This window comes from Triticum urartu, chromosome 1A, assembly GCF_056163025.1.
Source record: "Triticum urartu cultivar PI428250 chromosome 1A, HENAU_Tu73, whole genome shotgun sequence".
Lineage (NCBI taxonomy): Eukaryota > Viridiplantae > Streptophyta > Magnoliopsida > Poales > Poaceae > Triticum > Triticum urartu.
The window spans coordinates 27,223,199-27,284,146 of record NC_141873.1 but is presented as its reverse complement, the minus strand read 5'-3'; the positions used below and the strand labels follow the sequence as shown (position 1 = coordinate 27,284,146).

Genomic DNA, 60,948 nt, shown 5'->3' with positions numbered 1-60,948 from the left:
CCGACGTGCTTTGCACACAGGTGGCTGGCGGGTGTCAGTTTCTCCAATTTTAGTTGAGCCGAGTGTGACTACGCCCGGTCCTTGTTGAAGGTTAAAACATCACTAACGTGACGAACTATCGTTGTGGTTGTGATGCGTAGGTAAGAACGGTTCTTACTCAGCCCGTAGCAGCCACGTAAACCTTGCAACAACAAAGTAGAGGACGTCTAACTTGTTTTTGCATGGCATGTTGTGATGTGATATGATCAAGGCATGATGCTATATTTTATTGTATAAGATGATCATGTGTTGTAACGGAGTTATCGCCAACTGGCAGGAGCCATATGGTTGTCGCTTTATTGTATGAAATGCAATCGCCATGTAATTGCTTTAATTTATCACTAAGCAGTAGCGATAGTTGTAGAAGCAATAGTTGGCGAGACGACAACGATGCTACGATGGAGATCAAGGTGTCACGCCGGTGATGATGGTGATTGATGTCTACTACACAACCTTCTTCTTGTAGATGTTGTTGGGCCTCCAAGTGCAGAGGTTTGTAGGACAGTAGCAAATTTCCCTCAAGTGGATGACCTAAGGTTTATCAATCCGTGGGAGGCGTAGGTTGAAGATGGTCTCTCTCAAACAACCCTGCAACCAAATAACAAAGAGTCTCTTGTGTCACCAACACACCCAATACAATGGTAAATTGTATAGGTGCACTAGTTCGGCGAAGAGATGGTGATGCAAGTGCAATATGGATGGTAGATAAAGGTTTTTGCAATCTGAAAATGTAAAAACAGCAAGGTAGCAAGCGATAAAAATGAGCATAAACGGTATTGCAATGCTAGGAAACAAGGCCTAGGGTTCATACTTTCACTAGTGCAAGTTCTCTCAATAATAATAACATAATAAGATCATATAACTATCCCTCAACATGCAACAAAGAGTCACTCCAAAGTCACTAATAGCGGAGAACAAACGAAGAGATTATTGTAGGGTACGAAACCACCTCAAAGTTATTCTTTCTGATCGATCTATTCAAGAGTTCGTACTAGAATAACACCTTAAGACACAAATCAACCAAACCCCTAATGTCACCTAGATACTCCAATGTCACCTCAAGTACCCGTGGGTATGATTATACGATATGCATCACACAATGCCAGATTCATCTATTCAACCAACACATAGAACCTCAAAGAGTGCCCCAAAGATTCTACCGGAGAGTCAAGATGAAAACGTGTGCCAACCCCTATGCATAAGTTCACGAGGTCACGAAACTCGAAAGTTGATCACCAAAACATACATCAAGTGGATCACGTGATATCCCATTGTCACCACAGATAAGCACATGCAAGACATACATCAAGTGTTCTCAAATCCTTAAAGACTCAATCCGATAAGATAACTTCAAAGGGAAAACTCAATCCATTACAAGAGAGTAGAGGGGGAGAAACATCATAAGATCCAACTATAATAGCAAAGCTCGCGATACATCAAGATCGTACCGAGTCAAGAACATGAGAGAGAGAGAGAGATCAAACACATAGCTACTAGTACATACCCTCAGCCCCGAGGGTGAACTACTCCCTCCTCGTCATGGAGAGCGCCGGGATGATGAAGATGGCCACCGGAGAGGGATGATGAAGAGGGTGCCGGAACGGGTCTAGATTGGTTTTCGGTGGCTACGGAGGCTTCTGGCGGCGGAACTCCCGATCTATTCTGCTCCCTGATGTTTTTAGGGTATATGGACATATATAGGCCAAAGAAGTCGGTCAGGGGAGCCACGAGGGGCCCGCGAGGGTGGGGGGCGTGCCCAGGGGGGTAGGGCGCGCCTCCCTGCCTCGTGGCTTCCTCGAAGCTTCCGTGACGTCTACTCCAAGTCTCCTGGATTGCTTCCGTTCCAGAAATAAATCCCCCGAAGGTTTCATTCCGTTTGGACTCTTTTTGATATTCCTTTTCTTCGAAACACCGAAATAGGCGAGAATACAACAATTTGGGCTGGGCTTCCGGTTAATAGGTAAGTCCCAAAAATAATATAAAAGTGTTTAGTAAAGCCCATAAACATCCAAAACAGATAATATAATAGCATGGAACAATAAAAAATTATAGATACGTCGGAGACGTATCAGCATCCCCAAGCTTAATTCCTGCTCGTCCTCGAGTAGGTAAATGATAAAAACAGAATTTTTGATGTGGAACGCTTCCTAACATATTTCTCAATGTATTTTTCTTTATTGTGGCATGAATATTCAGATCCGAAAGATTCAAGATAAAAGTTTAATATTGACATAAAAATAATAATACTTCAAGCATACTAACTAAGCAATCATGTCTTCTCAAAATAACATGGCCAAAGAAAGTTCATCCCTACAAAATCATATAGTTTGGTCATGCTCCATTTTCGTCACACAAGAATGCTCTCATCATGCACAACCCCAATGACAAGCCAAACAATTGTTTCATACTTTAGTGATCTCAAACTTTTTTCAACTTTCACGCAATACATGAGCGTGAGCCATGGATATAGCACTATGGGTGGAATAGAATACAATGAAAGGGGTTATGTGGAGAAGACAAAAAGGAGAAAGTCTCACATTGACGCGGCTAATCAATGGGCTGGAGATGCCCATCAATTGATGTCAATGCAAGGAGTAGGGATTGCCATGCAACGGATGCACACTAGTAGAAAAAGGGCCATTTGTCACGGTTCTAGAGGGCCTTTAGTCTCGATTCGTTACTAAAGCCTCCCCCTTTATTCCCGGTTCTTACACGAATCAGGACTAAAGACTGTCCACGTGGCCACTGTTTGGAGCTACCAACCGGGACTAAAGGTATTTCTCTGTAATTTTTTTGATTGTTTTATTTTTTTCGATTTTCAATTTTTTGAATTATTTTCTACTTTAATCTCTAATCACCCCTCATCACTGCTCTATTTAACCTCTAATCTCCAATCACCCCTCATCATTACAAATCATCTAATTTCTCGGCCGGTCACCCATCCTCTCACTACTCCAGTCTAAGCACGCTTAACTTCCAGGTTCTATTCCCCCTCGTTTCCAAGTCTGCACTTGTTGTTTTCCTGACAATAGTAAGATGTCAATCCTATTAACCCTCAGGAGCTTAGCTTGAGCATGAAGTAATTTGACCATAATTTGACAAAAGTAAGATGTCATTCCAAAACAGTAATTATTTAGTAACACTAATATTTCTTAAATAAGTAGTTCGACCACAGTTTGACCAAATTTGACCAAAATTCAAAAAATTTAAATAATTATTTAGTAACACTAATATTCTTGAATAATTATGTAGTAACACTAATATTTCTTGAATAAGTAGTGTGACCATAGTTTGACCACAGTTTGACCAGATTTGACCAAAATTCAAAAAAAACTATAATAATTATTTAGTAACACTAATATTCTTGAATAATTATTTAGTAACACTAATACTTCTTGAATAAGTAGTTTGACCTGATTTAACCAAAATTCAAAAAAACTGAAATTTGAGCATAACTTTTTTTCCTTTTAGAATTTGAGGATTCTAAAATTTTCGAAACAAGCCATAGGCTGTCAAAATCGGATGCGGCCGTTTTACTTTTTCATGACACTTTTTTTGCAAAACATGTCCAAATTTAAGTTTTTAAATTTTCCTAAGTAGTAGATGTAGTAATATAACTACATCTCGAAGAATTTTATTTTTTGAAGTTTTGAAACTGGGACCTTTAGTCCCGGTTTGAGACACTAACCGGGACTAAAGGGCATTGCACCCTTTAGTCCCGGTTCGTGTCTCAAACCGGGACTAAAGGTGTAATCTTTAGTCCCGGTTTGAGATACGAACCGGGACTAAAGCGCATCGCACCCTTTAGTCCCGGTTCGTGTCTCGGACCGGGACTAAAGGGCTCATTTGAACCGGGACTAATGCCTTTAGCCGCACGAACTGGGACCAATGCTCACATTACTCCTAGTTCGTGAGTGAACCGGGACTAATGGGCTTATCTGGCCCGAACGAAAGCCCTGTTTTCTACTAGTGGCACTAGAGCTATAAATGTATGAAAGCTCAAAAAAAGAAACTAAGTTGGTGTGCATCCAACTTTCTTGCTCACGAAGACCTAGGGCACTTGAGGAGGCCCATTGTTGGAATATACAAGCCAAGTTCTATAATGAAAAATTCCCACTAGTATATGAAAGTGACAAAACAAGAGACTCCCTATCATAAAGATCATGGTGCTACTTTGAAGCACAAGTGTGGAAAAAAGGATAGTAGCATTGACCCTTTTTATTTTCTTTTTTTGGGCCTTTTTTTGGCCTTTCTCTTTTTTTCTTTATTTTTTTCTTCTTTTCTTCTTCTTATTTTTGGGACAATCCTCTATTAATGATGATCATCACACTTCTATTTATTTACAACTCAATGATTACAACTCGATACTAGAACAAGATATGACTCTATATGAATGCCTCCGGCGGTGTACCGGGAAATGACTCATGAGTGACATGTATGAAAGAATTATCAACGGTGGCTTTGCCAAAAATACGATGTCAACTACATGATCATGCAAGGAAATATGACAATTATGATGCGTATCGTAATAAACGGAATGGTGGAAAGTTGCATGGCAATATATCTCGGAATGGCTATGGAAATGCCATAATAGGTAGGTATGGTGGCTGTTTTGAGGAAGATATAAGGAGGATTATGTGTGATAGAGCATATCATATCACGGGGTTCGGATGCACCTGCGAAGTTTGCACCAACTCTTAAGGTGAGAAAGGGCAATGCACGGTACCGAAGAGGCTAGCAATGATGGAAGGGTGAGAGTGCGTACAATCCATGGACTCAACATTAGTCATAAAGAACTCACATACTTATTGCAAAAATCTACAATTCATCAAAAACCAAGTATTACGCGCATTCTCCTAGGGGGATAGATTGGTAGGAAAAGACCATCGCCCGTCCCCGACCGCCACTCATAAGGAAGACAATCAAATAACACCTCATGTTTCAAATTTGTTACACAATGTTTACCATACATGCATGCTACTGGACTTGCAAACTTCAACACAAGTATTTATCAAATTCACAACTACTCAACTAGCACAACTTTAATATTACTATCTCCATATCTCAAAACAATCATCGAGTATCAAACTTCTCTTAGTATTCAATGAACTTATATGAAAGTTGTTTTATTATAGCAAAAGAAAATTACCATGCTGTTCTAAAGGACTCTCAAAATATATAAGTGAAGCATGAGAGATCAATTATTTCTATAAAATAAAACCACCACCGTGCTCTAAAAGATATAAGTGAAGCACTAGAGCAAAAACTATATAGCTCAAAAGATATAAGTGAAGCACATAGAGTATTCTAATAAATTCCAATTATGTGTGTCTCTCTCAAAAGGTGTGTACAGCAAGGATGAATGTGGTAAACTAAAAAGCAAAGACTCAAATCATACAAGATGCTCCAAGCAAAACACATATCATGTGGTGAATAAAAATATAGCTCCAAGTAAAGTTACCGATGAACGAAGACAAAAGAGGGGATGCCTTCCGAGGCATCCCCAAGCTTAGGCTTTTTTGTGTCCTTGGATTTTACCATGGGGTGCCTTGGTCATCCCAAGCTTAGGCTCCTGCCAATCCTTGTTCATAATCCATCGAATCTTTACCCAAAACTTGAAAACTTCACAATACAAAACTCAACTAAAAACTTGTAAGCTCCGTTCGTATAAGAAAATAAATCACCACTTAGGTACTGTTGTGAACTCATTATAAATTTATATTGGTGTAATATATACTGTATTCCAACTTCTCTATGGTTCATACCCTCCGATACTACTCATAGATTCATCAAAATAAGCAAACAACACATAGAAAACAGAATCTGTCAAAAACAGAACAGTCTGTAGTAATCTGGATCAAACGTATACTTCTGGAACCCCAAAAATTCTAAAATAAATTTCTGGACATGAGGAATTCATCTATTAATCATATGCAAAAATAATTAACAAAATATCACTCTCAAATAAAAAATGGCAGCTAATATCGTGAGCGCTAAAGTCTCTGTTTTTTACATCAAGATCGCAAAGACTTTCCCCAAGTCTTCCCAAATGTTCTACTTGGCACAAACACTAATTAAAACATAAAACCACATCTAACCAGAGGATAGATAGATTATTTATTACCAAATAGGAACAAAAATGAAGGAACAAAAATAAAATTGGGTTGCCTCCCAACAAGCGCTATCGTTTAACGCCCCTAGCTAGGCATGATGATTTCAATGATGCTCACATAAAAGATAAGAATTGTAACATAAAGAGAGCATCATGAAGAATATAACTAGAACATTTAAGACTAACCCACTTCCTATGCATAGGGATTTTGTGAGAAAACAATTTATGGTAACAATAATCAACTAGCATAGGAAGGCAAAACAAGCATAACTTCATAACTTTAAGCACATAGAGAGGAAACTCGATATTATTGCAATTCCTACAAGCATATGTTCCTCCCTCATAATAATTACATGTAGGATCATAATAAAATTCAACAATATAGCTATCATAAAACATATTCTTAACACGATCCACATGTATGAAAAGTTGACACTCTTCCAAAATAGTGGGATTAACATTAACTAAAGTCATGACCTCTCCAATCCCACTTTCATAATTATCACAATAAGATTCAACACCCTCCAAAATAGTGGGATCATTACTTCCTATAGTTGACACTCTTCCAAACCCACTTTCATCAATATAATCATCATAAATAGGAGGCATGCTATCATCAAAATAAATTTTCTCATCAAAACTTGGTGGACAAAAAATATCATCTTCATCAAACATAGCATCCCCAAGCTTGTGGCTTTGCATATCATTAGCATCATGGGTATTCAAAGAATCCATACTAACAACATTGCAATCATGATCATCATCCAAAGATTTAGTGCCAAACATTATAATGCATTCTTCTTCTAGCATTTTGGCACAATTATCGGAATCCTTATTTTCATGAAAGATATTAAAAAGATGAAGCATATGAGGTACCCTCAATTCCATTTTTTATTTTTATTTTATAGACTATACTAGTGATAAAACAAGAAACAATAACATTCGATTGCAAGATCTAAAGATATACCTACAAGTGCTAACCTCCCCGGCAACGGTGCCAGAAAAGAGCTTGATGTCTACTACACAACCTTCTTCTTGTAGAAGTTGTTGGGCCTCCAAGTGCAGAGGTTTGTAGGACAGTAGCAAATTTCCCTCAAGTGGATGACCTAAGGTTTATCAATCCGTGGGAGGCGTAGGTTGAAGATGTGGTCTCTCTCAAACAACCCTGCAACCAAATAACAAAGAGTCTCTTGTGTCGCCAACACACCCAATACAATGGTAAATTGTATAGGTGCACTAGTTGGGCGAAGAGATGGTGATACAAGTGCAATATGGATGGCAGATAAAGGTTTTTGTAATCTGAAAATATAAAAATAGCAAGGTAGCAAGCAATAAAAATGAGCGTAAACGGTATTTCGATGCTAGGAAACAAGGCCTAGGGTTCATACTTTCACTAGTGCAAGTTCTCTCAATAATAATAACATAATAAGATCATATAACTATCCCTCAACATGCAACAAGAGTCACTCCAAAGTCACTAATAGTGGAGAACAAATGAAGAGATTATTGTAGGGTACGAAACCACCTCAAAGTTATTCTTTGTGATCGATCTATTCAAGATTTCGTACTAGAACAACACCTTAAGACACAAATCAACCAAAACCCTAATGTCACCTAGATACTCTAATGTCACCTCAAGTATCCGTGGGTATGATTATACGATATGCATCACACAATCTCAGATTCATCTATTCAACCAACACATAGAACCTCAAAGAGTGCCCCAAAGTTTCTATTAGAGAGTCAAGACAAAAACGTGTGCCAACACCTATGCATAAGTTCCCGAGGTCACGGAACTCACAAGCTGATCACCAATAGATACATCAAGCGGGTCACGTGATATCCCATTGTCAGCACAGATAAGCACATGCAAGACATACATCAAGTGTTCTCAAATCCTTAAAGACTCAATCCATTAAGATAACTTCAAAGGGAAAACTCAATCCATTACAAGAGAGTAGAGGGGGAGAAACATCATAAGATCCAACTATAATAGCAAAGCTCGTGTTACATCAAGATCGTACCGAGTCAAGAACACGAGAGAGAGTGAGAGAGAGAGAGAGAGAGATCAGACACATAGCTAGTGGTAAATACTCTCAGCCCCGAGGGTGAACTACTCCCTCCTCATCATGGAGAGCGTCGGGATGATGATGGTGGCCACCGGAGAGGGATTCCCCCCTCCGGCAGGGTGCTGGAACGGGTCTAGATCGGTTTTCAGTGGCTACAGAGGCTTTTGGCGGTGGAACTCCCGATCTGTTCTGCTCCCCGATGTTTTTAGGGTATATGGACATATATAGGCGAAAGAAGTCGGTCAGGGGAGCCATGAGGGGCCCACGAGAGTGGGGGGCGCGCCTAGGGGGGTAGGGCGTGCCTCCCTACCTTGTGGCTTCCTCGAAGCTTCCCCGACGTCTACTCCAAGTCTCTTGGATTGCTTCCGTTCCAAAAATAACTCTCCCGAAGGTTTCATTCCGTTTGGACTCCGTTTGATATTCCTTTTCTTTGAAACACTGAAATAGGCAAGAAAACAACAATTTGGGCTGGGCATCCAGTTAATAGGTTAGTCCCAAAAATAATATAAAGTGTTTAGTAAAGCCCATAAACATCCAAAGTAGATAATATAATAGCATGGAACAATCAAAAATTATTGATACATTGGGGACGTATCAGTGATCATGACGATGCTTTGGAGATGGAGATCAAAGGCACAAGATGACGATGGTCATATCATATCACTTATATTGATTGCATGTGATGATTATCCTTTATGCATCTTATTCTGCTTTGATTGACGGTAGCATTGTAAGATAATCTCTCACTAAAAAAATTCAAGGTACAAGTGTTCTCCCTGAGAATGCACCGTTGCAAAAGTTCGTCGTGCCGAGACACCATGTGATGATCGGGTGTGATAAGCTAAACGTTCTTATACAACGGGTGCAAGCCAGTTTTGCACACGCAGAATACTCGGGTTAAACTTGACGAGCCTAGCATATACAAATATGGCCTCGGAACACTGAGACCGAAAGGTCGAGCGAGAATCATATAGTAGATATTATCAACATAGTGATGTTCACCTTTGAAAACTACTCCATTTCACGTGATGATCGGTTATGGTTTAGTTGATTTGGATCACGTGATCACTTAGATGATTAGAGGGATATCTATCTAAGTGTGAGTTCTTAAGTAAATACGACTAATTGAACTTAAATTTATCATGAACTTAGTCCCTGATAGTATTTTGCTTTTCTATGTTGTTGTGGATAGATGGCCCGTGGTATTGTTCCATTGAATTTTAATGTGTTCCTTGAGAAAGCGAAGTTGAAAGATGATGGTAGCAGTTACACGCACTGGGTCCGTAACTTGAGGATTATCCTCATTCCTGCATAGAAGAATTACGTCCTGGAAGCACCGCTAGGTGCCAGGCCTGCTGTAGATGCTACTGATGACGTTAAGAATGTCTGGCAGAGCAAAGCTGATGACTACTCGATAGTTCAGGGTGCCATGCTTTACGGCTTAGAACCGGGACTTCAACAACGTTTTGAACGTCATGGAGCATATGAGATGTTCCAGGAGTTGAAGTTGATATTTCAAGCAAATACCCAGTCTGAGAGATATGAAGTCTCCAATAAGTTCTACAGTTGCGAGATGGAGGAGAATAGTTCTGTCAGTGAACATATACTCAGAATGTCTGGGTACTACAATCACTTGATTCAACTGGGAGTTAATCTGCCGGATGATAGTGTCATTGATAGAATTCTTCAATCACTGCCACGAAGCTACAAGAGCTTCGTGATGAACTATAATATGGAAGGGATGGATAAGACAATTCCCGAGCTCATCGCAATGCTAAAGGCTGCGGAGGTAGAAATCAAGAAGGAGCATCAAGTGTTGATGGTCAACAAGACCACCAGTTTCTAGAAAAAAAGGCAAAGGGAAGAAGAAGGGGAACTTCAAAAAGAACGGCAAACAAGTTGCTGCTCAGGAGAAGAAACCCAAGTCTAGACCTAAGCCTGAGACTGAGTGCTTCTACTACAAACAGACTGGGCACTGGAAGTGGAACTGCCCCAAGTATTTGCGGATAAGAAGGATGGTAAGGTGAACAAAGGAATATGTGATATACATGTTATTGATGTGTACCTTACTAGAGCTCGCAGTAGCACCTGGGTATTTGATACTGGTTCTGTTGCTAATATTTGCAACTCGAAACAGGGACTACAGATTGAGCGAAGATTAGCTAAGGACAAGGTGACGATGCGTGTGGGAAATGGTTCCAAAGTCGATGTGATCGCCGTCGGCATGCTACCTCTACATCTACCTTCAGGATTAATTTTAGACCTAAATAATTGTTATTTGCTGCCAGCGTTAAGCATGAACATTATATCTGGATCTTGTTTGATGCGAGACGATTATTCATTTAAATATGAGAATAATGGTTGTTCTGTTTATATGAGTAATATCTTTTATGGTCATGCACTCTTGAGGAATGGTCTATTTGTGTTGAATCTCGATAGTAGTAATACACATATTCATAATGTTGAAGCCAAAAGATGCAGAGTTGATAATGATAGTGCAACTTATTTGTGGCACTGCCGTTTAGGTCATATTGGTGTAAAGCGCATGAAGAAACTCCATACTGATGGACTTCTGCAAGCTCTTGATTATGAATCACTTGGTACTTGCGAACCATGCCTCATGGGCAAGATGACTAAAACGTCGTTCTCCGGAACAATGGAGCGAGCAACAGATTTATTGGAAATCATACATACTGATGTATGTGGTCCAATGAATACTGAGGCTCACGGCGGGCATCGTTATTTTCTCACCTTCACAGATGATTTGAACAGATATGGATATATCTACTTAATGAAACATAAGTCTGAAACATTTGAAAAGTTCAAAGAATTTCAGAGTCAAGTGGAAAATCACCGTAACGAGAAAATAAAGTTTCTACGATCTAATCGTGGAGGAGAATATTTGAGTTACGAGTTTGGTATGCATTTGAAACAATGTGGAATAGTTTCACAACTCACGCTACACGGAACACCACAGCGTAATGGTGTGTCCAAACGTCGTAATCGTACTTTACTAGATATGGTGCGATCTATGATGTCTCTTACTGGTTTACTGCTATCATTTTGGGGTTATTCTTTAGAGATGGCTGCATTCACGTTAAATAGGGCACCATTGAAATCCATTGAGATGACGCCTTATGAACTGTGGTTTGGCAAGAAACCAAAGTTGACGTTTCATAAAATTTGGGGTTGCGATGCTTATGTGAAAAAACTTCAACCTGATAAGCTCAAACCCAAATCGGAGAAATGCATCTTCATAGGATACCGAAAGGAAACTATTGGGTACACCTTCTATCACAGATCCGAAGGCAAGACATTTGTTGCTAAGAATGGATCCTTTCTAGAGAAGGAGTTTCTCTCGAAAGAAGTGAGTGGGAGGAAAGTAGAACTTGATGAGGTAACTGTACCTGCTCCCTTATTGGAAAGTAGTTCATCACAGAAACCGGTTCCTGTGACACCTACACCAATTAGTGAGGAAGCTAATGATGATGATCATGAAACTTCAGATCAAGTTACTATCGAACCTCGTAGGTCAATTAGAGTAAGATCCACACCAGAGTGGTATGGTAATGCTGTTCTGGAAGTCATGTTACTTGACCATGGTGAACCTACGAACTATGAAGAAGCAATGGTGAGCCCACATTCCGCAAAATGGCTTGAGGCCATGAAATCTGAGATGGGATCCATGTATGAGAACAAAGTGTGGACTTTGGTTGACTTGCCCGATGATCGGCAAGCCATCAAGAATAAATGGATCTTCAAGAAGAAGACTGACGCTGATGGTAATGTTACTATATACAAAGCTCCACTTGTTGCGAAAGGTTTTCGACAAGTTCAAGGGGTTGACTACGATGAGACTTTGTCACCTGTAGCGATGCTTAAGTCTGCCCGAATCATGTTAGCAATTGACGCATTTTATGATTATGAAATTTGGCAAATGGATGTCAAAACTGCATTCCTGAATGGATTTCTGGAAGAAGAGTTGTATATGATGCAACCAGAAGGTTTTTTCGATCCAAAGGGTGATAACAAAGTGTGCAAGCTCCAGCAATCCATTTATGGATTGGTGCAAGCCTCTCGGAGTTGGAATAAATGTTTTGATAGTGTGATCAAAGCATATGGTTTTATACAGACTTTTGGAGAAGCCTGTATTTACAAGAAAGAGAGTGGGAGCTCTGTACCATTTCTAATATTATATGTGGATGCCATATTGTTGATTTTGAAATGATATAGAATTTTTGGATAGCATAAAAGGATACTTGAATAAGAGTTTTTCAATGAATGACCTCAGAGAAGTTGCTTATATATTGGGCATCAAGATCTATAGAGATAGATCAAGACGCTTAATTGGACTTTCAAAAAGCACATACCTTGATAAAGTTTTGAAGAAGTTCAAAATGGATCAAGCAAAGAAAGGGTTCTTGTCTGTGTTACAAGGTGTGAAGTTGAGTAAGACTCAATGCCCGACCACTGCAGAAGATAAAGAGAAAATGAAAAGTGTTCCCTATGCTTCAGCCATAGGCTCTATCATGTATGCAATGCTGTGTACCAGACCTGATGTGTGCCTTGCTATTAGTTTAGCAGGGAGGTACCAAGGTAATCTAGGAGTGGATCACTAGACAACGGTCAAGAACATCCTGAAATACCTGAAAAGGACTAAGGATATGTTTCTCGTTTATGAAGGTGACAAAGAGCTCGTCGTAAATGGTTACGTCGATGCAAGCTTTGACACTGATCTAGACGATTGTAAATTGCAAACCGGATACATGTTTATATTGAATGATGGAGCTGTTAGTTGGAGCAGTTCTAAACAAAGCGTCGTGGTAGGATCTACGTGTGAAGCGGAGTACATAGCTGCTTTAGAAGCAACAAATGAAGGAGTTTGGATGAAGGAGTTCATATCCGATCTAGGTGTCATACCTAGTGCATCGGGTCCAATGAATATCTTTTGTGACAATACTGGTGCAATTGCCTTGGCAAAGGAATCCAGATTTCACAAGAGAACCAAGCACATCAAGAGACGCTTCAATTCCATCCGGGATCAAGTCCAGGTGGTAGACATAGAGATTTGCAAGATACATACGGAGCTGAATGCTGCAGACCCATTGACTAAGCCTCTTCCACGAGCAAAACATGATCAACACCAAGACTCCATGGGTGTTAGAATCATTACTGTGTAATCTAGATTATTGACTCTTGTGCAAGTGGGAGACTGAAGGAAATATGCCCTAGAGGCAATAATAAAGTTATTATTTATTTCCACATATCATGATAAATGTTTATTATTCATGCTAGAATTGTATTAACCGGAAACATAATACATGTGTGAATACATAGACAAACATAGTGTCACTAGTATGCCTCTACTTGACTAGCTCGTTGATCAAAGATGGTTGAGTTTCCTAGCCATAGACATGAGTTGTCATTTGATTAACAGGATCACATCATTAGGAGAATGATGTGATTGGCATGACCCATTCCGTTAGCTTAGCACTTGATCATTTAGTTTACTGCTATTGCTTTCTTCATGACTTATACATGTTCCTATGACTATGAGATTATGCAACTCCCAATTACCGGAAGAACCCTTTGTGTGCTACCAAACGTCACAACATAACTGGGTGATTATAAAGGTGCTCTACAGGTGTCTCTGATGGTGTTCATTGAGTTGGCATAGATCGAGAATAGAATTTGTCACTCCGATTGTTGGAGAAGTATCTATGGGCCCTCTCGATAATGCACATCACGATAAGCCTTGCAAGCAATGTGACTAATGATTTAGTTACAGTATGATGCATTGCGGAACGAGTAAATAGGCTTGCTGGTAACGAGATTGAACTAGGTAATGAGATACCGACGATCGAATCTCGGGCAAGTAACATACCGATGACAAAGGGAACAACGTATGTTGTTATGTGGTTTGACCGATAAAGATCTTCGTAGAATATGTAGGAACCAATATGAGCATCCAGGTTCCGCTATTGGTTATTGACCGGAGACGTGTCTCGGTCATGTATACATAATTCTCGAACCCGTAGGGTCCACACGCTTAAAGATCTGTGACGATCGGTATTATGAGTTTTTGTGTTTTGATGTACCGAAGGTAGTTCGGAGTCCCGGATATGATCACAGACACGACGAGGAGTCTTGAAATGGTCGATACATAAAGATCGATATATTGGATGACTATGTTCGGACACCGGAAGTGTTTTGGGAGGTTTCGGACATATACCGGAGTACATGGGCCTTAGTGGGAGAAGAGGAGGGGCGACCAGGGCAGCCGCAAGGCCCCTCCACCTTTAATCCGAATTGGACAAGGAGGGAGGGAGGCGCCCCCCTTTCCTCCTCTCCCTTCCTTCTCCTCTCCTACTCCTACTTGGAAGGGGGGTCCTACTCCCGGTGGGAGTAGGACTCCTCATGGGGCGCGCCATCGGAGGCCGGCCCCCTCCCCCTCCTCCAATCCTTTATATACAGGGAGGGGGGCACCCCTTGGAGACACAACAATTGATCATTGATCTCTTAGCCGTGTGTGGTGGCCCCCTCCACCATCATCCACCTCGGTCATATCATAGCGGTGCTTAGGCGAAGCCCTGCGTCAGTAGCTTCATCAACACCGTCACCACGCCGTCGTGCTGACGAAGCTCTTCCCAAAGCTCTACTGGATCGTGAGTTCGCGGGACGTCACCGAGCTGAACGTGTGCTGAACGCGGAGGTGACGTACGTTGAATGTATGTATGTCATCGTTGTCGATATAACCCCCTCCTGGATAACTTTGACATGAGGGGCGGTCGATATATATACCACGGGAGCACCCCCCCCCCCCCCCGGCCCTCTCGCTCGACCAAAACTCTCGAGGACACCCAAACCCTAGAAAAAAATGATGTCGGTCTCCTACCCCCTCCCTCTGCGCCCCTACCCGATCGACAAACTCTCTTGAGGCCACCCAAATTTAGCAAGTTAAAAGAGCGTTGTCGTCGAGGCCACCCCAAACCCTAGAGAAGCGTCGAGGCCAGGCCACTAATATGATTCCTTATTGTGCTTAGCTAGCTAGTTCAACGTTTGCCACAACATATCCATCTGTCATGTTTGAATAATAATTGCCATGTTGTAAATATTTGCAAAAACTATGGATCCACACCCCCGAGACGAAGCACAAGAAGCGATGTTGGGGGAGATAATCGCACACTGAAGTGATGCCGTCTTGTCGTTTCTCAACGACACATGCACCGATGGTCTGGAAAGACAGGATGAATAAGCAGGCTACAATGATGATCAAACAGTGAAGGACGAAGGATACCATGATGACGGTTCTGGTGACCGAATGGAGGGGGAAGAACACGGTGATGACGGCTCCGGTGACCGAATGGAGGGGGAAGGACACCGTGATGACGGCTCCGGTGACCGAACGGAGTCCGGCCAGGTATATATATATTAATTAAGCATGTACTGACAATAGCTAATTGATGCATTAATTGTTTTTGGTATGTACACATATTAACTCTCTTCTTTTTCTTCTTTTATAGCCCTCCGGATCGAGCAACACTTCGGTAACGAGACGAGGCCCGAAGAGAAAGTTGCGCTCGGATGAAAGGTACACGATCATCGAAATTGGTCGCGCTGGCCAACCGATCACTACTAGGGAAAACCCTAGTAGTAGCGTGGTTTTTGGGGCTATTAGCAGCGCGGGCAGCCGCGCTACCAATAAGGCGCTACAGCTAACTGTTAATAGTAGGGCGGTCTGTACACGCGCTACTACTCTGGACTGTATCAGCAGCGCGTTTTCGGAACGCGCTACTATTAATTAGCTGTAGCGATTTCCTTGCCCCGCGCTACTGCTATATCTTTCATCATTTCCCCCCGGCTTCCTACCCAGTTTCAGCTTCAATAAACATCAATTTCTAGATACTAGGTACTACTACATATCAATTTCATAAAGCCTTATAGGTACTAGGTAGTACTCCCTCGGTTCCAAATTACTCGTCGTGGTTTTAGTTCAAATTTGAACTAAAACCCCGAAGAGTAATTTGGAACCAAGGGAGTACTAGATAATAATTTCATATATACTCAACATGCATCCTCAAGCAGTACAAGGTGATATCGACGACGATCATCATATGTAGTTCTAGATAATATCGACGACGATCATCATATGTAGTTCTACATGATATCGACGACGATCATCATATGTAGTTCTAGATGATATAGCCACACACACACACATGTAGTTCTAGATTGTATTGACGATGATCATCATCCTCAAGCCTGCGCGGTGGGTGTTCCTGATAGTAATTAGGATGGCATGTCCAACATGAAGATTCTTGCCAACGAGGAATCTCTTCCACCCAACCGAGTTTAAGTGTGTGCGACCGTCTGTGTCCATGCGGTAAGTACAGGTGGTGACGAAGCCCCTTACGGTAAGGCGTAGTCCAGCTGAGCCTTCTTCATCAGGCTCGATACCACAACTCACAGATAGGTTCTTCGACAATTTCTGAATAAGAAAAACATATCAATTAATAAATAGCCTCGCACATACTCTTGCAAATATATTTCTATTAAGTCTAAATTTCTACACTATCAAAAGACACAGTACTACGCATTTGTACTAACTAATCATGAATTCTACTAATAAGTATATATGGATTATCTACACTATTAATAGTTCATTGGATTCTACACTAATAAGAGCATGTGATCAGACTCTACACTAAAGCATATCATCGACTAGATTCCACAAAGCATATCATTGGACTCTACACTAAGCATATCATCGGATTCACTAAGCATATCATCAAATAATTTGCATTTGTAAGTATAACAATAAAGCATATATATATATATATCATCAAATTACTACAGGCAGTACGTATAACATACCATGTCATGCCGATCGACCATGGTACTTGTCAGGCGGGTCACGAATGGCACCCCGACAAAGTCATCACATGGCAGAATTATGTCCCATAGGTTGCACACCTCCTCCTCGCTCAGCCTCATTCTTTGAGCTATGATGGCTTCATGAAGTGGGTTCTCATCATCTTCATCGAGTGGGTCCTCATTATCTTCATCATCTTTGTCATCTTCATCATCTTCGTCATCTTCCACCAGGTTGAGATAAATGACAGCCGGCTTGGGTCTTTCTGCTCTGAAGGAGAAGCTGATCAACTCACCACCAGTAAGACGCATGTGGGCAAGGAAACGGGCCCATCCATCTCCTCCAATCTGCGACATATTGCATCCTTTCTCGACCTCCATAGTGTACGGCCCCCCCCAGGAGCCTCAAATGTCACAGTATCTCCTGTCAGCTTGTTGAATTTCAACCTCACATTGCATGGGACGATCTGTGTAAAAAAAGCAAAATGACACAATGCAGTAATGCCAACACTAAAAAAAAATAGTTGTTACATTTCATCTAATTTCTTACCGCCGCATGACGAAAACTCGGCTGGAAGTAGATGCCGAACAGCTTGCCAGTTGCAAGGCTGCTGGTGCACCTTGACTTGCACAGTCGACATAGTGGTGGTGGTGGTGGCGCCATTTTCCTAAAGCTATATGAGCAAAGGATTAACGATTCACTTCACAGGAAAGAAAAACAGTAGCATGCGATATTTTTGTTTCTTCCGCGAGAAGCAATTTTATGGACAAAGCATTTCGGTGGCACCTAGTGCCGAAAAAACTTTTCACAAATATTTACCAAATAAGGGTACCAACTACCAAGACATTTCATCTCATCTGGCCCCTATTGCCTAAGATAATTGATTAAAAAACAAGTGGCACATTTAACTAAATTGGCACCTACATTTTGCCAAAAAATAACTTATTACAAAAAAACAAAAGCATCTACCTATCCATGTACAGAAAAATAACAATAAAATGGTGCATACTAAATCAACTAAATCAACTAGCCTACTAAATCCACTAGCATACTAAATCAACTAAATCAAAATGTTCTAAATCAACTAAATCAAAATGTTCTAAATCAACTAAATCAACTAGCCTACTAAATCAACTAAATCAAGATGTTCTAAATCAAGTAAATCAACTACATACTAAATCAACTAAATTAAAATGTTCTAAATCAACTAAATCAACTAGCCTACTAAATCAAAATGTAGCAGGGAGTTGGGGTTGTGGATGGAGGAGGGAGTAGGGAGAAGGAGGGGCGACTCGAGGAGGGAGAAGAGAGTAGGACGGAGGAGGAAGACGGAGCGAGGAGGGGCCAGCCGGCAGCGAGTGGAGGTAGGACGGAGAAGGAAGGCGGAGCGAGGAGGGGCCGGCCAGCGGCGACTAGAGGGAGGACGGATGAGGAGGCTGGTACCGAGTTCAGCGAGGAGGAGGAGGTGGCGGCGGCGCAGATCGGAGGAGGGGTGATGGGGGAGGACCGGCATGGGGGGTTGAGGGGGAGATCGAATGAGTGTGAGTGTGAGTGGATCGGTTAGGTCGGAGAGTGGGGGAGATGGAATGGCTTTGCAGTAGCGCGCTATAGCAAAAGGCGCTACTGCTAAACGACCTAGCAGTAGCGCCTTTCACAAAGAGCGCGCTACTGCTATGTGTCAGCATGTAAAAATAGACATCAAAAATACATTGATCATCAATGATCTTTTTGTGTACAATCTGATTTGTCAATATGAGTCCTCACCAGTTTAGGAACTGCTGAAGACTCATATTGCGGCCACAAATTTTACACATAGAGTTCAATGAAGACCAAGTGGTTGTGGAAGTTCGAGAAGTAACATATTTAAGGTGGTACAAACTCTCTTCACGAAGCAAGGTGGGACTAATTTTTTTTGTAAACTTAGCAGTCGCGGTTATTGTGTAAATGCGCTACTACTATGGTCCCTAGCAGTAGCGCTCTTCATACAAGCGCGCTGCTGCTAGAACTAGCCTCGCGGCGGCGTCATGGCAATTATAGCAGTAGCGCATCTTAGAGTGGGCGCACTACTGATACATTCATTTCAGCAGCGAGGTTTGTGCGCGAGCGCTACTGCTAGTTAGCAGCAGCGTCTTATTTTAAAGCGCGCTGCTGGTAAGATTCTGTGTATAGGCTTTTCCCTAGTAGTGGCTTGAACCCCTCCGGACCAATCAAAAATTTAATGCTCAGTGCGGGGTTCTAGTTAGGGACATGATCCCGATCAGCATCGAGCAATGGTTGAAGCCTAAGGACAAAGACTCTCAAGTGTCTTATGTCAGTGATAGGCAGAAAGCTGATCTTTGGACCGCGCTCCAGGAAAATTTCACCTTCCCGCCAGAGGAGGATCCGGAGAATCCAGTTAAAAAGCCAATGATCAAGGCTTATGCTCTGAAGAAGATGGTTGAGCTATTCAGGAGGTGGAAGAATGAGCTAAAAGCATCGTTTGTCGACCAATACAAGACTCCAGAATTCATCGGCCGATTTGAGAAGATCAAAGATCAGTGGCCTGCATTTATCACCAAAAAGAAATCTGAGAGAGCAGCGAAGATGTCAGTGACAAAAAAGAAAAATGCTCCAAAGAAGAAGCATCACCATCGCACGGGGTTAGGTGGCTACCTGAAAGCCTGGCCGTTGTGGGACAAGGCTGATAATGACCTCATTGAAAAGGGATCGAACCAGAGACGCGACACTGGCCAGACCGTTGTAGGACTTGGTTCTTCGGGGTTGGGGGAAAATTGTACCCTGTAGCAGGAAAGTGCGTTTGGACCAACGAGCAGCTGAACACACCCATCGAGAAGCTTCAGGAGTATATCAAAAAGGCTCAGCAAGGGACGTTTGTTCCGGACAAAGAGGACGACGAGCTCAGAGAGGCCCTCGGGAATCCTGAGCACCCCGGACGGACAGGAGGCACGCCAGGCTCCCTTTCGTGGAAGGCTGGATTTCCCGACGTAGGCGGTTACAAACGCCGGGAGAGGAAGAAGAAATAGAGTTGACCCAACTACAGACGCTGCACGCAAGGGTACAAGCGCTAGAGGAACGAGACGAGGCCCGCAATGCGCGACTTGCCGAAGCTGCTACACCCAAAGCTACCCCGCCATCTCAGCGGAGAAGCAGCGTGGCTTCCACGGAGGTGCTTCAGGAGCCTTTCTTCACGGCTCCTGCTAGCTACCCCGTGGATGCTATCACGGAGTCTCAGAATTTCCACCTTATGACGTAGTGGATGGAATTGAAAGTCAAGGCGGCTGTTGGCTCTGTTGCACCTCCTGAACCTGGCGCAACTTTTCACTGCCGGCCGATTCCAGAAAGATATGCTAGGGTGATGGTTGATGAAATCACAGAAGGATTTGAGGACCTCCAGCTTGACCACCCTACGGGTGACGGGGAGATTCGGCTGAGTTCTTGTGTGAAGACTCCATGCCTATGGCGAAAGGAGCTCATCAACCTTCCGAACTGGACGCCTCCGCCTCCTCCTCCTCCTCCTCCTCCTCCTCCTCCGGAGAGTCAGGGCACTCCGCCTCCTCCCCCGCTTCCTCCTCCGGCGAGTGATCAGGGCACTCAGCCTCCTTCTCTGGCGTGTGGCGGCACTCCGCCTCCTTCTCCGCCTGTGTCGGCGCCCCCGAGCGGCCACCAGCCTCCTCTTTCTCCGGCGCGTGGTGGCACTCCGCCTCCTTCTCCGCCCGCGCCGGCGCGCCCGAGCAGCCACCAGCCTCCTCCTTCTCCGCCTCGCCAGCAAGGGCGGAAGAGACCCGCCGCTGCCCCGGCTGCTCCGGCGCGTCGCAGTCCTTTTCCTCCGCCTCATAAGCAAGCACGAAAGAAGACAGCCGCAGCCGCTCTGTCTGCTCCGGCGTCTAGCAGTACAACCAGAGGCGGGAGGCAATACAGAGTCGGTCCACCTCTCAGGCCTCTAGAGAAGTAACCATACGAGAGGCCCGTGAAGAAAACGCGAAGATCGTGGAAAAAGAAGTGAAGGACTTCTTTGAAGGGGTGAAAGCAAAGAGACATCCACCTCCGGAGGAGAAGGTAGACCGGGTGAAAGCAAAGCGCACTATCGATCCCTGAGGAAACCACCAAAGTCTCCGTTGAAAAACAACTATGAGCGCATTACTTCAAAGGTATATATCGAAGCGGAGCGGTCGGGAAATACTATCAGTGATCCAAGGTTAGCAGAACGACGAGTTGGGAAAAAAATTGCTTAGCTCAGCGAACAAGCGGACCAATTGTGCCCCCCGCTCAAGGTGTCTAGCGATATTGTCGCTAATGATCCGGGGATGGTGCCCGGTTATAGCAATCTTGAAGATTACCTACCCGACGATGTACATTATGATTCCTTGGAGGTGGAAGAACACCAATACCATTACGGGAAGCCTCTTGTCAAAGATGAAAAATCTCTAACAACGATGATACGAAGATTCCATGATTGGTACATGAAAACCTGCATAGAGTCTGGGGGGACAGATACTTTGTATCTGAGAGTTAGAGAGGAGCGCGACCTCGTTGGAATTGATTTGTTGACTGTTCCATTTGAGGAGTTCTTCCAGTGGTTCAATCAAAAGGCCCTCGATAAATTAACGGTCACTTGCTACTGTCTGTAAGTACTACTTCTGTCATTAAGTCTCTATATATAGCTCAGCTCTTTCATTGCATGTATATATGATTATCCTCACTATATTATGCAGATTGAAGATCATCGAGTGCAGAAAAGCAGAAATATATGATATTGGGTTCATTAACACAAATCTCATAGATCAATTTGAGGTTGAAAAGAACAACGATGATGCTGAGGCCAACTTGCTCAAATCATTGATAATAAATCAAAACAAAGATAAAATACTCTTTCCTTACAACTTCGGGTGAGTGTTACTGTCTTGTGCATATTCGGTTTCCCTTATTACTCGAGGGAGGTTATAGTAATGTAATTGATGAGTTATGCATACGTGCGCATCTTCCACTATATTCTCCTGGAGATTAAGCTTGAGCAGGGACTAGTAACCGTCTTAGACTCGAGACCAAAATCTCCCGAGACCTATGCGGACATGACTAAAATGCTCGAGAAGTAAGTTCAATCGATCATCATCGCACCATATCAGCAACTTTTTGTTCATTTCCTGATATCAAGTAATTGTTTTCTTTGTCTCGCAAGGTTTGGAAAGTATTCACCGCACAAGCTCCGACACTGCCGGGGGAGCTGCGATGGACATACCCGAAAGTAAGTAGTACTAGCTAGCTAGTTCCGCGCATCTCGATCCCATTGATTTTAGCTACTTTCATCAATGCCATTTATAATGCTTCATTATCAGCTTGATTGACCTCTATTTCTCGTAAAGTGCATGTGGCACGAACAAAGGAATGATTATTGTGGATACTACCTGTGCGAGTTCATCTACAACGCGACTTGCAAAGATAAGCGGGGCTACTCTAAAAGACAATTTTATGTGCGTAAGCAATAATATTCACAATTTCATTTTATTACAACATCATTTCTGTTGAGGTTCATTCATATATACGTATTAACCCCCTTCTTCAAATTAGACGTGAGAGATGCGGAATGAACTCCTACCAGAAGATCGCATGAAAGTAATTCAAGAGGAATTAGCGGGATTCTTTCTTGACCACGTCATCAATAAAGCCGGAGAATACCATGTGGAACTTTATTTCAGATGCTAGGGGATTGTAACAGATCTTACATATTGTATATGTATGTAGCCAGTAGCATCGGATAGATAATACGAAAACTTGTTGTTCGACCAATCTCTCAGAGAAGGAGAGGTCGATCACTTCTCTTGGTATGCATGACGAACTTCTGTACTTAATGGTTTCCTTCATTTTCTTACTAGCTAGCGTGTCGAGGGCCTCTCTATAGGTATAGTACGTAGTGTCAATCAAGCACGGAGATAAGAGAGGACACTTATCTCTATTAATTAATTAGCCACATAACACAATATATGAAACACCTTAATTAACCATACAAAACCCCCAAATCCACCCCCCTTTCAGAAAAAAAACAAAAACCCTAGACCCTCAACAGCTGACGCGTGGATGCCTATTGGTCCCGGTTGGTGGCACCAATCGGGACTAAAGGCCCTCCTGCCTGGGCTCGCCACTGTGGCCACGTGGAGGCCCATCTATCCGGTTCGTATAAGAACCGGGACTAAAGGCTAAGGGCATTAATAATGACCCTTTAGTCCCGGTTCCGCAACCGGGACAGATGAGCCTTATGAACCGGACAAATAGCCCTTTTTCTAGTAGTGCAACCACCTTGCTCCTTATAAGGCTGTTATTTTTTTAATAAAAGGTGGATTTTATTGACTCAAAATGAAGCATCAAGATGATACATACCACAATGAACACACATCCGCCTCTATATAGTTAGGATGCACACAGCCAATACCAACTCACACACACGAAAACATGCCAACAACTAGCAAAGTCATATAAGACCAAAGCTATGTGTAGGCGAGGAAAAAAGAAAAATCCCTAAAGTGATCAAATCTGTGATCGGCAACCTACAGTAATGACCATACCCGCACCAATAATCTCATGACACCACATAGACAACGAGATTCTTCAACAGCATTGCCTTCAATAAGGGAGCGACACTCGAATCCCGTCATCACTGGATCCAACCAGAAGGCCAGAATCTAGGTTTTTGCCCTAAAGAATCAGTTCAAGCATATCCGAACAATGCCTTCAACAAGATAACGATGTAAGAAAAACATCGTCATTGCGAGGTGTAGCCACTCGGGCTTGACCTAGGCTTTCGCCCCCGGAGCGCGAGACCGGATGCTCGAGTAGCAACATTATCGAAACCTCTCATGTGTTGTCGCCACCACTTCCCGCCGAACCTAGCAGTTACATGCGATAGGACCGATGCCACTGCCCAACCATTCCTCTGCTTCAAGTCTTCGTCCATAGTTTTCATCGCACCGCCCGTCGTCATGCAGCCATAGGAAGTCGCTGCAGTGCTTTTCAGTCACTGCCGTCGGACCGATCAGATCTGAATCACCACAGCTCTGTTGGCAGGTGTGTGCGGAATGACAGCACCTCGCCGCTGTAGACTCGTACGGACCAACCTGCACAGGTGCAAGGCGCTGCTTCGGTGACGCAGCATCACGCGGCCACAAGAGGCACCTCGCTGACGACTTGGAGTAGCCCCAGGGCCGACGAGGAATGCCGCTAGAACCGTACATGGAGCTCCCGATCTGAGCGCGCCGCCGCGAGACGAGATGCAGCTCTGATTCCCAGCAGCCAATGGCCTGCGAATCCGTCGCATCTCCGCATCACAAGACGCTCGCTGGAGAGTAGTCCAGATCCATTGCCACAAGATCCATCACCAGGAGCAGCCTTGTGGACCAGCCAGCGCCCCTCCAGATCTGCATCGTGCCCGCAGCCTACCAAGAGCCCTCCAGGCCGTATCCGTTGGAGAGCAGCATGCCCTCCCACCGCCGCTGCATACGGCGGCGGCAACGGCAGCAAGAAGCAGCGAGAAGAAGGGCTCCTAGAGAAAGGGATTTGGGCGCCCCGGTGCCGCCCGTTGGGCGCGACATGGGAGCGAGGGCTCTGTTCCTTTTTCCCTTATAGAGCTGTTATGGCTAGTTTTTTTCCTAAATCTTAGCCGACTAAACTTTAACAGTGTGTCTGACCTAAGTACGCATGGGAAGGTCAGACATGTAAAAACAATACCTGCCATACTCCGGTCAAGCATTGGCCCCCGCCACTTGCAGGATGGGTGGCGCTTTCTGTATCGGTTTACTGTAGTCTCAAAAATTGAGTTTATAAAGTTTCATGTAGTCTCAAAACAATGTTGCCAAATTCAAAAAAATGTTCACAATTTTTTAAATTCTGGATTTCCAAAATTATGTCCAAATTAAAAAAAATCAATTATTACATAATGTAACAAGCGAATAAATGATTAAAAAAATTAACCTGAAAAGGCAAGACTGAAAATAAAAAACAAAAAGATAATCCAAGAAAATTCTATAATCTTCCGAAACCGGCATGCGGGTGTGTGTTTGGTCACAACCTAGACCTACACGTAGACCAGGCTCTGCCCTTATTGGGCGCGAGAGATACATGTCCCTGACTGCGAGGGATCGGGCTTGCCTGCTTCCTTCCCGTGCTCCCATCCATGCTCCCACCTCATCCAACGGCTGTCCTTTTTTCTTTTTTCTTTCTAATCTAATCATCTCCCCCCTGATTTTAAGGGGGTGGACCGAGCATTATTTTGTTCCAATCAAATTAAGCCACGTATGCGGGAGTACGGATGGGCACACGGGAGGGGAGCAGGCAAGTCTCGTCCGACTGCGAGATGTATCCTGGTCTCGCCAATGTGCGTGCACGCCTTAGTGGGCTGGCCGATTAGAGCGATTTTAGGAAGGTTCTATAGAAAGTTAGCGACCTGCTTTACATTCTGCTGTGCGAGATTATCTTTTTCTGTGTTTTCTATATCGGTTTTTTTTCATTGTTTCCTCTTTGTGTTTTATTTTGTTGGTTTTCTTTTAGGTTTCCAATCCGTCATTTATTTATGTTTAGTTTCAAATTTGTTTGTTCTTTCATTTATTTTCAGATACTTTGCCAAATGTTTCGAAATATATGTTGAACATTTTCCTTAAACATACAAACTTTTGTGAAGTGTTAGAATTTTTTTAAATGTCAGAAAATCTTTTTTGAATGATATGAACAATTTTTAAAATTATGCGTACATTGTTTTACATTGAGTAAACATTATTTAAAGATGTTTTGAGCATATTTATTGAAACACTTGGACATGTTTTAAAAAATTCATAAACATTTGGTACAGCATTTTACAAAAATTGCATAGACAATTTTTTTACCTTGAAGGCAATTCATTGACCACTAGGCGGGCACGAACGCTTGTAGCGAGCAGCAGCACCCTGACGCACCGAAGTAGGAGCCGTAGGGGTGGCCAAAGATGATGCACGAGGCACCAGACGAGGATGAGGTACCAGAGGGGTGGCGTTCCTGATCTTCTTCTTCGCTGCTTCCTCGGCGATCACCGACGCGGCTATCGTTAGTTTCCCAGCGGGCCATTGATCTCTGCTTCAAGATTCATGCTCCTTGTTCTTTTTTCTCTGTTGTGTCTGTTGTCATTTTTTGGGCCAAATAGTCTGACAAACCACTGTTTTGGGTCAGTCGATATTTTATTGGGCTTAAGCCCATTTTGTATTGCCTGCATAAAAGGCCGATGATGCTAGTTCTTTTCCTGTTTCTACGCATTTTCTGTTTTTCTTTTTTACTTTTTAGCTACTTTACATGGGTATTTTTGGGGCGTTGGATGAGCGTAAAATGTATAGATGCAATTACTATAGAAGAAGTGTACAAATTGTACTAAAGTGTTAAAATTGCACTACTATATGTTTATTTCATATACATATTAAAAATTTGCTAAGTTGTGTGCAAGTTTTAAAATTGTTTCTCTCATATATTTTTCCTTCTTAAAGGTGATAACAATATCACTAATTCGATCTACCTTTCATTTCTTATTTTTGTTTCCTTTTCTTTCTTCTTTAAGTGTAATATGAATGTCACTAATTCATTCCTTCTTACAAAACTTCTTTATCCCGAAGTACCACTATTATATGATTATTCTTGCATACGATGAAAAACATAATTTGTGTGTTAATTGTGTGCCAATTTCCATTGTTTGCATAATATTATTTTCATTTTCATTCTTCTTAAAAGGTAATAGAAATGTCATTAACTCATTCTTCATTAGAAAACTTTATCATTTTGATATTTAATTTGTGTTTCATTTTCTTTCTTCTTAAAGGATAATACCAATGCTACTAATTAATTATCTCTTAGAAAACTTCATAATTTTGATTTTATTTATTTTTTGTTTCATTTTCTTTGTCTTTAAAGGGTAATACCAATGCCACTAAATCATTCTTCCTGAGAAAAATTCATTATTTTGGTTCCATTTTAGTTTTTGTTTCGTTTTATTTTTCTTTAACGGGTAATACCAATGCCACAAATTCATTCTTTCTTACAAAGTTACATTATTTTAATTTTATTTCACTTTTTGTTTCATCTTATTTCTTTTAAGGGTAATACGAATGCCCTAAATTCATTATTCTTTAGAAACTTTATTATTTTTATTTTAGTTTAGTATTTGTCGCGGGTGTGGAAACCCTGTAGACGGCCCATATTTTCAATTAAATGATAGCCAGACCAAGCTAGCACCAAAATTTGCCTAAAAAAGATAACACCAAAATAAATTGTGGGGTAGTTATGGGCGCGACTACGTATCGCTTCAAGCGAGGCGGAAAGAAATCTCTCCTGTGCAGCGCCGTGTCCATGGCCAGGCAGGCCATAATGAGTTTGCAAAAATTGCACTACTTGTTTCCTTCAAATAACACGTGTGTGTCGCAATAGCCGGAGCTATCGCCCTCGACGGTGGCGGCGTGAGACTGAATCCTGCCCGTGCAAGCGCCTTATCTTTTTTGCATTTTTGTTAAGTACAAATGTAATTAAATCTTTCATTGTTTTGCTAGTTCGGGAAAAATTGTTAATGATATATTTCAAAAATATTTAAAATTCCTTGATATATATGAAAAATAAAAAATGTATACAAAAAATGTAGTCTTCAAACACAAAAAATTGAAAAAGAATTAATGATATATTTCGAATATGTTAGACATGTAAAAAGAATGTTCCAGGTGTATATGAAAACTGTGGAACGTGAATTAAAAAATTAAACGTCAAACAATTTTTTTAAGTGATCATGTATAAAAAAATTAATCATACATTTCAAAAATGTTATATTTGTATGAAAAACATTATATCGCTCATAGTGAGTGATACATCTGCTCCCTCAAGTAGCGCCCGTGGGTGGGCCAGCCATCAATGGGTCGCTCGCTTCCTTATTGTCTCTCGAAGGATCACTCACTTTCTATAGCTTGTCTCAAAAAAAAAAACTCACTTTCTATAGCGCTCGTATGGTTTCCCGAAACACTTTCTATGGCGTCTTTCATTGTCAAAAACTTGAATTTTAAGAAAATTAAATATTCTCTTTTTTCATAAATTTCAAAAATTGTTCGTAGAATCAAGAAAATTTTCATCAATTACAAAAAAGGAAAAAATGACAAAATTGACCATAGGACGAAAAGAATTCAGAAACTGAAATGCTTTTAGAAAAAATACGCTCAGCTGACCCTTTTGTGTGGCGCTCGACAGCAAGGTGCCACACTACGATGGATTCGGTTGTATGCTTTCTCTCAATTATCATACAACATCTAAAATGCGGCTTGCTTCCCCTTTTATGTCTTAACGTATTTCACCTTGTAATAAAAGATGGCTTTCACAAGGTCCATTACTTGTTGAATGCTCATGGTTGGAAGTGAGGATATTGAGTTGAAAGCCTGTAAGCAATGAACTCGGACGTGAGTTCTCTGTGTTTTTGGGGACACAACCTTGCCATCCACCTTCTTCCCTCGCCACATGTGACTTGGTACACAACTCACTATATGCCAAGTGGACCCTCCTTTCCATGGTCTTGCACGCGCAATCCATGAACACCGATCCTCCTCACATGCAACCGTGTAACGCACATTAACGTCCGAGTGAACCACCTTGTGTGGACGATAATGCGTAACCGAGTAGTCATCGAGCCACATCTTCAATTCCAAGAAGGTCCCAAACTTAGACCCGGGAGAAATACCATTTGTGCCGTGTTTCAAATCCCGGTGAGAAGTTGGCCTAACTCTAGGAAATATACCTTTGCCACCGTCTACCACGGCTTCATCCGCGAACTAACTGAAGGAAATATGCCCTAGAGGCAATAATAAAGTTATTATTTATTTCCTCATATCATGATAAATGTTTATTATTCATGCTAGAATTGTATTAACCGGAAACATAATGCATGTGTGAATATATAGACAAACATAGTGTCACTAGTATGCATCTACTTGACTAGCTTGTTGATCAAAGATGGTTGAGTTTCCTAGCCAAAGACATGAGTTGTCATTTGATTAACGGGATCACATCATTAGGAGAATGATGTGATTGACATGACCCATTCCGTTATCTTAGCACTTGATCGTTTAGTTTACTGCTATTGCTTTCTTCATGACTTATACATGTTCCTATGACTATGAGATCATGCAACTCCCGATTACCGGAAGAACATTTTGTGTGCTACCAAACGTCAGAACGTAACTGGGTGATTATAAAGGTGCTCTACAGGTGTCTCCGATGGTGTTCGTTGAGTTGGCATAGATCGAGAATAGGATTTGTCACTCCGATTGTCCGAGAGGTATCTCTGAGCCCTCTCGGCAATGCACATCACTATAAGCCTTGCAAGCAATGTGACTAATGAGTTAGTTGCAGGATGATGCATTGCGAAACGAGTAAAGAGACTTGCCGGTAACAAGATTGAACTAGGTATTGAGATATCGACGATCGAATCTCGGGCAAGTAACATACCGATGACACTACAAGAAATATGTCAACTAGTGACCTTCTGTCAGTGACCCTGAAAGAATTGGTCATAGATCTACGACCATTTGAGACCAATTGGTCAAAAGCTGTTCTGACCATTGCGACCATTTTGGTCAGAAAGGTCGTAATTTCCTTACACGAAATGGTCATAAACAGACAACACTAGTCCGCTGCCTTATTTCTAGCTGATCATGACCAATATAGATGGTCATAACCTTGTAAATTGTGGTGGATTGGTATGACTTGGCGCCACCTCATCAGCTTTGCCTATTTGTCATGTCCATGTGTCAATTTTTGCCCTAGGTTGTGAAGCAACCTATATTTCTGCCATTCCCAAAATTCCCAAAAAAATCTCATGAATTCTTTGAGTCGTATATTCATCAAATATGTAAAAATCCTTCCTTGCCTAGTTCAAAACTAATTCAAAAATATTCATCTTCCTATTTTGTTCAGAACATCACTTTATGAAGGAAGTGCTATTTATATTCTTGATTGCCCTTAGAATTTTTGGGCACTCTTTCCTATCCAAATCATTACCGCATGACAAAATTCAGCTCCATTTGCCTAGCAAATCTTCCTCGGCAAATTTCCAAAGTTTTTGTCCACCTAGAAGTATTGTGAAGGAAGTACCTTTTTTATATATCGAAATGACATGAAATTTATGCAGTTCCTTCATATGCCCAAATTATCACCCTCCTCCAAATTGCGGCTCAGTCAAATCATCTATGTGAGCCCAGGTTCAATTTATATTTTATGGCCAAATTGGCATCTTGCAAAGCAAGTGTTATCTAGACCCCTCCTATTACCCTCAAACTTTTTGGGCACTCTTCCATACCCAAATCATTGCCCCATGATAATATTCAGCTAAATTTTCCTAGGAAATCTTTCTCCGGAAATTTCCAAAGTTTCTACCTCGAGAGAAGCTTTGTGAAGTAAGTACTAGCTAGCCTTACCCAAATGATCTGAAAATTTACCAGCACATGACCATAGCTATGTAACTTACCTACACCAATTTTGAGCTCATTTCATTCACCCAATCTCTCTCACCAGTTTTACCAAGTTTCTGTCCATACAAGAGCATTGTGAAGGAAGTACTACTTTGACATGTCCAAATGGTATCAATTTTATACAATGCTTTCCTATGCCCAAATAACCATCCTCCACCAAATTTCAGCTCAATCCATTCATTATTTTGAGCCCAGCTTCAACATTCATAATTTTGTCTGGTGTGGTACTTTGCAAAGCAAGTACCACCTAGGATCCTCCTTTTGAGCTAAAAATTTGTTAAGACATTCTCCTTACTAGATGATCATCCTCAGCCAGAACTCACGCCCATTGGCCATGTGCATTTCCCGTACCGCTAATCAAACACTTGACTGCTAATTCATCTTTGAGCATAGGTCAGTCTCCTCATGAGATTCTTCTGTTGTAGTTTTCTTCCTAGCACCTACCTGGGGAGTGCCCAACCCACTAGACATGCCTAGGCCTCCCAGAACGCATGTCAACGCCAAGGTCATGCGGTGACCACGCGGCGGGCATGCGAGTTTACGCGCTTTGGAGTTGGGGCCCTGGGCCACATCCAAACCTCGACGTATCGCCACCAAACCATGTATTTATGATTAAATAGATACTTATGTAACTAGAAATGATTTTTGGGAAAAATAAAGAGCAAACAATAAGGTAGATGCAGTTTAAAATTGACCCGCTTCCTACTGAATTGGCAGAAATTTGTCTTTTTCAAAAGTGGTGGATCAAAACTTTTGACACCAAACCATTTTGTTAGTTATGCATTAAATATGGCCTAATATTTTATAAAAATTATTTGGTCCAATTTTGCAACAAATATATGGTAGCTCTGTCACAAAAAAACTCATTTTCGGCATTCAAAAAATGGAAAATGAATTTTCCGTGCAAAGAAAATGAAAACTCCCTTAGGCAACATTGTTTGCAATTCCAAGATGCACCCTTGTGCACAATATGAGATCATTTGAACAAACTATGCCATGAATGTGGCCATAAGTTTGATCATTTGGCTCGAAAGCCCCGAATCTTCACGCATGATAACTCATTTTTGAGAACACTTTTTAAAAATAATTTTCGTATTACAAGTTTATTATTTTTCCTGGAAACTTGGTCACATATAATGACACAATGCGAAGGTTTCCATTTTTTGATTTTTTTAAAAAATTTATGCCTGTTTCGAAATGCGATGAAAACGACGGGTTTGACCATTCCTAGCTAGTGGTTGAATCTTGGAAAACTTTTGATGTTTCTCTGATTAAATAGATACTTATGTATCTAGAAATGATTTTTTGAAAAAAATAAAGAGTAACCTATGAGGCAGCTGCAGTTCAAATTTGACCCGCTTCCTACTGAATCAGCGGGAATTTTTCTTTTTCACCAAAGGTGGATTAAGGCTTTGGACACCCAACCATTTGGTCAATTGTGAATCAAATATGGCCTAGTATTTTGGAAAATTGATTTGGTCCAATTTTGCAACAAATATATGGTAGGTCCTTCACAAAAAGAACTCAATTCGGGCACTCGGAAAATGGAAAATGAATTTTCCGTGCAAAGAAAATAAAAAGTCCCTCGGGCAACATTGTTTGGGATTCCAATACGCACCCTTGTACACAATATGAGATCATTTGAACAAACTATGCCATGAATGTGGCCATAAGATTGATCATTTGGCTTGAAAGCCATGAATCTCCACGCATGATAGCTCATTCTGAGAACACTTTTTAAAAATAATTGCCGTATTACAAGTTTGTTATTTTCCTGGAAACTTGGTCACATATAATGACACAATGCGAAGGTTTCCCAATTTTTTTGATTTTTTTAAGCCCGTTTCGAAATGCGATGAAAACAACGGGTTTGACCGTTCCTAACTAGTGGTTGAATCTTGGAATATCTTTAATATTTCTCTGATTAAATACATACTTATGTATCTAGAAATGATTTTTTGAAAAAAATAAAGAGCAAACTATGAGGCAGCTGCAGTTCAAATTTGACCCGCTTCCTACTGAATCGGCGGGAATTTGTCTTTTTCACCAGAGGTGGATCAAGGCTTTTGACACCCAAACATTTGGTCAATTGTGAATCAAATATGGCCTAGTATTTTACATAATTGATTTGGTCCAATTTTGCAACAAATATATGGTAGGTCCTTCACAAAAAGAACTCAATTCGGTCACTCGGAAAATGGAAAATGAATTTTCCGTGCAAAGAAAATAAAAAGTCCGTTAGGCAACATTGTTTGGAATTCCAATATGCACCCTTGTGCAAAATATGAGATCATTTGAACAAACTATGCCATGAATGTGGCCATAAGATTGATCATTTGGCTTGAAAGCCATGAATCTCCACGCATGATAGCTCATTTCTGAGAACACTTTTTAAAAATAATTGCCGTATTACAAGTTGGTTTTTTGTCCTGGTAACTTGGTCACATATAATGACACAATGCGAAGGCTTCCCAATTTTTTGATTTTTTTTGAATTTTTTATGCCCGTTTCAAAATGCGGTCAAAACGGCGGGCTTGACCGTTCCTAGCTAGTGGTTGAATCTTGGAATTTTTTTGGTGTTTCTCTGATTAAATAGATACTTTTGTACACAGAAATGATTTTTGGTAAAAATAAATAGCAAACTATGAGGCAGCCGCAGTTCAAATTTGACCCGCTTTCTATTGAATCGGCAGAAATTTGTCTTTTTCACAAGAGGTGGATCAAAACTTTTGACACCCAACCATTTGGTAAATTGTGCATTAAATATGGCCTAGTATTTTAGAAAAATGATTTGGTCCAATTTTGCAACAATTATTTGGGAGGTCCTTCACAAAAAAACCTCCTTTTGGGCACTCGAAAAATGGAAAATGGTTTTTTCGTCCAAAGAAAATGAAAACTTCCTTAGGCAACATTGTTTGCCATTTCAATATGCACCCTTTTGCACAATATGAGATCATTTGAACAAACTATGCCATGAATGTGGCCATAAATTGATCATTTGGCTTGAAAGCCATTGATCTCCACACTTGATAGCTCGTTTCTGAGAACACTTTTTAAAAATAATTGACGTATTACAAGTTTGTTATTTTTCCTGGGAATTTGGCCACATATAACGACACAATACGAAGGTTTCCCAATTTTTTGATTTTTTTGAATTTTTATGCCGATTTCAAAATGCGGTCAAAACGATGGGAATAACCGTTCCTAGCTAGTGGTTGAATCTTAGAATTTTTTTTGGTTTTTCTCTGATTTAATAGATACTTATGTACCTAGAAACGATTTTTGGAAAAAATAAAGAGCAAACTACAAGGCAGCTACAGTTCAAATTTGACCCGCTTCCAACTGAATCGGCGAAAATTTGTTTTTTTCATGAGAGGTGGATCAAAACTTTTTACACCCAACTATTTGGTCAATTGTGAATTAAATATGACCTAGTATTTTAGAAAAATGATTTGATCCAATTTTGCAACAAATATATTATAGGTCCTTCACAAAAAAACTTATTTCGAGCACTCGAAACATAGAAAATTGATTTTTAGTTAACTACGACCAATTTTGTAGTTAATCATGACCAATTTAGATGGTCATGACATCTTATGCGTGTATTGCATTTTGACTGGTCCATGGGCGTTTCATGCGGATCGTGGATGGAACACCGTTGGATTTTTGCGGATCTAACGGCTGTCCTCACCCCAAGCCCGCCTAAGCCGAAACCCTAGTCCTCGTGGACATTTTTCATTCACCCCCCACCTCCTTTCTTTCTCCCCTCGCTCTCCTCTCCTCCTCCCCTCCCCGCTCCCTCCCATGGCGAACCCCGTTGCCTCCCCTCTCCTCCTTCCCTCCTGCGTGCGTCGGCCACCTCCCTCCAGCGGAGCTCGACCCCCACCCCCAAGCGCCGCTGCTCCACCGTCTCCCACGCCCCTCGATCCCATATCCCCATCTCCAAGTCACCCTCTCCCTCCCTCAGATCTCGATCCACCGCCGCCCACCATCGACGACCCTCACCATAGACGAGATCGAGCTCCTCCCTCCCTCCCGTTCTCCCCTAGCCTTATCCACTCTGAGCCAACCAACCACTCCGTCCTTGGGATTTTGTCGCGCAGCGCCTCGTCTCGCCGGCCCGGCGACCATAGGCAGGTAGTCCACGGCCAGGATGGCGGCGTGCCCCGCCATGACCACGTACGCGCACGACACTCCGTGCCTCCCCTCCCTCTCCCGCGGTTCCTAACATATTGCTCCTCTCCTCTCCTTGGGTGACATGTAGGGCTCACGTGGGAGCAGCGCACGGCGGAGGCCTCTGGAGGAGAAGCGGGAGTAGCCCGACCGTCCTCGCGCGCCCGACCCATGGCAGGAGCACCACGGCGCGTGCCTCGGAGCTACAACATCTCCTTCGGCGACTTCGTCTTCGGCATCCTGCCGGCCACGCTCGTCGGCGTCGGCATCCTGGCGACTTCCTGTAATCCAGTTCGGCAATGCGTGCTGGGAACTTTATTGCCTCGAGCACGGCATCCTGGTTCGTCATACCCCATCTCATCCCATCTCTCGCCCCTTTCGATGTCAGATCTTCTCTGGTCTGGAATATTTTGGCTGTAATTGATGCGTAATTTGAACCATGATCGGATTACTGGATTACCTTCCCGTGTAGGTCTAATTGTTTCCCCCCCAGGAATGCGACAATTAGTGTTTGATCTGTTCGACCCTTCTAAATTTATCAGGAACATGAACTGTTCGTAGTTCCTAATTTAAGCATGTGATCTGTAGTGTCTAGCCATTTCGTTTTGTAGTTTAGATCTGATAAGCAATTGCAGTACGAGGATCGTGCTTTTCATGAGACATGGGTGCACTACTGTACTAGTATAGTTGCCACTTGTGTGAAATCTCAAATCTAGTTAGGCCATTATCATGCTTTACATAGTCATTTAGTGGTCCAACATTGCATTGCATCTACGGACTTGCATTATTGACGAGGGTGTATTTGGTTTGGGGCTCCATTGAAAAGGGAAGCATAAATATTCTGTCTGCCACCAAATTCTTTGTGGCTTTCTGTACTGCAAACATAGGACCGGGATGTTATTGGTGTGAGCAATCAAAAGGAAGCAATAAAACATGCTTTCTTGTGTACATTTCACCATCCGCCAATCATTTTTTATATCATCATCTTATTACCGTGACCAAAACTTACTCTTGCTCTTGCCCTTGCAGATCGAGGATATTGTCTGAGTGGCTAGGCGAACCTGCTACAGAGCTTTGCCCATGGCGGCAACTGCGTGATCGAAATTAGCTTCAGTTTTGCTAGGATGTGTCATTATGAATCTGATACAGTGTGAAGTATGTGTTACATCTGCTCCTGCATACATGAAACTGCATGTGTATAGATAAATTTCTCTTGATCTGTAGCGCATTTGCACCTTGGCATAGCATTTTTCTTTCCATAGAACTGAATGCCGCGGATAGAACTGTTCAGGCAGTCTGTCTTAGTAGTAGCTACTGAAAACTGACTTGCACTGCTTCATGGAAATCTCTCACGGTCACAGTGAAGAACTCTACTTGTACAGCCAAAATTGATTCAAATCCTACATATCTAGAACTGCATCTTCACATTCTTTAGTGCAGCCATGTAGTAGCACTGTAGTAACCTTCTAGATCAGTTCATTTAGCAATTTTTTTTCCGGGAGTTCATCTTGTAATCTATTTAGATCATGAAGTTTCTAGGACAGTTGCCTGCCTGCTTGTGTGATAGGCATCACCTTTCGTGTATGAAAGAAACAAGCTGATCCGGTTCCTTTGGTTGAATAGGATGTTCTTGGGTAGTGTGAGCAAGTACTGCATCAACAGCCTGGGCTGCCCCGTCTCGTGATCAAGGGCGCCTGACCCATCCTCGACCAAACAAACATTCCTCATTGTATTCCACACCGTGATTCTTGAGGTTTCTATTGTGTTGTACGTACGTACTCCTGTGCAAATTCACTGCACACTTCCAAGAGTACTATATGGCTTATGTTAGTATCATTCATGTGTTTGTTAGTGCTTGGTTGGATGAGGCTGGATTTGTGCGCCTCCGATCTGATGCGTTTGTGCGTGCGTGTGTTGAACAGTGACCTCAGATCTGGTGAAGGGCGCCAAGGAGAAGCAGCTGAAGGTCAAGGGCCCGGTCAGGATGCTGCTCAACATCACCACCAGGAAGTTCCCCTGTGGAGAAGGTAGCCACCTCCCTCTCTTTGCCCTTCTGCTCGATCCCATTTGTTTAGTAGCTCTGCATTGTATCTGGTCCTTACATGCTCACAGTAGCTCATTGGTGATGTGGGTCACTATGTTTTTGTGGATAGCTGACTGTTTAGACCGCTGCGGCCTTTCCGTGACGATGATGATGTTGTGCTGGGCAGAGGATGTGAAACATTTAGACCACTGCGGCCTTTCCGGTCTTTGATGATCTAAAATTGAGCTTTTTAAAACTGATGCTTAGCATGCCATCAACGTTTTTTCGTTCCTCATCTAGAGATGCAGCTCCGTGTGTTGGTGTGATATAATGTAGAGGAGTTGCATGTGAATTGTTTGTCAGCTGAGCATGTGATGTTACAAGGAGATGCTACTGAGATTTTACGTCATTGAAGTATCTAAAACCGAGCTTTTTAAAACTGATGCTTGGTTGATCTAGTTCTAGTATATTAGTTGGGTGAGAGTCCGTTGTTGATGGTGCTGTGTTGGCATTTCTTTTTACGTCGTTGAAGAATAAAAAGGATAAGCATTTCTCCAGCAATTCTGAAGTAGTTGCTGCTGTGTAGTCATCGGCTGGACCTATGCATTTCATCATAAGTCAGATATTGCTTGGACTATACTTCTGAATAGAATTGAAACATTTCTCTTTCGTTTATTTGTCTTCAATTCTTTGGATCAAACAACTCTCTTGAACACATGTTCGTTAGTGTGGTGATGGTTAAACAGCTACAGTTGATCGGTGTTTTTTGCATTTTTGGATTTCTCAACCTTGGATATTTTGCCAAAAATAAACCCTTAGATTCGTTGCCATTCCTTTGATCATAATTTGTTGTGGTTGCTAAGTATTTTTTAGCAGTAATAAAAACCTGGCTCTTTCATGTTGCAACCCAACAGGAGCACCCCTGTTTGTCTGCGTAATACACATATTTGCTCTGCTGCTCTTAGTTTTAACTAGCCAATGCAAGGATGACGACAACCATCGTTGTTAGATTTGTTATCCATGTTGAAGTGTAGAACAACAGCAGGTTAAAATGTTTTATTTGCCCTATGCAATTCTGTTGTTTTATTTGCCCTTTATAGTATTGTACAAACTGATGCATTCCTAGCATAAACAAATTATTCTATAAGATTTGTAAACTAATGCAAACTCAGCAGCAGCAACTGTATACTTTAGCAGCAGCAGTATACTTCAGGAAGTTTTGTTCATTATACTAATGCCTCAGCAGTAGTATACTATATTAGCTGTTGTTCCTGTTATCCATACTTCATTATTCTGTTATCCATACTAATGCCTCAGCAACAGTATACTATTGTTATCCATGCTCCTAGCTGCTTGTGTATCTGTTTATTATTCTGTTCATTATTCTTTTCCTAGTTGTTCTTTGTTGGAAGATATTTCTTTCATTGGCAACCATGATAACATAATTTCCTCTCTTCTACAGGAGCTCTAGGCTAAAGAAGTTCGAAGAAGGGAACACTTCATCTTTGTAGCTAGTTTTATCTTCCTAGGTGTTTTATGTTCCTGGGTGTTTATTCCTGGGTGTTTACTTCAGAGATGTTCCTTGATGTTCCTGGGTGTTTGCACTTCCTGGGTGTTGTAAATTACTAGATGATGTGAACTATGCATGATTGTAATATATATAATATACTCATTTTGGTCGCCATTTGTGAAAATTTGGGTGATTGAAATATTGCAAATGTTGATTATTTATTGTTTTTTTGAGGATCAGTTCATTAATTGCTGATACATCAGAAATGAAACAAATACTACTTGGGCCCTAAAAAGGCCACAAATCAAACAATTCAGGAAAGTGAATAAAATCTCTTAAAAATCAATTGTGAAAAGGTGAAGGCCAAGAAAACAAAAAGGCCTAGGCCCAAAAATAACAAGGCTGAAATGTTGTGCTTGGCCCATCTACCCGACCAAAATTAATATGAGAAAAAACACAAATAGGCTGAATTGTTGGGCTCGGCCCATGTAAAGTGTCGAATTGGACCGGGCTGAATCTTATCAACGACCTTTTCAATTGGTCGCAATTTTGCCACGTCAGTTTGCCACGTCGGATCCGACGTGGCCTGGGCACAGAGCTAGCGACCAAAAGAGAAGGTCATAGAATCAACGACCTTTGGTTTTGGTCGTGGAATTCCACGACCTTCTCACAGAGAAGGTCGTTAATTTCAGTTTACGACCGCCAGCTTTTGACCTTCTGTTTTTGGTCAAAAAAGGTTGCAAATGAAAATCAATGACCTTTTAGAGACCAATAGTGAGGGTCACAAGTTGGCATATTTCTTGTAGTGTGACAAAGGAACAACGTATGTTGTTATGTGGTTTGACCGATAAAGATATTCGTAGAATATGTAGGAACCAATATGAGCATCCAGGTTCCTCTATTGGTTATTGACCGGAGACGTGTCTTGGTCATGTCTACATAGTTCTCGAACCCGTAGGGTCCGCATGCTTAAAGTTCTGTGACGATCGGTATTATGAGTTTTTGTGTTTTGATGTACCGAAGGTAGTTCGGAGTCCCGGATATGATCACGGACATGACGAGGAGTCTCGAAATGGTCGAGACATAAAGATCGATATATTGGACGACTATGTTCGGACATCGGAAGTGTTTCGAAAGGTTTTGGACATATACCGGAGTACCGGGGGGTTACCGGAACCCCCCGGGGAATATATTGGGCCTAATGGGCCTTAGTGGGAGAAGAGGAGGGGCGGCCAGGGCAGCCGCGTGTCCCCTCCCCCTCTAGTATGAATTGGACAAGGAGGGGGGCGGTGCCCCCTGTCGGTGTCAAAACCGGCGGATCTCGGGTAGGGGGTCCCGAACTGTGCGTCAAGGCCGGATGGTAACAGGAGACAAGGGACACGATGTTTTTACCCAGGTTCGGGCCCTCTCGATGGAGGTAATACCCTACTCCTGCTTGATTAATATTGATGATATGGGTAGTACAAGAGTAGATCTACCACGAGATCAAGGAGGCTAAACCCTAGAAGCTAGCCTATGGTATGATTGTTGTATATGGAGTTTATGTCCTACGGACTACAACCCTCCGGTTTATATAGACACCGGATAGGGTTAGGGTTACACAGAGTCGGTTACAATGGTAGGAGATCTTGAATATCTGCATCGCCAAGCTTGCCTTCCACGCCAAGGAAAGTCCCATCCGGACACGGGACGAAGTCTTCAATCTTGTATCTTCATAGTCCAGGAGTTCGGCTGAAGGTATAGTCCGGCTACCCGAACACCCCCTAATCTAGGACTCCCTCAGTAGCCCCCGAACCAGGCTTCAATGATGACGGGTCTGGTGCGCAGATTGTTCGGCATTGCAAGGCGGGTTCTTCTCCAAATCCTGTGTACCTATAGGAATAATGTCCGATTTTTGTAATGTAGTGCTCCTCGGCTTCCACGCCCAATAATGGCCGTCTTCCACGTGTCAAACGAATGCGAAAAGCCAGGGCATTTTTACATCCACACCCATAGCCGTATAAACGAGCTGCCTATTTAACGGGATGGGGATTTAGGTCCAAACCACATCTTCTCCTCTCCGCGAGTTATCATCAGAGCGCTTCCAGCAAAGGTCTATTCCAACATGACCAGCCGTCGCAGCTCCCCCCCTCGCCCCTCCGGTCCCAAACCCGGGGACTGGGAGAGTTGCACCATCCCGCATAGCGAGTTAGTGTCGCTTCAGGCCAAGGGATTTCTCCCTCAGGCATACAAGGTCCCGGTCCGAGCCGGTCTCGCCACCTACAATGGCGGAAAACAAGCGGAGAGCACCCCTGTCGGGTGGTAGGTGCGACATATGCCAACGGGTGGCTTGTCATTGTGGGAGCTAGTAAAACATCGCCGGTGCCTGGAAACGGGTGAGGCGAAGACATGCATGCCGGCGAATCTTACCCAGCTTCGGGGCTCTTCGCGGAGATAACACCCCTACTGCTGCTCTGCGGGGTCTCTGCATGATCACTAGATTAACAAGTAGCTACACGATGCTCCTAGAGCTGTTTTTTGCGAGAGGAGGAAGAAGGGCACGGCTTGCTTGCTTCTTCTCCTTGTGTGGTGTCTAGAACTAGCTGGGATCAACCCTTTGCATGGGTGCCCCGGGGGGTTTATATAGGCCTACCCCCCAGGGGTATAATGGTAATCCGGCTGGGCGCGGGGCCCAGCCGTCTGTGACTACGCTCGCCGGCTTCTACGCCGGCTGCTGGGGCCCGCCGACTGGTGGGTCCCGCCGGCTGCCGGCCCCTCGGTTGACAGGCAGGCCCCACTGTCCAGGACCTTGTCGGCGGCTGGTTACTGTTGCTCAATCTTGGTGACGTGGGCTTCGTCGAGGTAGGCGTGGCTGCAGTGCGGCTGTCCGGCGGGCGATTGCTGTAGCCTCACCGCATCCTGTCTCCGTAATGGGGCGTCTCCTTCGAGGGAGACGGCAAGCCGGCTGCGGGGAGCCGGCTCTGTCTTGGGCCGATTGGGGGAGGCGTGGCCGCCTTCGGGTGTCTCTCTGCCCGAAGGGGCCCACCGCCCGTGGGCCATATTGGTAGTCCATCGTGGATGACATCAGGGTCATCATGGCAACAGTGCTACGCCGGACGGGTCATGGCCACCCGTACGGCGCGCTGTGCCGGTCGTGCTCCGGGATTTGGGGGTGGCAGGCTTCACTGTAGCCACGCCCCGTCACATCGCCGTTAGGTGGATGCAAACTTTGAGGGTATGGTCTCGACCACTTAGTGGGAGCCAGCTTCTTGGAGTCGGCCTTCTCGCGGCCGGCTTCTCAAAGCCGGCCCTCCTGTGGCTTTCTTCGCAAGGGCTAAAGTCGGGCCGCCTTCCGGTAGCTGGCCTGGGTGACAGACAACAAGGGGAAGGCGGCCCCACGTCTTGGATCCTTGAGAGCCGGACGGGCTCGTAATTTTTTTAGAAGGTCCAGGGGAAGCTGGCTAGGCTACCCATGGCTATTTACTCCGTCAGTAGTCCCCGAAGCTGATCGAGCTTCGAGGCGGACAGAGGGACGAGAAGCTTGGTCAGCTTCCTACCCTGAGGAGCCAGCTTTGCTGGTTTATGCCGGCTTCGGAGAGCTCCGTGTCTTGCAGGTGGGAACGCAGTCGACCCGCGAGCTGACCGCGGGCCTTCCCGCGGGCCACGTGGCAGTGAAACCCTACCAGTGCACGCGTGCGACGAGATGCCGCTGCAGGCCCGGGCCTGCCACTCCTAGGCCTCGGCCCGAGCGCTGATCTTTTGCGGCCCATGCGGACCGCTCGCCTTCCCGTGGCGATTTTATTACGCCATTAGGGCGCAATAATCGTGGGACGTGGGGGAGTGGGCACAGTCGATCCCCACGTTCCCCCACGCCACACCTCCTCGGCTCCGCCACGCGAGCCTATAAGTAGGGGGAGGAGGGGGAGAGACAGAGGTTCGCACGCTCTCCCTCACTCTGCCCCTCCTCGTCTTCCTTCTTCTTCTTGCTGCCGCCGCAGCCTCCCATCGCAGCCCCGCTGCGCCGCCACATCGTCTTGCTCTCATGGCGCTGTCAAGTTCGTGGGACGGCTCCAACGTCCATGAGGACCACGTTGAGTTCCTCCGCCGGACGCGGCGCCTGCCCGACGCCAACTTCGTGCGGGTCCGCCTGGCGCCGGAGAGGGAGATTTCGCCGGCACCGGAGGAGGGCGAGCGGGTTATCTTCCGCTTGCACCGCCTGCGCGGCTTCGGCCTTCCGGCGAGCAGGTTCCTCCGTTCCTTCCTCGAATTCTACAACCTTCAGCCGCATCACCTCACACCCAATGCGGTGATGCTGCTGTCGGCCTTCGTCTCTCTCTGCGAAGGTTTCTTGGGGGTGCTCCCCACGCTTGAGCTCTGGGGGGAATTCTTCCAGAGCAAACTCGGCAACGTCGTCGCGGGCATGCCCGCCCCCTGCAGGGCATACATCGCCATGAGGCGGTCGGGCGAGAACAACCCGTTCCCACCCATCCCATTGATCCAGTCGGTGAAGATCTGGCAGAAGTCGTACTTCTATGTGAAGAACTTCGCCCAGCAAGGCGACCACGTCAACCTGCCGGCTTACGTAGCCGGCCCGCTGGCTGGGAGGCAACCCTCATGGAGCTTCCGGTCCAGGTCATTGTCTCAGGCCGGGAAAGCAGCCGTCTCCCGGCTTCGGGTGATGATCCAGTCGGAAGGCCTGACCGGAGCCGACTTGTTGGCCGCCTTCGTGGAGCACCGGGTACTTCCTCTCCAAAGCCGGCCCCACATGATGTGTCAGATGAGTGGCCACTTCGACCCAAGCCGGCTAAGCACCAGGGAGATGCCTCATTCGGAGGTGTCGTACATGGTGAATTACATCTCCAACTGCAAGCTCGCCGAGGACTGGCGATACGGCAAGGCGCCGTATTCTCGCGCCAACCCTCCGCCCGTGGTAAGTTTTTCCTCTTTTTTTTGTTGGTAGCCGGCCTCATGATAGCCGGCTTCTGATTAGTCGGTTCTCCCTTAGCAGAACCCTCTTCTTCCGCCGACGACCGGGGCCGCAGGGATAGAGCGCCAGTACATCCCCGACCGCACGGCGGACGACGCCGACAACCCGGACCTGGGAGCGGCCGCCATGGAAGACGCCATCGTGGGGGACAACGACGAGCCCGGAGGCACGGGGCTCATTGCCGGCTTCGAGGACTGGCCGGATGATGCCGAGGTCGAAGTCGCCCCGCGCCGCCAGCCGGCGCCTGATCATCAAGGCGCGTGCTCGTCCGCTGTGCCGGCTGTCAGCGGCGGCGCCCAGAAGCGCCGGGCCACGTCGATCCTCTTCGGCAGCCGGCCGAAGAAGTCCAAGGCTTCCACCGCGGCGACCAAGCGAGATGAGGCGGCCGCGAAGGCGGCCCGCTTCCGCAAGGCGGTGAAGCAGCCACAGGCGATCTCAGCGTAAGTCATCGAATGCTTGGACGCATACTTTTCATTGTTCTCTTCGATCGAACACTCTTCCTAACCTTTCCTTGCTCGCCGGACAGGGCGCCGCTTTCCCTTGAGCGGGGTCCGGGCGGCTCCGTAGTCGGGCCGACTGGAGGGTCTTCAGGCTCCCACCGCATGGACCCGCGCACCGACCTCAGGGAGGCCATGGAGCGGAACGCTCGTGAGGCGCGGGAGGAGCGGGAGGCGGCGGAGCAAGTGGCCGCCCAGGCGGCGAAGGAGCAGGCCGACGCGGCAGCCAAGGCCCAGGCAGAGGCGGCGGCCGCGGAGACGGAGGCGGAGGTTTCGCATAACCAGCCTCCGTTGCTTGCCATTCCCCTTCGTGCCGTGGCCCCAACATCCCATTGCCCCTGGCGGAGGAAGTCGGCCAAGACCCGCCGCTGATGGAGAGGAGGGAGGACTCCATGGTCTTCGTGGAGAGGGCGCCGCCGGCAGCGCTAACCAGAGCGGGCCAAGGCGGCCAATCGGCAGCGGCGCCAGAGGAGCCGGCCGGGGGCGAGCCGGAGGTCGGAGCCGGCCTCGAGGTGCAGCCGGTAACGCGCCGGCGCGCAGGGCGAGGCACCGCTGCGCCTGAGCCGCGCCGAGTTGCGGGCGCCGGCCGGACGGCGGAGGCCCTGGAGGCGGCCAGCACTGCCACGTCCGAGTGGACTCCTAGCGGGGGGACGGGCGAGCTGAACGTGGCGGCCCAAGAGGTCCGGCGCCGGCTCAAGCTCAGGCTGCCTTGCTACAGCAGTACACCCAGGAGTTCCTTTCGATGCGGGCCGCCATCCGGGTGAGTCTTCTATCCTTAGTTGCTTTGTTCTCTTGATTTCTTTCGTGGGGGTGCGTCAGCGCACCCACTGGGTGTAGTCCCCGAGATTCGGGCCGACTGCTGAGCAGTCGGGTCGGATCTTCCTTGACGATTATCTTATTCTCGCCTCCTGTCTGATCTTCCAGGAGTATCATAACTCCCGTGCTGCCGCCTTCAACTCCCAGGGTCAGGAGTTGGGTCGGAAAACCGAAGACCTGGTCAACAGCCGAAGTGAGTACTTGATCTTGTTTATCTCCTGTGGGGGCGCGTCAGCGTACCCACTGGGTGTAGTCCCTGAGATTCGGGATGACTGCTGGGCAGTCGGGTCGGATCTTCCCTGACGACTTTTTCCTCATTGGTTTTTTCTTTTGTCTTTTGTGCTTGCAGGGGCCAATGCCGACTTGAGGGGGCAGCTCAGCGAGGCGCAGGCCGCCCTTCGCACAAAGGAAACCGAGCATGCCGCCTTGGTCCTGGAGCGTGACCGCCTGGCCAAGAAGCTGGCTGACCAGGAGGAGAGCCACAAGGCGGTCCTGAAGAAAGCGCAGGATAGCGAAGCCGCCCTGAAGGCCGAGTTCGAGACTGAGGCGGCGGGCTTGGCTGAGACCCAACAAGCGCTGGATGAAGGCTTCGGCCGTATCGAGGACTTGATCGACGGTAAGCCGCCTTCCTCGCTCCTTGCTTGCCCCTGGCCGCCTGATTTTTGTTCTGACTTGTGCTGCTTTTTGTTCTCTGTGCATACTACTTTCCCGGCTACTCCGTCTTCGCCGCCTAAACCATCGAGGCCCATCGTGAAGCGCGCCGTCAGGCAGGGGCCGACATCGCGCCGGACACGAATCGGACGCTTGAGGAGCAGCTCTTGGCGGCCCAAGCATGGCTGCAGCCGGCTCATCGTATGCTCCGCCGCCTTCAACGTGCCGGAGCGCAGGTGTTGGCCGCTCTTTGGCCCGGCGAGACGATTCCCCGCACCCCGAGCCGGACTGCCGACTGGCTGGAGGCTGCGGTCAGCCGCTTTGAAGCTTGGAAGGCGTCGGCGTCCGGCTTGGAGCCGGGCGGGCATTGGAGTTCGTCTGAGCTTGGTACCCAGGGCTGAACCTGGACTAGCTGCGCACCTGGCGGCTGGAGGCCGATGCAGAGCTGGAGGAGGTGCGGCGGGCTATTGCTCAGCGTGCTTCGACGATCGTCGAGTGCACTGACATCAGCGTTTTTGTACCTGAAATCAATGATGACGGCGTTGCCCAGCCGGAGGAGTGTTTCGGGCTGCACCCGGCAGTGGGCGAGGACTCGGTAGAGGAGATCGCCTCCAGTGACGAAGGCGAAGACGATGAAGAAGAGGAAGGTGAAGACGTCGAGCCGGCTGGTGGAACAACCGGCCGGCCTCAGGCTAACCGTGCCTCCAGCAACGAGGCACGCGCAAGCGCGCCTTCTGTGGGAGGCGGTGATCATGCCGAGGTTCGCCAGCCGGCCACTCCTCCAGCCGGCACTGGCGTCTCCATTGACCTGCCCGGCTCGTCAGTCGCTCCGCCGGCTTAATGTGTCGTCCTTGTTTTTTCCTATTTGTTGCCTTCTGAACAACTTTATTAGGCTTTCGCAGTTCCACCCACTGGGGGTGTATCCAAACTATGTTGAATGCTGGCCTCTTGGAGGTCTTTTATGTAAATATTATTGTGTGCATGTTTGGTTTCCATTCACGTATGCTTTTTATCCTTAGGCTTTTTCCTTTGCCGCCTTCCCTCTTTGGGGAGGCAAGTACTCGAGCTTTCTTGGATTGAAGTGAATTGAATGGAAGCCGGCCGGCCGGCTACTCTGGTAGTCGGTCGGTGGTAGGAGGCAAACCGGCTTTCGTTATATTAGTCCGTTAGTCCCTAGTCATTTTTCGTGTGGGCATCCTTTCTGCTTTTAACTCTTGCCAGCCGGACAGCCGGTTCTTCGAACTGCGACTTTTGGCAAGAGTTAAGCTTGGGTGTCGACACACTACTTGTCTGACCGCGGGTAGGACTTCTAATATAACTCCAGTCGGCCAGTCCCCGGGCCGACTAGTCGAACCCGGTGCCAGACGGAACAAGTAAATGAAATGACAAGGTCATAAGCATGATACTCTTCATTCATAGATAAAAGATGGCAGTCCCCGAGCTCTCCTCGGGGGGCCTATTGTCCCGTACTTAGTACAAAAGTTAGCGTGATACATACTGTATTTCAACTGTAAAATCTTCGGAGGAGGTTGGCGTTCCATGGTCGTTCCGACTCCTTGCCGGAGTCGTCTCTCTTGCGTGCCTTGGGCTTCTGTGCATCGATTAGGTAGTAGGAGTCGTTGCCTCAAGCTCTGCTGATGACGAAGGGGCCCTCCCAAGGGGCCGAGAGCTTGTGCTGGCCGGCTGTTCGCTGGATCAGCCGGAGCAAAAGGTCGCCCTCTTGGAAGGATCTTGGCCTGACCTTTCGACTGTGGTAGCGGCGCAAACCCTGCTAGTAGATGGCAGACCGGCTAAGGGCTAACAGCCGACCTTCTTCCAGCAGGTCGACGCCGTCTTCTCGTGCTTCCTTGGCCTCCGCCTCCATGTACATGGTTACCCGGGGCGAGTCGAACTCGATGTCGGTTGGGATGATCGCCTCGGCACCGTACACGAGGAAGAAAGGAGTGAAGCCGGTTGACTTGTTTGGAGTAGTGCGCAGGCTCTAGAGGATAGCCGGCAGCTCATCGAGCCAACAGCCGGCTGAACGCTCCAGTGGTACGACCAGTCGGGGCTTGATGCCGGAAAGGATGAGGCCGTTGGCTCGCTCGACCTGGCCGTTTGACTGCGGGTGGGCAACGGACGCTAAGTCCAGCCGGATACCTTGCGTTGCGCAGAAATGTGCCAAGGCTCCCTTGGCAAAATTCGTGCCATTGTCGGTGATGATGCTGTGTGGCACGCCGTACCGAGTTGTTATATCTGCGATGAATGTCACGGCAGTCGGCCCATTCAGCTTCTTGATCGGCTTTGCCTCAATCCACTTGGTGAATTTGTCCACGGCGACGAGCAAATGTGTCATGCCGCCGCGCGCCGTCTTGAATGGGCCCACCATGTCCAATCCCCAAATGGCGAAGGGCCAGGTGAGGGGAATGGTCTTGAGTGCCGAAGCCGGCATGTGTTGCTTGGAGCTGAAGAGTTGGCACCCTTTGCAATGTTTAACCAATTCTTCGGCGTCATCCAAAGCAGTCGGCCAAAAGAAACCATGGCGGAAAGCTTTGGCGACGAGTGATCTTGAGGCCGCATGGTGGCCGCATTCTCCTTGGTGGATGTCTCTGAGGATTGCAATGCCCTTCTCTTGCTCGACGCATCGTTGGAGGACTCCAGTGACACTGTGCTTGACGAGCTTTCTGTTGATGATTATGTATGCTCCGGCTCGGCGTTGGACTTGTCTTGCCTCTGTTTCGTCAGCCGGCAGATCTTGGTTTATTAGGAAGTTGAGGATGGACTGAGCCCATGATGGAGCCGCGACTTCTCCTATTGCCAATGTGGCTACTACCACCAGGGTTGGCGAGCTGGGTGGTGAAATGCTGGAGTCGGCCGCTGGCTGTTGTGTTGGTGCAGTCCCCGGGCCGACTACCACAGTCCCTGAGCCGGGTGTGGCAGTCCCCGGATCGGGCGTAACTGCGGAAGTCCCTGAGCCGGCTATCAAAGTCCCCGGGCCGACTGCTGAAGTCCCCGGGTCGCCTGCTTGGTTCTTCGAGCCGGACCCGGCCGCGTCTGGGTCAGGCGGCACGAAGATAGAATTGGACTCTGGAGACGGCTTGATGGACGGCTTGAGGAGGCGTTGTAGAGCGACACTAGTTGGTATTGCTTGCCGAGTGGAGCCTATTCGAGCCAGGGCATCGGCCGGCTCGTTGTCGGCTCGCGGTACGTGGAGGAACTCGCATCCTTCAAAGTATCCACTGATTTGCTGAACAAGGAAGCAGTAGCTTGCCATATTTGCGTCCTTGGCGTCCCAGTCGCCGGATGATTGCTGAACCACCAAGTCCGTGTCACCATAACATAGGATCCGGCGAATGCCGAGTTGTTTGGCAAGCCGGAGCCCGTGTATGAGTGCCTCGTACTTGGCTACATTGTTGGAAGCGGCAAAGTGAATCTGCAGCGTGTATCTGAGCTTGTCGCCTTTGGGAGAGGTAAGGATGACGCCGGCTCCCAAGCCGGTGCGCATCTTGGACCCGTCGAAGTGCATGCGCAAATGGGTGGAGTCGGGAGCTGGTGGCAGGTACTGGGTCTCGGCCCAGTCGACGAGGAAGTCGGCCAGTGCTTGGGACTTGAGGAGGGTGCCTTCTCAGCAGCCGGCAGTGAAGTATTCTATGGCTTGCACCTCGTGCACCCCCTCGCAAGAGTTGTGGAGCTCGGCCCAACGCGTGAGGTAGTCGCGAGTGGACTCGGCTGGGCCTTGCACGCACAAGGGGAGCTGCCTGGGCTTGGGAGCCCGCTTGTAGGTGCTGGTGAAGTTGCGGATGAAAGCTTCAGTGAAATCTAGCCAGCTGTTGATGCTGAAGGGCTTGAGGCTGTTGAGCCAGGTCCACGCCATGCCTTGCAGCATGAGGGGCACGTACTTCACGCCAACGCGCCTGTTGCCGTTGGCTATGCTAACCGCCGTGGAGTAGTCGATCAACCAATCTTCCGGCTTCACGGAGCCGTTGTACTTGGGCGTGTCTCTTGGGAGCGAGAACCCTTTGGGGAAGGGCTCGTCGCGATGCGGGGGCCGAAACAAGGCGGGCCGACATCGTCTTCTTCTTCCAGCGCCAGGGATCGCGCCAGGCGGTCGATCCGATGGCGGGCGTCGTTCTCGCCGACTCCTTCGCGGCGACCTAGTCGGCCGCTGAGAGTCGGATGCGCCATAGGCGGCGGGGTGGGATATCTCTCTCCACGGGGCCGAGGCGGAGGCGGGTTGCCCCGCCATTCCACGGCTCGGGGATGGCCTTCTGCGTCTCGCTCGATGGAGATTCGGGTCCGACTTCGGCTCGCAGCCGGCTCCTTCTCGCGCCGCGCGCGGGTGTTGCTCGTAGTCGGTGTCCGGGACGTCGCGCCGTGATCTCGGCGCGGGGGAGGGCTTCCCGCGCGGGCGTCAGCTTCGTGCCGCCGTGCGGCCGCATCAATCAGCTGCTGGATGCGCCTGGTCATGTGGGGGAGTTCTTCGGCCTCCAATCCGTCCAACTAATGTACGGCCGCCTGGGCGGCACGCAAGTTCTCGAGTGGAGTGGCATAGACCGGGCGGTCGACTCCCAGCGTGTCGGCGATGACAGCGCCGCGTTGCTTGACAACGCCGGCCCGGCTTGGCCCGCCCGGGGCCGGCGTGCCGAAGGCGGCGCGGTCAGCTTCACGCTGGTAGGCCTCAGTGAGGCGTCTCATGGAAGCCAGCCTCCGGCCCTCCGCGAGGAGAGTGAGGCGGCGTGCCTCCAGTTCTTCGTCGTCAGCATCAGCCGGGAGCGGGATGGACAAGTCGTGGACCGCCGCGTGCGAGGCGTCGTGGGTGCTCTCGTCGGCCGTGCTGCCGTGGCCGATGACCATCACCTCAGTGGTGACACTGTCGCAGCCATCGGTCCGGGGAAGCGGGTCGTTGTAGATCGCGATGTTGGTGGGGAAGGTGTCGAGTGAGGCCGTGTCGGAGTCGACAGGCATCGGGTCGGTGGAGCCAACCGACTCGAAATCCACAGCAGGCTCGCCAGAGACATGGAGCTGGCCGAGGAGGTTGGCGAGGTGGTCGGTGCCCGCATCGGAGGCGAGCTCGTCGGAGATGAGGGTTTCGTCGAGGAGATCGGCGAGGCTGCTTTCCGCGCAGATGCTGGTGACGCCTTGCAGCGCGTCGTGGCAAGGCCATCGGGCGTGCCGGGCTGGCTACGCTCACTGGGGAGGAAGAGGGTTCCCGTCCAGAACAGGTCTCCGGACGACGGTGCACCTGGCCCCACGGTGGGCGCCAAATGTCGGGTGGTAGGTGCGACATATGCCAATGGGAGGCTTATCATTGTGGGAGCCAGTAAAACATCGCCGGTGCCTGGAAACGGGATGAGGCGAAGACATGCACGCCGGCGAATCTAACCCAGCTTCAGGGCTCTCCGCGGAGATAACACCCCTACTGCTGCTCTGCAGGGTCTCCGCATGATCACTAGATTAACAAGTAGCTACACGATGCTCCTAGAGCTGTTTTGCTAGAGGAGGAAGAAGGGCACGGCTTGCTTGCTTCTTCTCCTTGTGTGGTGTCTAGAACTAGCTGGGATCAACCCTTTGCATGGGTGCCCCGGGGGGTTTATATAGGCCTACTCCCCGGGGGTACAATGGTAATCCGGCTGGGCGCGGGGCCCAGCCGTCTGTGACTACGCTCGCCGGCTGCTGGGGCCCGCCGGCTGCTGGGTCCCGCCGGCTGTCGGCCCCTCGATCGACAGGCAGGCCCCACTGTCCAGGACCTTGTCGGCGGCTGGTTATTGTTGCTCAATCTTGGTGACGTGGGCTTCGTCGAGGTAGGCGTGGCTACAGTGCCGCCGTCCGGCGGGCGATTGCTGTAGCCTCACCGCATCTTGTCTCCCTAATGGGGCGTCTCCTTCGAGGGAGACGGCAAGCCGGCTGCGGGGAGCCGGCTCTATCTTGGGCACACTGGGGGAGGCGTGGCCGCCTTCGGGTGTCTCTCTGCCCGAAGGGGCCCACCGCCCGTGGGCCATATTGGTAGTCCATCATGGATGACATCAGGGTCATCATGGCAACAGTGCTACGCCGGACGGGTCATGGCCACCCGTACGGCGCGCTGTGCCGGTCGTGCTCCGGGATTCGGGGGTGGCAGGCTTCACTCTAGCCACGCCCCGTCACATCGCCGTTAGGTGGATGCAAACTTTGAGGGTACGGTCTCGACCACTTAGTGGGAGCCGGCTTCTTGGAGTCGGCCTTCTCGCGGCCGGCTTCTCGAAGCCAGCCTTCCCGTGGCTTTCTTCGCGAGGGCTAATGTCGGGCCGCCTTCCGATAGCCGGCCTGGGTGACAGCCAGCAAGGGGAAGGCGGCCCCACGTCTTGGATCCTTGAGAGCCAGACGGGCTCGTAATTTTTTTAGAAGGGCTAGGGGAAGCCGGCTAGGCTACCCATGGCTATTTACTCCGTCAACCCCCAATCCTTCTAAAGGAGAGCGGGTGTGCCTCGTACCCTATCTAATAAGGGGACTGGGATTTCCAATTCATCCATTTCTCCGCGGGCTTCTGGAGTTCTACGGCCTCCAGCTGCACAATCTCACGCCCGCCTCCGTATTACATATTGCGGGTTTTGTCTCCCTTTGCGAGCTATTTTTAGGCGTTGAGGCTCATTTCGCGCTGTGGAAGAGGTTATTCTGCCTGGTGCCCCATTCTCGAGAGGGGTCCATATACCAAGTTGGCGGAGCCGAAGTATGGCGCATCGCCGGAACAGGATACCTATCCGGAACCCCAAAGAAGGCGTCCGAGGACTGGCCTTCGGAATGGTTTTACATAGATGACGCCCCGCTACCGGACCCTATCCGGGTCGGTCTCCCTGAGTTCAACAGTGCTCCATTGAAGAAACGCTTGAGCTGGCGTCCGCGGAGCTCTCAGAGAGAAAGCGATAGAGACGTCCTTTACCTGATGGGCCGGATAAGACTGTTGGCTCATTCTGGACTAACCATGATTGGAGTCATGGCCGCATGCATTATGCGGGGGGTGCAGCCGCTTCAATATAGAGGCCACCCCATGTGGGATTTCAACGGGGAGGATGACGCCACCCGTTACGGTCGTGAGGGGCCGGCCTCAGCCGCCACCCTAGTAAAGATCTTATCCTCTTTGTACAAGGGAGAAAAGGAGGAATTCCTCGGCGTCAACCCGCGGACTGGATTTACTATGTACGATCCTCCAAGTTGGGTAAGTGAACAATCGCAATTGCCCGTTTGTTTTATACTCCCACAGTTAGATATGTAGTCTAATGACTTCAATGCAGGAACTGCGATGGGAGGTAAAGGATATAAACAGCCGCCCTCCACAGCCCGAGGACCCAGAACGGTCCCTCGATCCGGACTCCGAAGAGGATCCAGACATATCGGTGGAGCTTATCGACCGGGTGTTCCATCAGCTAAGCAAGGACAATACCTTGGTAGCCATTACGGCTGATTACCCAGGGTTAATCCCGGCCTCCCAGGTGACAGAAACCGGAGTCTCATTCCCTTGAGAGAGATTCCATTCTCACGTATTCCGGTGTTTCTGACGACAACCGTGTTTTGCAAGGGAGATTTCCGAGGCAGGAGGCCGAACCTGCGGCGGCTAGCCAACGAGGGACCGCAGGGCCCCGTGGGGCAAAAAGGAATGTAGTCCGGACTGAGATGCCGGCGCAAAGGTATGATGCACCCTCTGTTTCCCTGGTGTTATTCCGTCAGGGCATATTAACGTCCGTGCTATCTTCAGAATGAAGAGACCTTGTCGGACTACATCCGTAGAGGTTGCCAATCGCGCCTCCACCAACCAGGCTCCAACGTCTGGCCAGGAAGCGGAGGCGAGCACAAGGCACGCACCGGACGCTCCTCCGACAGAGGATGCGGACAGGCTGTCTGCCACAAATTCTGAAGTGGAGAGTGCCATGAACCACAGGCGTCGCCGGACAGTTCTACGCGACGCTTGTTTCTCCCAAGAGGCTTTAGATGCCTTTAATTTGGGAGATGCGTACCTCCATGCCGCTCAAAATGGTTTAGCCAGAGCCACGGAGCAGTATGTAAAAGACATACGGGTAAGAAAATTTTGGTCAAATATATATATACCAGTAGCCCCCGAGACTTGAAACAGTTAGAGCAACTGATTGAAGGATCATTTAATATGCAGGTTCTTACAGAGAAGAATACCGTACTGTCCCAGGAGTTGAAAAAGTGCAAGGCCCAACTAGAGGCCGCACTAGCCGCAGCAGGGGAGCCCCAAGAGACCCCCTCAGGTAAGATACACTTCGAAAGATTAGTATTGTGCGGTGTGGGTGCAAATCTGACAAATCATATTGCAGATGGTGCCAGACTCGATCCGAAAAAGCAACAACTCTTACGCCGGCTAAAGGCCAGTGAGAGTATGTTGACAAAGGTGAGGCGAGAGAAGAATGATCTTCAGGATGCCAACACCAAGCTGGACGTCGAACTTAAAGATGTTCGTGGCCAGCTGTCGGACTCCAAGAAGGAGAATCAGCGGCTTCGACGCGGCATATTTAGTAAGTGCTTGAACGAACTTTGAAAAAAAAGTTCGGCGAGGAAGTTGACTAACATAGTAATGTTTGTAGGTATGCTCACAGGTCGTCCTGTAGAGGAGATGCCCGGTTCTACGGGTGACCTTCTTCCCTAATTCTTGCAACTGCACGAGCAAATTCGGCAGGCGATGCGAGGCGTTGCCCAAGCCTTATGGCTTGCCCACTCCATGCCCGAGGGCCCTGGAGAGCTTGCGGAGAAGCTGAAGGGAGCTCGGCGGCACCTCCGGTTGTGGAAGATATCGGCCTGCCGACAAGGCGCTAGGGAGGCCTAGGCCATGGTGAAGACCCGTTTTACGAAGTCTGACCCAAACCACATGGCCGAGGTCGGACCAGTGGGGCCTGACAGGAAGGAGATCCCTGTAAGCTTAGTATATGGCCAAGTAGAGTTGGCCGCAAAGTATTCCCAGTAGGACTGTAAATTAGACAGCCTGTTATATGGTATAGAAGAGGAATACAATCAGTCAGAATGACTATGTAATTTTGAATTGACATGTGTAATGCCTTCTAGCCGGATTGTAGATCGTTTGTCGTTGCCGACCTTTTCGCTTCAACCTCGGGACCTGACGGTCGGAGTGTGTCCGAATACCATAGCGGTTATATAAGAACCAGGGTATGCGTGGAGACCAGGCGTAGGGGTCATTGGTGCTTTATCAGACAAGTGCCCAACTAGTTATGTTATATTACATGGTTAGTAAGAAACATCTTCCAGAGAGAATAGTTCCGTTAGGGGTTCCTTTCGCTGGGAGGCATGCCCTAAAGTGCATGTCCGGACTGCGTGAAAAGACGCAGAAAAAAGCATCTGGGGGCGCATAAAATGAGTAAAAAGATCATCTTTTATTTCACCGACCGAATATTCCCTTAAGAACGCTAGCTTTCGGCTTCAGCCAGTCTGAGGTACACATCCGGCTGACCCGACAGTAACATCGTAGAGGTGCTCCCTTTACCGCCTAGCCGAACAATCGGGAACGTAGGGGTAAGCACAGGAGCCAGGCAACCCAGCTTGGCCAAAACTTAAGTCATATTGATGCATATAATGGTGAAGAAAAAGGTACATGCGGAAGTTTGACGCATGTGTTGGGCGTGAAGCCCGTATAAATAAGCTTCTGTTAAAGAAGCCCCCAGGTTTAATGAGCGCGAGTGGCGCGTCACTAGATGAGCCTTTAAGGGCTATAAAAGAAAAGAGGGGAAGGAGAGAAATGTAAGACAGAAAAATGCAAAAAATGGATAGAGGAAGGAGACGAACACAGAGTCCGGCGCTAGGCATAGAATCTTCGGAGACGGGTGGCGTTCCAAGGGTTCGGCTCGAGTCGGTTATCCGACGCATCTCGCAGGCGGTACGCCCCACCAGTCAGGACTTGGTCGATTATGAATGGACCTTCCCACTTGGGCTTGAGTTTGTCCTTCTTCTTATCCGGCAGGCGTAGAACTAGTTCGCCAACATTGTAATTTTTGGCCCGTACTTCTCTGCTTCGATATCTTCGGGCCTGCTGTTGATAAAATGCGGAACGGGCTTTTGCCATGTCACGCTCCTCCTCCAAGGCGTCCAAGTTGTCCTGTCGATCGAGCTCGGCTTCTCCTTCTTCATACATGCGCACTCTAGGTGAGTCATGAATTATGTCGCAGGGCAGAACTGCCTCTGCGCCGTACACCATAAAAAATGGTGTGTATCCGGTGGTGTGATTTGGCGTGGTCCGCAGCCCCCATAGCACGGAGTCGAGCTCCTCTACCCAGTGTGTGTTAGATTCCTTGAGGGACCGCACCAGGCTGGGTTTAATGCCGCTCATGATAAGACCATTTGCATGTTCGACCTGGCCGTTGGTTTGTGGGTGATAGACGGAAGCATAATCGAGCTTGATGCCCATGTTTTTGCACCAGAGTTTTACCTCGTCGGTGGTAAAGTTTGTACCGTTATCGGTTATGATGCTATGGGGGATGCCATAACGGTGTACAACCCCGGATATGAAGTCTATCACAGGTCCGGATTCGGCCGTTTTAATAGGCTTGGCTTCTATCCATTTGGTGAACTTATCCACCATGACCAGTAAGTATTTTTTCCTATCGGTCCCACCTTTAAGGGGTCTGACCATGTCAAGCCCCCAGACCGCAAAAGGCCAGGTGATGGGTATAGTTTGGAGTGCAGTGGGTGGCATATGGCTTTGGTTGGCAAAAAGTTGGCAACCAACGCATCGTTGGACTAGGTCCTGAGCGTCTGCCCGGGTCGTCGGCCAAAAAAAGCCTGTACGGAAAGCCTTGCTAACAAGGGACCGAGCAGCGGCGTGGTGACCACCGAGTCCGGCATGAATTTCAGCCAGAAGGTTCCGCCCTTCCTCTTCGGAGATGCACCTTTGAAGGACTCTGGTAGTGCTTTTCTTATAAAGCTCTCCCTCATGGACTCTATAGGCTTCAGATCACCGCACTATGCAGCGGGCCTCGTTTTGGTCCTCCGGGAGTTCCTGCCTAGTAAGGTAGGCTAGGAATGGTTATGTCCACAGGGCGATAACCGCCATTATTACGTGGGCTGAAGGTGTAATTTCATTGGCAGAGCCTCCAATTATGTCAGATTGTTCGGCGTCGAGTGGTGCGGCTGGGTCCGGGCTGTTATTTGCGGGTTACCCCTCCCATGCTACGGATGGTTTGAACAATCTTTCCAAAAAGATGTTGGGGGGGACTGCATCGCACAGTATTTTTGTACTATGGACGCCAAGTCAGCGAAGCGTGTAATATCACGATGACTTACGGTGTTAAGGATTCCTTCGTCCGTGCAATTACTGCAGAAAATTGAGATTGCGTCTCCCTCGCGGCAATCCTTTATCCTGTTCATAACCAGGAGGAATCTAGCCCAGTAATGATGTACTGTTTCCTTGGGCCTCTGCCTGATTTGGGAGAGATCGCTTATGTTCGGGTGGGCGGGTGTCGTTGAATCTGAAACCTCACCCAATCCAAGATTCGAAGGCCGAAGAGTTTCCGAACTCTGAAGTTTGGATTCTTGGATGTTTTCCAATGAATCTAGCCCGTTGCCTGATCCTAAGCTCAGGTCTTGAGTTACATCCTCCCCTCCGCGGGTATCCGGCTTGGAGGGGTCAGGAATTCGGACGTAGCTAGTCCTTAAAATAGATGAAGGGTCGCCGCACTGCGCCTCTACCACGGCAACATGGTGGGTGACTTGGGGAGTGTTAATTTCTCTTAGATCGGGTTTAAGCCCAACCTGGTCGTAATCCGTAGCGACCACCAGGGCGGCGATGCGATCCAAGAGCTCGTTTACGGAAGAGAGCTCCATTGGATCTAGCTGCTCGACGAGCTCCGAGCTGACGTGTAGGTTGCTTTTGATGACCCGAGAGGTCACCGTCGGCACAACAGCCGAACAGGCGGTCATGAGGAAACCACCTAGCCGGAGTGTTTGGCCGACAGCCAAGGCTCCCTTAGCAACGGCACCGTCTTTAAAGACGGGAGGAGGCATCCTTCCTGATTGCGACGGCACAGAGGAACTCTCAATGAAAGCACCAATGTCGGTGTCAAAACCGGCGGATCTCGGGTAGGGGGTCCCGAACTGTGCGTCAAGGCCGGATGGTAACAGGAGACAAGGGACACAATGTTTTTACCCAGGTTCGGGCCCTCTCGATGGAGGTAATACCCTACTCCTGCTTGATTAATATTGATGATATGGGTTGTACAAGAGTAGATCTACCACGAGATCAAGGAGGCTAAACCCTAGAAGCTAGCCTATGGTATGATTGTTGTATATGGAGTTTATGTCCTACGGACTACAACCCTCCGGTTTATATAGACACCGGATAGGGTTAGGGTTACACAGAGTCGGTTACAATGGTAGGAGATCTTGAATATCCGCATCGCCAAGCTTTCCTTCCACGCCATGGAAAGTCCCATCCGGACACGGGACGAAGTCTTCAATCTTGTATCTTCATAGTCCAGGAGTCCGGCTGAAAGTATAGTCCGGCTACCCGAACACCCCCTAATCCAGGACTCCCTCACCCCCTTTCCTTCTCTCCTTCTCTCCCTTCCTTCTCCTCTCCTACTCCTACTTGGAAGGGAGGAGTCCTACTCCCGGTGGGAGTAGGACTCCTCATGGGGCGCGCCATACGAGGCTGGCCCCTCCCCCTCCTCCAATCATTTATATACAGGGAGGGGGGCACCCCTTGGGGACACAACAATTGATCATTGATATCTTAGCACTAGTAGAAAAAGGGTCAAATGTGAAGCACATTAGTGCCGGTTTGAATTTGAGCCGGCACTAATGTGTCCATTAGTGCCGGTTCCAATGGCTAGTTGGGCGGGCATCATTAGTACCGGTTCGTGGGCAACATTTAGTGCCGGTTCATGCCACGAACTGGTACTAATGAGGCTGTGTCAGGCTATGGTCAGGCTGGGGCCCCCACGAAGACCTTTAGTACCGGTTCATGCCATGAACCGGTACTAGATTTTCTTAGTAAGCTGAATTTTAGTCCCACCTCGCCAAGAGAGAGGCAGTATGAGCGGTTTATAAGCCGTGAGTGCACAGACAATGACGAAGAGGCGCAATGCTCACCTGCATGTTGATTAGCTTCAAGCCTTTCGAAATAGGATAGATTGCACTAAGCTATGTGCATTGCACCTCTTTTTATTTTTAATAACTTATTTGAACTCCGGACTTCTTTTGTGTTCAGTATGCAACATTCAAAGTGACGTCATCAATTGCCAACATGTTCTGACATCATTTGCTATTTTTCGGTCATTTACCTAATTGTTTAGAGAGCTAAATGACCGTGAAATTGAAAATCACTACAAAATAATTCTAAAAATGTTGAAACTTGGCATGGTATCATCATTTCACCCACATAGCATGTGCGAAAGAGTAGAGAGGGTCACGGAAAAAACTGGACGCACTTCGTGTACAAACTGGACAAACTCTTTCGGAGTATCAGGGTTTCGGACGAGAACTCATCTGTTACACGGGCACTTCAATGTTTTTTAAACTTATTTGAACTTCAGACTCCTTTTGTGTTCAGTAAGCAGCATTCAAAGCGACGTCATCAATTTCCAACATGTTCTGATATAATTTGTTGTTTTTCGGTCATTTTCCTAATTGTTTAGAGAGCTAAATGACCGTGAAATTGAAAATCACTACAAAATGAATTCTGAAAATGTTGAAACTTGGCATGGTATCATCATTTCACCCACATAGCATGTGTGAAAGAGTAGAGAGGGTCATGACAAAAACTGGACAGACTTCGTGTACAAACTGGACAAACTCTTTCGGAGTATCAGGGTTCCGGACGAGAACTCATCTGTTACACGGGCACTTCAATGTTTTTTAAAATTATTTGAACTCCGGACTTCTTTTGTGTTCAGTATGCAGCATTCAAAGCGACATCATCAATTTCCAACATGTTCTGACATCATTTGTTGTTTTTCGGTCATTTACCTAATTGTTTAGAGAGCTAAATGACCGTGAAATTGAAAATCACTACAAAATGAATTCTGAAAATGTTGAAACTTAACATGGTATCATCATTTCACCCGCATAGCATGTGCGAAAGAGTAGAGAGGGTCACGGCAAAAAATGGACGCACTTCGTGTACAAACTGGAAATAAAAGAAAATAAATAGAAGAAAAGAAATCATACAGAAAATAAAAAAACTATACAGAAAAATTACTAAAAAATAAGTAGAAGAAAATAAATAATGCAGAAAACAAAAAAAACTATATAAAAAATTACTCAAAAATAAATAGAAGAAAATAAATAATGCAGAAAAGAAAAAACTATATAAAAATTTGTTGGCGCGCTGCCCAGTGGGTCTGCCAGACCTAGGGTGTGCAAATGCAGGCCCAGAAGGGCCAGCAGACTCACAAATCAGCGCGCCCTATTTAGGCCCAGAAGCCTGCTAGATAGAGAAGCTCGAAGGAGCAGCCACGGCTGGGTTTATAAACCAGTGCGGCTGCCCTTCGCTCGGCGAGGTGGGACTAAACATTGTGCACCGCTGGTGGCAGCGCACAACCATTAGTACTGCTTGGTGGCTCCAACCGGTACTAAAGGGGGGGTCTTTAGTACCGGTTCGTGGCACGAACCGGTACTAAAGGGGTCGTTTCCCGCCCCTTGGCCTGGCGAAAATTGGCCTTTAGTACCGGTTGGTGGCTCCAACCGGTACTAAAGACCCCTCCTATATATATGTCACTTACAAAAAAATCAGTTTCATCGACCACCAGTACTTCTTCTCGATCCAACTTCTTCGTCGCGCCCGTCGCCCATCGCGCGCCGCCCTCGCCGCCCCCGCCGCCCGTCGTCGCCGTCACTGCCGTCGCCCACGCCACCCGTCATCGCCGTCACCGCCATGGCCCCCACCACCCGTCGTCGCCGTCACCGCCGTCGCCCCCGCGCGCCGCGCCCGTCGCCGCCGCCTCTCGCCCGCCGCGCCCGCCCCCGTCGTCGCCCACCGCCGCCCGTACGCCGCCGCCCCTTGCTCGTACACACACACATACACACACACACGCACACACACACAGAGACACACACACACACACACCACACACCACACACACACACACATTGTTTTTACTTATTTTCTATTTTCTGTTGTTTAGATTAATGTTAGATAAATTACGTAGATAATAATGTTAGAATGTTAATGTTAGATGAATTATATGGAAAAGATGTTAAATATTAATGTCAAATATATTTTACATGAATTAGAACAAGTTGAACTAGTTGAATTAGTATAGCTAGATATTAATTAGGTATATATATGAGATTTGAACTAGTTGAATTAATATAACTAGTTTATTTTTAGTATGAAAATTAATAGAACAAGTTTATTTTTAGTAAGAAAATTTAGGTATATGAGATTTGATGATCTAATCAAAATATTACTATATAGAACTACCTACTTTATTTTAGTAAGAAATTAATAGAACTAGTTTATTTTTAGTAAATGCTTAGTTGAATTAATAGAACTAGTTTATTTAGTTGAATTAATAGAACTAGTAAGTGTTTAATGTTTCACCTATATATGAACATATGTTAGATATTAATGTCAAATGTTAGATGAATTAGATATAAATTATATGTTTGGTATATATTTAATTTAGTTATATGAGATTTCATTATCTAATTAACATTTTATTATATAGAACTACCTACCTTATTTTTAGTAAGAAAATTAATAGAACTAGTTTAGTTGAATTAATTAGTTGAACTAGTT

At 46.7% G+C, this 60,948-nt stretch overlaps 1 protein-coding gene, 1 non-coding gene and 1 pseudogene across 2 annotated transcripts; all 3 read left to right on the top strand.

The window, feature by feature from the left end:
- The first annotated feature begins 19,339 nt into the window (after window positions 1-19,339).
- LOC147988680 (uncharacterized) lies at window positions 19,340-35,187 on the top strand. Its single transcript, XM_087535503.1, has 3 exons — window positions 19,340-19,736; window positions 34,464-34,727; window positions 34,859-35,187. Exons 1-3 carry the CDS (start codon window positions 19,340-19,342, stop codon window positions 35,185-35,187), a joined length of 990 nt encoding a protein of 329 aa, XP_087391629.1.
- Window positions 35,188-36,971: 1,784 nt separating this feature from the next.
- Window positions 36,972-37,056, top strand: LOC125533263 (small nucleolar RNA SNORD36; annotated as a pseudogene).
- Window positions 37,057-37,155: 99 nt separating this feature from the next.
- LOC147988679 (small nucleolar RNA SNORD36) lies at window positions 37,156-37,239 on the top strand. Its single transcript, XR_015613989.1, has one exon. It is a non-coding gene; the product is annotated as a small nucleolar RNA SNORD36 (small nucleolar RNA).
- The last annotated feature ends 23,709 nt before the right edge of the window (window positions 37,240-60,948 follow it).

Excerpts from the sequence above, each read along its gene's own strand:
- LOC147988680 (XM_087535503.1), top strand. The coding sequence starts at position 19,340 with ATGATCCCGATCAGCATCGAGCAATGGTTGAAGCCTAAGGACAAAGAC. Across the intron at positions 19,737-34,463 it reads TCACCATCGCACGGGGTTAG|CGGAGCTCGACCCCCACCCC; the intron begins GTGGCTACCTGA and ends ACCTCCCTCCAG. Across the intron at positions 34,728-34,858 it reads CGCCGGCCCGGCGACCATAG|GGCTCACGTGGGAGCAGCGC; the intron begins GCAGGTAGTCCA and ends GGTGACATGTAG.